A 72,089-nucleotide genomic window follows, 5' to 3' on the forward strand; every position below is an offset into this window, starting at 1 on the left:
GGTAATAGTCTGATAGGAGTCAGTGTAACCCTAACTAACCTGGTAATAGTCTGATAGAGCAGTGTAACCTAACTAACCCTGGTTATAGTCTGATAGGAGTCAGTGTAACTAACCCTGGTAATAGTCTTATACCCTGGTAATAGTCTGATAGAGTCAGTATAACTAACCCTGGTAATAGTCTGATAGAGTCAGTATAACCCTAACTAACCCTGGTAATTGTCTGATAGAGCCAGTGTAACCCTAACTAACCCTGGTAATAGTCTGATAGGAGTCAGTGTAACCCTAACTAACCTGGTAATAGTCTGATAGAGTCAGTGTAACTAACCCTGGTAATAGTCTGATAGAGTCAGTAACCCTAACTAACCCTGGTAATAGTCTGATAGAGTCAGTGTAACTAACCCTGGTAATAGTCTGATAGAGTCAGTGTAACCCTAACTAACCCTGGTAATAGTCTGATAGGAGTCAGTGTAACCCTAACTAACTATGGTAATAGTCTGATAGGAGTCAGTGTAACTAACCCCTGGTAATAGTCTGATAGAGTCAGTGTAACCTAACTAACCCTGGTAATAGTCTGATATGAGCTGCGTAACTAACCCTGTCATAGAGTCAGTGTAACCCTGGTAATAGTCTGATAGAGTCAGTGTAACTAACCCTGGTAATAGTCTGATAGAGTCAGTGTAACTAACCCTGGTATAGTCTGATAGGAGTCAATAGTGTAACCCTAACTAACCCTGGTAATAGTCTGGTAGGAGTCAGTGTAACTAACCCCCTGGTAGTAGTCATAGAGCTGTAACCTAACTAACCTGGTAATAGTCTGATAGGAGTCAGTGTAACCTAACTAACCCTGGTAATAGTCTGATAGAGTCAGTATAACCCTGGTAATAGTCTGATAGGAGTCAGTGTAACCCTAACTAACCCTGGTAATAGTCTGATAGGAGTCAGTGTAACTAACCCTGGTAATAGTCTGATAGGAGTCAGTGTAACTAACCCTGGTAATAGTCTGATAGGAGTCAGTATAACCCTAACTAACCCTGGTAATAGTCTGATAGGAGTCAGTGTAACTAACCCTGGTAATAGTCTGATAGGAGTCAGTATAACCCTAACTAACCCTGGTAATAGTCTGATATGAGTCAGTGTAACTAACCCTGGTAATAGTCTGATAGGAGTTAGTATAACCCTAACTAACCCTGGTAATAGTCTGATAGGAGTCAGTATAACCCTAACTAACCCTGGTAATAGTCTGATAGGAGTCAGTATAACCCTAACTAACCCTGGTAATAGTCTGATAGGAGTCAGTATAACCCTAACTAACCCTGGTAATAGTCTGATAGAGTCAGTGTAACCCTAACCCCTGGTAATAGTCTGATAGAGTCAGTGTAACTAACCCTGGTAATAGTCTGATAGAGTCAGTATAACCCTAACTAACCCTGGTAATAGTCTGATAGGAGTCACTGTAACCCTAACTAACCCTGGTAATAGTCTGATAGGAGTCAGTATAACCCTAACTAACCCTGGTAATAGTCTGATAGGAGTCAGTATAACCCTAACTAACCCTGGTAATAGTCTGATAGGAGTCAGTGTAACTAACCCTGGTAATAGTCTTATAGGAGTCAGTGTAACCCTAACTAACCCTGGTAATAGTCTGATAGGAGTCAGTGTAACTAACCCTGGTTATAGTCTGATAGGAGTCAGTATAACCCTAACTAACCCTGGTAATAGTCTGATAGGAGTCACTGTAACCCTAACTAACCCTGGTAATAGTCTGATAGGAGTCACTGTAACCCTAACTAACCCTGGTAATAGTCTGATAGGAGTCAGTGTAACTAACCCTGGTAATAGTCTGATAGGAGTCAGTGTAACCCTAACTAACCCTGGTAATAGTCTGATAGGAGTCAGTATAACCCTAACTAACCCTGGTAATAGTCTGATAGGAGTCAGTGTAACCCTAACTAACCCTGATAATAGTCTGATAGGAGTCAGTGTAACCCTAACTAACCCTGGTAATAGTCTGATAGGAGTCAGTATAACCCTAACTAACCCTGGTAATAGTCTGATAGGAGTCAGTGTAACCCTGGTAATAGTCTGATAGAGTCAGTGTAACCCTAACTAACCCTGGTAATAGTCTGATAGGAGTCAGTGTAACCCTAACTAACCCTGGTAATAGTCTGATAGGAGTCAGTGTAACCCTAACTAACCCTGGTAATAGTCTGATAGAGTCAGTAAACCCTAACTAACCCTGGTAATAGTCTGATAGGAGTCAGTATAACCCTAACTAACCCTGGTAATAGTCTGATAGGAGTCAGTGTAACTAACCCTGGTAATAGTCTGATAGGAGTCAGTGTAAACCCTAACTAACCCTGGTTATAGTCTGATAGGGAGTCAGTGTAACTAACCCTGGTTATAGTCTGATAGGAGTCAGTATAACCCTAACTAACCCTGGTAATAGTCTGATAGAGTCAGTGTAACCCTAACTAACCCTGGTAATAGTCTGATAGAGTCACTGTAACCCTAACTAACCCTGGTAATAGTCTGATAGGAGTCAGTGTAACTAACCCTGGTAATAGTCTGATAGAGTCAGTGTAACCCTAACTAACCCTGGTAATAGTCTGATAGAGTCAGTATAACCCTAACTAACCCTGGTAATAGTCTGATAGGAGTCAGTGTAACCCTAACTAACCCTGATAATAGTCTGATAGGAGTCAGTGTAACCCTAACTAACCCTGGTAATAGTCTGATAGGAGTCAGTATAACCCTAACTAACCCTGGTAATAGTCTGATAGGAGTCAGTGTAACCCTGGTAATAGTCTGATAGGAGTCAGTGTAACCCTAACTAACCCTGGTAATAGTCTGGTAGGAGTCAGTGTAACCCTAACTAACCCTGGTAATAGTTTGATAGGAGTCAGTATAACCCTAACTAACCCTGGTAATAGTCTGATAGGAGTCAGTGTAACCCTGGTAATAGTCTGATAGGAGTCAGTATAACCCTAACTAACCCTGGTAATAGTCTGATAGGAGTCAGTGTAACTAACCCTGGTAATAGTCTGATAGGAGTCAGTATAACCCTAACTAACCCTGGTTATAGTCTGATAGGAGTCAGTGTAACTAACCCTGGTAATAGTCTGATAGGAGTCAGTATAACCCTAACTAACCCTGGTAATAGTCTGATAGGAGTCAGTGTAACTAACCCCTGGTAATAGTCTGATAGAGTCAGTGTAACCCTAACTAACCCTGGTAATAGTCTGATAGGAGTCAGTGTAACCCTAACTAACCCTGGTAATAGTCTGATAGGAGTCAGTGTAACTAACCCTGGTAATAGTCTGATAGAGTCAGTGTAACTAACCCTGGTAATAGTCTGATAGGAGTCAGTATAACCCTAACTAACCCTGGTTATAGTCTGATAGGAGTCAGTGTAACTAACCCTGGTAATAGTCTGATAGGAGTCAGTATAACCCTAACTAACCCTGGTTATAGTCTGATAGGAGTCAGTGTAACTAACCCTGGTAATAGTCTGATAGGAGTCAGTGTAACTAACCCTGGTAATAGTCTGATAGGAGTCAGTGTAACTAACCCTGGTAATAGTCTGATAGGAGTCAGTATAACCCTAACTAACCCTGGTAATAGTCTGATAGGAGTCACTGTAACCCTAACTAACCCTGGTAATAGTCTGATAGGAGTCAGTATAACCCTAACTAACCCTGGTAATAGTCTGATAGGAGTCACTGTAACCCTAACTAACCCTGGTAATAGTCTGATAGGAGTCAGTGTAACTAACCCTGGTAATAGTCTGATAGGAGTCAGTGTAACCCTAACCCCTGGTAATAGTCTGATAGAGTCAGTGTAACCCCCTAATAGTCTGATATGAGTCAGTGTAACTAACCCTGGTAATAGTCTGATAGGAGTCAGTATAACCCTAACTAACCCTGGTAATAGTCTGATAGAGTCAGTGTAACTAACCCTGGTAATAGTCTGATATGAGTCAGTGTAACTAACCCTGGTAATAGTCTGATAGGAGTCAGTATAACCCTAACTAACCCTGGTAATAGTCTGATAGGAGTCAGTATAACCCTAACTAACCCTGGTAATAGTCTGATAGGAGTCAGTGTAACTAACCCTGGTAATAGTCTGATAGGAGTCAGTGTAACCCTAACTAACCCTGGTAATAGTCTGATAGGAGTCAGTATAACCCTAACTAATCCTGGTAATAGTCTGATAGGAGTCAGTGTAACCCTAACTAACCCTGATAATAGTCTGATAGGAGTCAGTGTAACCCTAACTAACCTTGGTAATAGTCTGATAGGAGTCAGTATAACTCTAACTAACCCTGGTAATAGTCTGATAGGAGTCAGTGTAACCCTGGTAATAGTCTGATAGGAGTCAGTGTAACTAACCCTGGTAATAGTCTGATAGAGTCAGTATAACCCTAACTAACCCTGGTAATAGTCTGATAGGAGTCAGTGTAACTAACCCTGGTAATAGTCTGATAGGAGTCAGTATAACCCTAACTAACCCTGGTAATAGTCTGATAGAGTCAGTATAACCCTGGTAATAGTCTGATAGGAGCAGTGTAACTAACCCTGGTAATAGTCTGATAGGAGCAGTGTAACCCTAACTAACCCTGGTAATAGTCTGATAGGAGTCAGTATAACCCTAACTAACCCTGGTAATAGTCTGATAGAGTCAGTGTAACTAACCCTGGTAATAGTCTGATAGAGTCAGTATAACCCTAACTAACCCTGGTAATAGTCTGATAGGAGTCAGTGTAACTAACCCTGGTAATAGTCTGATAGGAGTCAGTGTAACCCAACAACTCTGGTAATAGTCTGATAGGAGTCAGTGTAACTAACCCTGGTAATAGTCTGATAGAGTCAGTATAACCCTAACTAACCCTGGTAATAGTCTGATAGGAGTCAGTGTAACCCTAACTAACCCTGGTAATAGTCTGATAGGAGTCAGTATAACCCTAACTAACCCTGGTAATATTCTGATAGGAGTCAGTGTAACCCTAACTAACCCTGGTAATAGTCTGATAGAGTCAGTAAACCTAACTAACCCTGGTTATAGTCTGATAGGAGTCAGTGTAACTAACCCTGGTAATAGTCTGATAGAGTCAGTGTAACCCTAACTAACCCTGGTAATAGTCTGATAGGAGTCAGTGTAACCCTAACTAACCCTGGTAATAGTCTGATAGAGTCAGAGTAACCCCTGGTAATAGTCTGATAGAGTCAGTGTAACCCTAACTAACCCTGGTAATAGTCTGATAGGAGTCAGTATAACCCTAACTAACCCTGGTAATAGTCTGATAGGAGTCAGTATAACCCTAACTAACCCTGGTAATAGTCTGATAGGAGTCAGTGTAACCCTAACTAACCCTGGTAATAGTCTGATAGAGTCAGTGTAACCCTAACTAACCCTGGTAATAGTCTGATAGGAGTCAGTGTAACCCTAACTAACCCTGGTTATAGTCTGATAGGAGTCAGAGTAACTAACCCTGGTAATAGTCTGATAGGAGTCAGTGTAACCCTAACTAACCCTGGTAATAGTCTGATAGGAGTCAGTATAACCCTAACTAACCCTGGTAATAGTCTGATAGGAGTCAGTATAACCCTAACTAACCCTGGTAATAGTCTGATAGGAGTCACTGTAACCCTAACTAACCCTGGTAATAGTCTGATAGGAGTCAGTAACTAACCCTGGTAATAGTCTGATAGGAGTCAGTGTAACCCTAACCCCTGGTAATAGTCTGATAGAGTCAGTGTAACTAACCCTGGTAATAGTCTGATAGGAGTCAGTATAACTAACCCCTGGTAATAGTCTGATAGGAGTCAGTGTAACTAACCCTGGTAATAGTCTGATAGGAGTCAGTATAACCCTAACTAACCCTGGTAATAGTCTGATAGGAGTCAGTGTAACTAACCCTGGTAATAGTCTGATAGGAGTCAGTGTAACCCTAACCCCCTGGTAATAGTCTGATAGAGTCAGTATAACCCTAACTAACCCTGGTAATAGTCTGATAGGAGTCAGTGTAACTAACCCTGGTAATAGTCTGATAGGAGACAGTATAACCCTAACTAACCCTGGTAATAGTCTGATAGGAGTCAGTATAACCCTAACTAACCCTGGTTATAGTCTGATAGGAGTCAGTGTAACTAACCCTGGTAATAGTCTGATAGGAGTCAGTATAACCCTAACTAACCCTGGTAATAGTCTGATAGGAGTCACTGTAACCCTAACTAACCCTGGTAATAGTCTGATAGGAGTCAGTGTAACTAGCCCTGGTAATAGTCTGATAGGAGTCAGTGTAACCCTAACTAACCCTGGTAATAGTCTGATAGAGTCAGTGTAACCCTAACTAACCCTGGTAATAGTCTGATAGGAGTCAGTGTAACCCTAACTAACCCTGGTAATAGTCTGATAGGAGTCAGTGTAACCAACCCTGGTAATAGTCTGATAGGAGTCAGTGTAACCTAACTAACCCTGGTAATAGTCTGATAGAGTCAGTATAACCCTAACTAACCCTGGTAATAGTCTGATAGGAGTCAGTATAACCCTAACTAACCCTGGTAATAGTCTGATAGGAGTCAGTGTAACTAACCCCTGGTAATAGTCTGATAGGAGTCAGTGTAACCCTAACTAACCCTGGTAATAGTCTGATAGGAGTCAGTGTAACTAACCCTGGTAATAGTTTGATAGGAGTCAGTGTAACCCTAACTAACCCTGGTAATAGTCTGATAGGAGTCAGTGTAACCCTAACTAACCCTTGTTATAGTCTGATAGGAGTCAGTGTAACCCTAACTAACCCTGTTAATAGTCTGATAGGAGTCAGTGTAACCCTAACTAACCCTGGTAATAGTCTGATAGGAGTCAGTGTAACTAACCCTGGTAATAGTCTGATAGGAGTTAGTGTAACTAACCCTGGTAATAGTCTGATAGGAGTCAGTGTAACTAACCCTGGTAATAGTCTGATAGGAGTCAGTATAACCTAACTAACCCTGGTAATAGTCTGATAGGAGTCAGTGTAACCCCTGGTAATAGTCTGATAGGAGTCAGTATAACCCTAACTAACCCTGGTAATAGTCTGATAGAGTCAGTATAACCCTAACTAACCCTGGTAATAGTCTGATAGGAGTCAGTGTAACTAACCCTGGTAATAGTCTGATAGAGTCAGTGTAACCCTAACTAACCCTGGTAATAGTCTGATAGGAGTCAGTGTAACCCTAACTAACCCTGGTAATAGTCTGATAGGAGTCAGTGTAACCCCTAACTAAAACTGGTAATAGTCTGATAGGAGTCAGTGTAACCCTAACTAACCCTGGTTATAGTCTGATAGGAGTCAGTGTAACCCTAACTAACCCTGGTAATAGTCTGATAGGAGTCAGTGTAACCCTAACTAACTATGGTAATAGTCTGATAGGAGTCAGTGTAACTAACCCTGGTAATAGTCTGATAGGAGTCAGTGTAACCCTAACTAACCCTGATAATAGTCTGATAGGAGTCAGTGTAACCCTAACTAACCCTGGTAATAGTCTGATAGGAGTCAGTGTAACTAACCCTGGTAATAGTCTGATAGGAGTCAGTGTAACTAACCCTGGTTATAGTCTGATAGGAGTCAGTGTAACCCTAACTAACCCTGGTAATAGTCTGATAGGAGTCAGTATAACCCTAACTAACCCTGGTAATAGTCTGATAGGAGTCAGTGTAACCCTAACTAACCCTGGTAATAGTCTGATAGGAGTCAGTGTAACTAACCCTGGTAATAGTCTGATAGGAGTCAGTGTAACTAACCCTGGTAATAGTCTGATAGGAGACAGTATAACCCTAACTAACCCTGGTAATAGTCTGATAGGAGTCAGTGTAACTAACCCTGGTAATAGTCTGATAGGAGACAGTATAACCCTAACTAACCCTGGTTATAGTCTGATAGGAGTCAGTATAACCCTAACTAACCCTGGTTATAGTCTGATAGGAGTCAGTGTAACTAACCCTGGTAATAGTCTGATAGGAGTCAGTATAACCCTAACTAACCCTGGTAATAGTCTGATAGGAGTCACTGTAACCCTAACTAACCCTGGTAATAGTCTGATAGGAGTCAGTGTAACTCGCCCTGGTAATACTCTGATAGGAGTCAGTGTAACCCTAACTAACCCTGGTAATAGTCTGATAGGAGTCAGTGTAACCCTAACTAACCCTGGTAATAGTCTGATAGGAGTCAGTGTAACCCTAACTAACCCTGGTAGTAGTCTGATAGGAGACAGTGTAACTAACCCTGGTAATAGTCTGATAGGAGTCAGTGTAACCCTAACTAACCCTGGTAATAGTCTGATAGGAGTCAGTATAACCCTAACTAACCCTGGTAATAGTTTGATAGGAGTCAGTATAACCCTAACTAACCCTGGTAATAGTCTGATAGGAGTCAGTGTAACTAACCCTGGTAATAGTCTGATAGGAGTCAGTATAACCCTAACTAACCCTGGTAATAGTCTGATAGGAGTCAGTGTAACTAACCCTGGTAATAGTTTGATAGGAGTCAGTGTAACCCTAACTAACCCTGGTAATAGTCTGATAGGAGTCAGTGTAACCCTAACTAACCCTTGTTATAGTCTGATAGGAGTCAGTGTAACCCTAACTAACCCTGTTAATAGTCTGATAGGAGTCAGTGTAACCCTAACTAACCCTGGTAATAGTCTGATAGGAGTCAGTGTAACTAACCCTGGTAATAGTCTGATAGGAGTTAGTGTAACTAACCCTGGTAATAGTCTGATAGGAGTCAGTGTAACTAACCCTGGTAATAGTCTGATAGGAGTCAGTGTAACTAACCCTGGTAATAGTCTGATAGGAGTCAGTGTAACCCTGGTAATAGTCTGATAGGAGTCAGTATAACCCTAACTAACCCTGGTAATAGTCTGATAGGAGTCAGTATAACCCTAACTAACCCTGGTAATAGTCTGATAGGAGTCAGTGTAACTAACCCTGGTAATAGTCTGATAGGAGTCAGTGTAACCCTAACTAACCCTGGTAATAGTCTGATAGGAGTCAGTGTAACCCTAACTAACCCTGATAATAGTCTGATAGGAGTCAGTGTAACCCTAACTAAAACTGGTAATAGTCTGATAGGAGTCAGTGTAACCCTAACTAACCCTGGTTATAGTCTGATAGGAGTCAGTGTAACCCTAACTAACCCTGGTAATAGTCTGATAGGAGTCAGTGTAACCCTAACTAACTATGGTAATAGTCTGATAGGAGTCAGTGTAACTAACCCTGGTAATAGTCTGATAGGAGTCAGTGTAACCCTAACTAACCCTGATAATAGTCTGATAGGAGTCAGTGTAACCCTAACTAACCCTGGTAATAGTCTGATAGGAGTCAGTGTAACTAACCCTGGTAATAGTCTGATAGGAGTCAGTGTAACTAACCCTGGTTATAGTCTGATAGGAGTCAGTGTAACCCTAACTAACCCTGGTAATAGTCTGATAGGAGTCAGTATAACCCTAACTAACCCTGGTAATAGTCTGATAGGAGTCAGTGTAACCCTAACTAACCCTGGTAATAGTCTGATAGGAGTCAGTGTAACTAACCCTGGTTATAGTCTGATAGGAGTCAGTGTAACTAACCCTGGTAATAGTCTGATAGGAGACAGTATAACCCTAACTAACCCTGGTAATAGTCTGATAGGAGTCAGTATAACCCTAACTAACCCTGGTAATAGTCTGATAGGAGTCACTGTAACCCTAACTAACCCTGGTAATAGTCTGATAGGAGTCAGTGTAACCCTAACTAACCCTGGTAATAGTCTGATAGGAGTCAGTGTAACCCTAACTAACCCTGGTTATAGTCTGATAGGAGTCAGAGTAACTAACCCTGGTAATAGTCTGATAGGAGTCAGTGTAACCCTAACTAACCCTGGTAATAGTCTGATAGGAGTCAGTGTAACTCAACCCTGGTAATAGTCTGATAGGAGTCAGAGTAACTAACCCTGGTAATAGTCTGATAGGAGTCAGTGTAACCCTAACTAACCCTGTTAATAGTCTGATAGGAGTCAGTGTAACCCTAACTAACCCTGGTAATAGTCTGATAGGAGTCAGTGTAACCCTAACTAACCCTGGTAATAGTCTGATAGGAGTCAGTGTAACCCTAACTAACCCTGGTAATAGTCTGATAGGAGTCAGTGTAACCCTAACTAACCCTGGTAGTAGTCTGATAGGAGTCAGTGTAACTAACCCTGGTAATAGTCTGATAGGAGTCAGTATAACCCTAACTAACCCTGGTAATAGTCTGATAGGAGTCAGTGTAACTAACCCTGGTAATAGTCTGATAGGAGTCAGTATAACCCTAACTAACCCTGGTAATAGTCTGATAGGAGTCAGTGTAACTAACCCTGGTAATAGTCTGATAGGAGTCAGTGTAACCCTAACTAACCCTGGTAATAGTCTGATAGGAGTCAGTATAACCCTAACTAACCCTGGTAATAGTCTGATAGGAGTCAGTGTAACCCTGGTAATAGTCTGATAGGAGTCAGTGTAACCCTAACTAACCCTGGTAATAGTCTGATAGGAGTCAGTGTAACCCTAACTAACCCTGGTTATAGTCTGATAGGAGTCAGTGTAACCCTAACTAACCCTGGTAATAGTCTGATAGGAGACAGTATAACCCTAACTAACCCTGGTAATAGTCTGATAGGAGTCAGTGTAACCCTAACTAACCCTGGTAATAGTCTGATAGGAGTCAGTGTAACCCTAACTAACCCTGGTAATAGTCTGATAGGAGTCAGTGTAACCCTAACTAACCCTGGTAATAGTCTGATAGGAGTCAGTATAACCCTAACTAACCCTGGTAATAGTCTGATAGGAGTCAGTATAACCCTAACTAACCCTGGTAATAGTCTGATAGGAGTCAGTGTAACTAACCCTGGTAATAGTCTGATAGGAGTCAGTGTAACCCTAACTAACCCTGGTAATAGTCTGATAGGAGTCAGTATAACCCTAACTAACCCTGGTAATAGTCTGATAGGAGTCAGTGTAACTAACCCTGGTAATAGTCTGATAGGAGTCAGTGTAACCCTAACTAACCCTGGTTATAGTCTGATAGAGTCAGTGTAACCCTAACTAACCCTGGTAATAGTCTGATAGGAGTCAGTGTAACCCTAACTAACCCTGGTTATAGTCTGATAGGAGTCAGTGTAACCCTAACTAACCCTGGTAATAGTCTGATATGAGTCAGTGTAACCCTAACTAACCCTGGTAATAGTCTGATAGGAGTCAGTGTAACCCTAACTAACCCTGGTAATAGTCTGATAGGAGTCAGTGTAACTAACCCTGGTAATAGTCTGATAGGAGTCAGTGTAACTAACCCTGATAATAGTCTGATAGGAGTCAGTGTAACCCTAACTAACCCTGGTAATAGTCTGATAGGAGTCAGTGTAACTAACCCTGGTAATAGTCTGATAGGAGTCAGTGTAACCCTAACTAACCCTGGTAATAGTCTGATAGGAGTCAGTGTAACTAACCCTGGTTATAGTCTGATAGGAGTCAGTGTAACCCTAACTAACCCTGGTAATAGTCTGATAGGAGTCAGTATAACCCTAACTAACCCTGGTAATAGTCTGATAGGAGTCAGTGTAACTAACCCTGGTTATAGTCTGATAGGAGTCAGTGTAACCCTAACTAACCCTGGTAATAGTCTGATAGGAGTCAGTATAACCCTAACTAACCCTGGTAATAGTCTGATAGGAGTCAGTGTAACCCTAACTAACCCTGGTAATAGTCTGATAGAGTCAGTATAACCCTAACTAACCCTGGTAATAGTCTGATAGAGTCAGTGTAACTAACCCTGGTAATAGTCTGATAGGAGTCAGTGTAACACTAACTAACCCTGGTTATAGTCTGATAGAGTCAGTGTAACTAACCCTGGTAATAGTCTGATAGGAGTCAGTGTAACTAACCCTGGTAATAGTCTGATAGAGTCAGTGTAACCCTAACTAACCCTGGTAATAGTCTGATAGGAGTCAGTGTAACCCCTGGTAATAGTCTGATAGGAGTCAGTGTAACCCTAACTAACCCTGGTTATAGTCTGATAGGAGTCAGTGTAACCCTAACTAACCCTGGTAATAGTCTGATAGGAGTCAGTATAACCCTAACTAACCCTGGTAATAGTCTGATAGGAGTCAGTGTAACCCTAACTAACCCTGGTAATAGTCTGATAGGAGTCAGTATAACCCTAACTAACCCTGGTAATAGTCTGATAGGAGTCACTGTAACCCTAACTAACCCTGGTAATAGTCTGATAGGAGTCAGTGTAACCCTAACTAACCCTGGTAATAGTCTGATAGGAGTCAGTGTAACCCTAACTAACCCTGGTTATAGTCTGATAGGAGTCAGAGTAACTAACCCTGGTAATAGTCTGATAGGAGTCAGTGTAACCCTAACTAACCCTGTTAATAGTCTGATAGGAGTCAGTGTAACTCACCCTGGTAATAGTCTGATAGGAGTCAGAGTAACTAACCCTGGTAATAGTCTGATAGGAGTCAGTGTAACCCTAACTAACCCTGTTAATAGTCTGATAGGAGTCAGTGTAACCCTAACTAACCCTGTTAATAGTCTGATAGGAGTCAGTGTAACCCTAACTAACCCTGGTAATAGTCTGATAGGAGTCAGTGTAACCCTAACTAACCCTGGTAATAGTCTGATAGGAGTCAGTGTAACCCTAACTAACCCTGGTAGTAGTCTGATAGGAGTCAGTGTAACTCACCCTGGTAATAGTCTGATAGGAGTCAGAGTAACCCTAACTAACCCTGGTAATAGTCTGATCGGAGTCAGTGTAACCCTAACTAACCCTGGTAATAGTCTGATAGGAGTCAGTATAACCCTAACTAACCCTGGTAATAGTCTGATAGGAGTCAGTGTAACTAACCCTGGTAATAGTCTGATAGGAGTCAGTGTAACCCTAACTAACCCTGGTAATAGTCTGATAGGAGTCAGTATAACCCTAACTAACCCTGGTAATAGTCTGATAGGAGTCAGTGTAACCCTGGTAATAGTCTGATAGGAGTCAGTGTAACCCTAACTAACCCTGGTAATAGTCTGATAGGAGTCAGTGTAACCCTAACTAACCCTGGTTATAGTCTGATAGGAGTCAGTGTAACCCTAACTAACCCTGGTAATAGTCTGATAGGAGACAGTATAACCCTAACTAACCCTGGTAATAGTCTGATATGAGTCAGTGTAACCCTAACTAACCCTGGTAATTGTCTGATAGGAGTCAGTGTAACCCTAACTAACCCTGGTAATAGTCTGATCGGAGTCAGTGTAACCCTAACTAACCCTGGTAATAGTCTGATAGGAGTCAGTATAACCCTAACTAACCCTGGTAATAGTCTGATAGGAGTCAGTATAACCCTAACTAACCCTGGTAATAGTCTGATAGGAGTCAGTGTAACTAACCCTGGTAATAGTCTGATAGGAGTCAGTGTAACCCTAACTAACCCTGGTAATAGTCTGATAGGAGTCAGTATAACCCTAACTAACTATGGTAATAGTCTGATAGGAGTCAGTGTAACTAACCCTGGTAATAGTCTGATAGGAGTCAGTGTAACCCTAACTAACCCTGGTAATAGTCTGATATGAGTCAGTGTAACCCTAACTAACCCTGGTAATAGTCTGATAGGAGTCAGTGTAACCCTAACTAACCCTGGTTATAGTCTGATAGGAGTCAGTGTAACCCTAACTAACCCTGGTAATAGTCTGATATGAGTCAGTGTAACCCTAACTAACCCTGGTAATAGTCTGATAGGAGTCAGTGTAACCCTAACTAACCCTGGTAATAGTCTGATAGGAGTCAGTGTAACTAACCCTGGTAATAGTCTGATAGGAGTCAGTGTAACTAACCCTGATAATAGTCTGATAGGAGTCAGTGTAACCCTAACTAACCCTGGTAATAGTCTGATAGGAGTCAGTGTAACTAACCCTGGTAATAGTCTGATAGGAGTCAGTGTAACCCTAACTAACCCTGGTAATAGTCTGATAGGAGTCAGTGTAACTAACCCTGGTTATAGTCTGATAGGAGTCAGTGTAACCCTAACTAACCCTGGTAATAGTCTGATAGGAGTCAGTATAACCCTAACTAACCCTGGTAATAGTCTGATAGGAGTCAGTGTAACTAACCCTGGTTATAGTCTGATAGGAGTCAGTGTAACCCTAACTAACCCTGGTAATAGTCTGATAGGAGTCAGTATAACCCTAACTAACCCTGGTAATAGTCTGATAGGAGTCAGTGTAACCCTAACTAACCCTGGTAATAGTCTGATAGGAGTCAGTATAACCCTAACTAACCCTGGTAATAGTCTGATAGGAGTCAGTGTAACTAACCCTGGTAATAGTCAGATAGGAGTCAGTGTAACACTAACTAACCCTGGTTATAGTCTGATAGGAGTCAGTGTAACTAACCCTGGTAATAGTCTGATAGGAGTCAGTGTAACTAACCCTGGTAATAGTCAGATAGGAGTCAGTGTAACCCTAACTAACCCTGGTTATAGTCTGATAGGAGTCAGTGTAACCCTGGTAATAGTCTGATAGGAGTCAGTGTAACCCTAACTAACCCTGGTTATAGTCTGATAGGAGTCAGTGTAACCCTAACTAACCCTGGTTATAGTCTGATAGGAGTCAGTGTAACCCTAACTAACCCTGGTAATAGTCTGATAGGAGTCAGTGTAACCCTAACTAACCCTGGTAATAGTCTGATAGGAGTCAGTGTAACCCTAACTAACCCTGGTAATAGTCTGATAGGAGTCAGTATAACCCTAACTAACCCTGGTAATAGTCTGATAGGAGTCAGTATAACCCTAACTAACCCTGGTAATAGTCTGATAGGAGTCAGTGTAACTAACCCTGGTAATAGTCTGATAGGAGTCAGTGTAACCCTAACTAACCCTGGTAATAGTCTGATAGGAGTCAGTATAACCCTAACTAACTATGGTAATAGTCTGATAGGAGTCAGTGTAACTAACCCTGGTAATAGTCTGATAGGAGTCAGTGTAACCCTAACTAACCCTGGTAATAGTCTGATATGAGTCAGTGTAATCCTAACTAACCCTGGTAATAGTCTGATAGGAGTCAGTGTAACCCTAACTAACCCTGGTTATAGTCTGATAGGAGTCAGTGTAACCCTGGTAATAGTCTGATAGGAGTCAGTGTAACCCTAACTAACCCTGGTAATAGTCTGATAGGAGTCAGTGTAACCCTAACTAACCCTGGTAATAGTCTGATATGAGTCAGTGTAACCCTAACTAACCCTGGTAATAGTCTGATAGGAGTCAGTATAACCCTGGTAATAGTCTGATAGGAGTCAGTATAACCCTGGTAATAGTCTGATAGGAGTCAGTGTAACCCTAACTAACCCTGGTAATAGTCTGATAGGAGTCAGTGTAACCCTAACTAACCCTGGTAATAGTCTGATATGAGTCAGTGTAACCCTAACTAACCCTGGTAATAGTCTGATAGGAGTCAGTATAACCCTGGTAATAGTCTGATAGGAGTCAGTGTAACTAACCCTGGTAATAGTCTGATAGGAGTCAGTGTAACTAACCCTGGTAATAGTCTGATAGGAGTCAGTGTAACCCTAACTAACCCTGGTAATAGTCTGATAGGAGTCAGTGTAACCCTAACTAACCCTGGTAATAGTCTGATAGGAGTCAGTGTAACCCTAACTAACCCTGGTAATAGTCTGATAGGAGTCAGTATAACCCTAACTAACCCTGGTAATAGTCTGATAGGAGTCAGTGTAACTAACCCTGGTAATAGTCTGATAGGAGTCAGTGTAACTAACCCTGGTAATAGTCTGATAGGAGTCAGTGTAACCCTAACTAACCCTGGTAATAGTCTGATAGGAGTCAGTATAACCCTAACTAACCCTGGTAATAGTCTGATAGGAGTCAGTATAACCCTAACTAACCCTGGTAATAGTCTGGTAGGAGTCAGTATAACCCTAACTAACCCTGGTAATAGTCTGATAGGAGTCAATGTAACTAACCCTGGTAATAGTCTGATAGGAGTCAGTATAACCCTAACTAACCCTGGTAATAGTCTGATAGGAGTCAATGTAACTAACCCTGGTAATAGTCTGATAGGAGTCAGTATAACCCTAACTAACCCTGGTTATAGTCTGATAGGAGTCAGTGTAACCCTGGTAATAGTCTGATAGGAGTCAGTGTAACCCTAACTAACCCTGGTAATAGTCTGATAGGAGTCAGTGTAACTAACCCTGGTTATAGTCTGATAGGAGTCAGTGTAACCCTAACTAACCCTGGTAATAGTCTGATAGGAGTCAGTGTAACCCTAACTAACCCTGGTAATAGTCTGGTAGGAGTCAGTGTAACTAACCCTGGTAATAGTCTGATAGGAGTCAGTGTAACCCTAACTAACCCTGGTAATAGTCTGATAGGAGTCAGTATAACCCTAACTAACCCTGGTAATAGTCTGATAGGAGTCAGTGTAACTAACCCTGGTAATAGTCTGATAGGAGTCAGTGTAACTAACCCTGGTAATAGTCTGATAGGAGTCAGTATAACCCTGGTAATAGTCTGATAGGAGTCAGTATAACCCTGGTAATAGTCTGATAGGAGTCAGTGTAACCCTAACTAACCCTGGTAATAGTCTGATAGGAGTCAGTGTAACCCTAACTAACCCTGGTAATAGTCTGATAGGAGTCAGTATAACCCTAACTAACCCTGGTAATAGTCTGATAGGAGTCAGTATAACCCTAACTAACCCTGGTAATAGTCTGATAGGAGTCAGTGTAACTAACCCTGGTAATAGTCTGATAGGAGTCAGTATAACCCTGGTAATAGTCTGATAGGAGTCAGTGTAACCCTAACTAACCCTGGTAATAGTCTGATAGGAGTCAGTATAACCCTAACTAACCCTGGTAATAGTCTGATAGGAGTTAGTGTAACTAACCCTGGTAATAGTCTGATAGGAGTCAGTGTAACTAACCCTGGTAATAGTCTGATAGGAGTCAGTATAACCCTAACTAACCCTGGTAATAGTCTGATAGGAGTCAGTATAACCCTAACTAACCCTGGTAATAGTCTGATAGGAGTCAGTGTAACCCTGGTAATAGTCTGATAGGAGTCAGTATAACCCTAACTAACCCTGGTAATAGTCTGATAGGAGTCAGTGTAACCCTAACTAACCCTGGTAATAGTCTGATAGGAGTCAGTATAACCCTAACTAACCCTGGTAATAGTCTGATAGGAGTCAGTGTAACCCTAACTAACCCTGGTAATAGTCTGATAGGAGTCAGTATAACCCTAACTAACCCTGGTAATAGTCTGATAGGAGTCAGTGTAACCCTAACTAACCCTGGTAATAGTCTGATAGGAGTCAGTATAACCCTAACTAACCCTGGTAATAGTCTGATAGGAGTCAGTGTAACTAACCCTGGTAATAGTCTGATAGGAGTCAGTGTAACTAACCCTGGTTATAGTCTGATAGGAGTCAGTATAACCCTAACTAACCCTGGTAATAGTCTGATAGGAGTCAGTGTAACCCTAACTAACCCTGGTAATAGTCTGATAGGAGTCAGTATAACCCTAACTAACCCTGGTAATAGTCTGATAGGAGTCAGTGTAACCCTAACTAACCCTGGTTATAGTCTGATAGGAGTCAGTATAACCCTAACTAACCCTGGTAATAGTCTGATAGGAGTCAGTATAACCCTAACTAACCCTGGTAATAGTCTGATAGGAGTCAGTGTAACCCTAACTAACCCTGGTAATAGTCTGATAGGAGTCAGTATAACCCTAACTAACCCTGGTAATAGTCTGATAGGAGTCAGTATAACCCTAACTAACCCTGGTAATAGTCTGATAGGAGTCAGTATAACCCTGGTAATAGTCTGATAGGAGTCAGTGTAACCCTAACTAACCCTGGTAATAGTCTGATAGGAGTCAGTGTAACTAACCCTGGTAATAGTCAGATAGGAGTCAGTGTAACTAACCCTGGTAATAGTCTGATAGGAGTCAGTGTAACTAACCCTGGTAATAGTCTGATAGGAGTCAGTGTAACCCTAACTAACCCTGGTAATAGTCTGATAGGAGTCAGTATAACCCTAACTAACCCTGGTAATAGTCTGATAGGAGTCAGTGTAACTAACCCTGGTAATAGTCTGATAGGAGTCAGTGTAACTAACCCTGGTAATAGTCTGATAGGAGTCAGTGTAACCCTAACTAACCCTGGTAATAGTCTGATAGGAGTCAGTATAACCCTAACTAACCCTGGTTATAGTCTGATAGGAGTCAGTATAACCCTAACTAACCCTGGTAATAGTCAGATAGGAGTCAGTGTAACTAACCCTGGTAATAGTCTGATAGGAGTCAGTGTAACCCTAACTAACCCTGGTAATAGTCTGATAGGAGTCAGTGTAACCCTAACTAACCCTGGTAATAGTCTGATAGGAGTCAGTGTAACTAACCCTGGTAATTGTCTGAGATGTTTGTTTGGGTTAGACCAACTTATCTGTCTCCTCTACAGAGAGGTGATAACCTGAGTCATGTCCTCCTGCTCCTTTAACAGAGAGGTGAACAGAACATACAGGGTTATCTCTGAGGACCCCAAACCTGCTCCTCTAACACTGCTAGACCTGTATGGAGGGTCTCCTGCTGTGGTTATTCCAGGACCTCCCACGGAGGTCCTCTCACCCTCAGCAGAGCAGAGAGAGAGACAGGAGTTCATGTGAAGAAAAAGAAAGCAAGAACCTCGATCCCAGAAGAAGAAAGAAGGAGGATGAGAGGAATTAAATGATATCATCTGTTCTTATTTTACCTTTTGTCTAGCGAGCGACACGTGGCGGAAAATGATCTCCTCACTGAGTTATTTGCAGAGCTGGATCTGTTATCCTTGTTATTATATTCCGTAGCAGAGACATAACAGCCGAGGTCTCCTCTTAGACACAGGTGGTCCCTCCGCCTCGACACACACACAGGCACACACGCACACAACGAAGACTGTGTTCAGGGCCATGCTGCGCTGGGGTCACGGGTTGGAGGAAGAAGTGGGGTGGGGTGAAGACACGGACAGATGCATGTGAATTTAGGTAAGGGTGTTACATTTCAGCACCTGCTTTCCTTGGCCTGTTAGCCCAGCTGGCTGGTCACAGTGTGTAGAGATAGTGATAATTCATCTGCCCTTCAGCTTTAGAGGAGCCGTGTGCACGGAGGAACACCGTCTAAAACCGACATTTGTTCAACAGATTACTCACATATGTTTTTCTCTGAAGAGAGAGATAGGAGGAGAGAGATAGGAGGAGAGAGATAGGAGGAGAGAGATAGGAGGAGAGAGATAGGAGAGAGAGAGAGATAGGAGGAGAGAGATAGGAGAGAGAGAGATAGGAGGAGAGAGATAGGAGGAGAGAGATAGGAGGAGAGAGATAGGAGGAGAGAGATAGGAGGAGAGATATAGGAGAGAGAGATAGGAGGAGAGAGATAGGAGGAGAGATATAGGAGAGAGAGATAGGAGAGAGAGATAGGAGGAGAGAGATAGGAGAGAGAGATAGGAGGAGAGAGATAGGAGGAGAGAGATAGGAGAGAGAGATAGGAGGAGAGATATAGGAGAGAGAGATAGGAGAGAGAGATAGGAGGAGAGAGATAGGAGAGAGAGATAGGAGGAGAGAGATAGGAGAGAGAGATAGGAGGAGAGAGATAGGAGGAGAGAGATAGGAGGAGAGAGATAGGAGGAGAGAGATAGGAGAGAGAGAGATAGGAGGAGAGAGATAGGAGAGAGAGATAGGAGAGAGAGATAGGAGGAGAGAGATAGGAGAGAGAGATAGGAGGAGAGAGATAGGAGAGAGAGATAGGAGGAGAGAGATAGGAGGAGAGAGATAGGAGGAGAGAGATAGGAGGAGAGAGATAGGAGGAGAGAGATAGGAGGAGAGAGATAGGAGGAGAGAGATAGGAGGAGAGAGATAGGAGGGAGAGAGATAGGAGGAGAGAGATAGGAGAGAGATAGGAGAGAGATAGGAGGAGAGAGATAGGAGGAGAGAGATAGGAGGAGAGAGAGAGAGAAATGTGGAGTCAAGTCTTGTCGTCTACTCCACAAGGAAAGGACCTCTTGGACGAGTCCCAAATGGCATCCTATTTCCTACGTATCTAGTGGTCAAAAGTAGTGCACTATGAAGGAAACAGGGTGGCATTTAGTCACAGACCTTCCACCTTTAACCAGTCAGTCAATCAGTCAGCCAGCCTTCCGACTAGCTCTTTAACCGGTCAGTCAATCAGTCAGCCAGCCTTCCGACTAGCTCTTTAACCGGTCAGTCAATCAGTCGGCCAGCCTTCCGACTAGCTCTTTAACCGGTCAGTCAATCAGTCAGCCAGCCTTCCGACTAGCTCTTTAACCAGTCAGTCAATCAGTCAGCCAGCCTTCCGACTAGCTCTTTAACCAGTCAGTCAATCAGTCAGCCAGCCTTCCACTAGCTCTTTAACCGTCAGTCAATCAGTCAGCCAGCCTTCCAACTAGCTCTTTAACCGGTCAGTCAATCAGTCAGCCAGCCTTCCGACTAGCTCTTTAACCAGTCAGTCAATCAGTCAGCCAGCCTTCCGACTAGCTCTTTAACCAGTCAGTCAATCAGTCAGCCAGCCTTCCGACTAGCTCTTTAACCGGTCAGTCAATCAGTCAGCCAGCCTTCCGACTAGCTCTTTAACCGGTCAGTCAATCAGTCAGCCAGCCTTCCGACTAGCTCTTTAACCAGTCAGTCAATCAGTCAGCCAGCCTTCCGACTAGCTCTTTAACCGGTCAGTCAATCAGTCAGCCAGCCTTCCGACTAGCTCTTTAACCGGTCAGTCAATCAGTCAGCCAGCCTTCCAACTAGCTCTTTAACCGGTCAGTCAATCAGTCAGCCAGCCTTCCGACTAGCTCTTTAACCAGTCAGTCAATCAGTCAGCCAGCCTTCCGACTAGCTCTTTAACCAGTCAGTCAATCAGTCAGCCAGCCTTCCGACTAGCTCTTTAACCGGTCAGTCAATCAGTCAGCCAGCCTTCCGACTAGCTCTTTAACCGGTCAGTCAATCAGTCAGCCAGCCTTCCGACTAGCTCTTTAACCGGTCAGTCAATCAGTCAGCCAGCCTTCCGACTAGCTCTTTAACCAGTCAGTCAATCAGTCGGCCAGCCTTCCGACTAGCTCTTTAACCAGTCAGTCAATCAGTCGGCCAGCCTTCTATTTAATTAGGCAGTCAATCAGTCAGCCAGTCAATTAGTCATTCAGCCAGTCAGTCTTTCAGTTAGTCAATCAGCCAGTCAGTCTTTCAGTTAGTCAATCAGCCAGTCAGTCTTTCAGTTAGTCAATCAGCCAGTCAGTCTTTCAGTTAGTCAATCAGCCAGTCAGTCAGTCAGTCCTAAAACTCTACATGACGAAGAAAGTAAGGAAATTCCTGTCTGTCTGTCTGTCTGTCTGTCTGTCTGTCTGTCTGTCTGTCTGTCTGTCTGTCTGTCTGTCTGTCTGTCTGTCTGTCTGTCTGTCTGTCTGTCTGTCTGTCTGTCATCCACAGGATCAAGGTGTGGATTGACAATAACAGTTGTGGTTCAGTTTCTCAGCGTTGAGTGGGTCCCCTCTGTATCTGATGAGGGAGGGAGGAGGAGGGGGGGGGGGTCGAGGAGGAGTGGGAGGGAGAGAGAGAGGGAGAGAGGGAGAGAGGGAGAGAGAGAGGGAGAGAGAGAAAGAGAGAGAGAGTCAGGTTAGAGAGAGAGAAAGAGAGTCAGGTTGGAGAGAGACAGAGAGAGAGACACAGAGAGAAAGAGAGAGAGAGTCAGGTTAGAGAGAGAGAGAGAGGCAGAGAGAGAGAGAGAGAGAGAGAGAGAGAGAGAGAGAGAGAGAGAGAGAGAGAGAGAGAGAGAGAGAGAGAGAGAGAGAGAGAGAGAGAGAGAGAGAGAGAGAGAGAGAGAGAGAGAGAGAGAGAGAGAGAGAGAGAGAGAGAGAGAGAGAGAACTATGTATTCATGATCCAGTGTGATGAGAAAACAGTGCTGTGAGGAGACTGTTATTGTAACTTCAACGCAGAACAGAGTAGATCAGAACCGAGCAGGAATCCAGCCTGGAACAGATGGTGAAGGCCTTTTGTAGAACCCTTGGCTCCAAGACCCACCCTACCTCCCCAACTATTTACATAGCAAGGCAGCTGCTCCTTCCCTCCCTCCCTACCCCCATCTCTCACCCCAATAACTTTAACCTTTCTCTCTCTCTCTCTCTCTCTCTCTCTCTCTCTCTCTCTCTCTCTCTCTCTCTCTCTCTCTCTCTCACAATTCAATTCAAGGGGCTTTATTCAAAACATTGTGTCAATACTTTGCCCCTTGATAACCAGCGCACTTCTGCATGTTGTAAAAGCGCTACATGGTCACTGCCCATATCAGTGCATAGTGCAGAAAATACAGAAGAGTTCAGAGGTCTTGCTTTAACAAAGTTAACCATTTTCACTGTAGTGACAAAAACATATTTCAAGCTGTCAGGCATTCCCTTGGCAGCAAGAGCCTCTCGGTGGATGCTGCAGTGTACCCAAGAGCCTCTAGGTGGATGCTACAGTGTACCCAAGAGCCTCTAGGTGGATGCTGCAGTGTACCCAAGAGCCTCTAGGTGGATGCTGCAGTGTACCCAAGAGCCTCTAGGTGGATGCTGCAGTGTACCCAAGAGCCTCTCGTTGATGCTACAGTGTACCCAAGAGCCTCTAGGTGGATGCTACAGTGTACCCAAGAGCCTCTAGGGGGATGCTACAGTGTACCCAAGAGCCTCTAGGGGGATGCTACAGTGTACCCAAGAGCCTCTAGGTGGATGCTGCAGTTTACCCAAGAGCCTCTAGGTGGATGCTGCAGTGTACCCAAGAGCCTCTAGGTGGATGCTACAGTGTACCCAAGAGCCTCTAGGTGGATGCTACAGTGTACCCAAGAGCCTCTAGGTGGATGCTACAGTGTACCCAAGAGCCTCTAGGTGGATGCTGCAGTGCAACCAAGAGCCTCTAGGTGGATGCTGCAGTGTACCCAAGAGCCTCTAGGTGGATGCTACAGTGTACACAAGAGCCTCTAGGTGGATGCTGCAGTGCAACCAAGAGCCTCTAGGTGGATGCTGCAGTGTACCCAAGAGCCTCTAGGTGGATGCTGCAGTGTACCCAAGAGCCTCTAGGTGGATGCTGCAGTGCAACCAAGAGCCTCTAGGTGGATGCTGCAGTGTACCCAAGAGCCTCTAGGTGGATGCTGCAGTGTACCCAAGAGCCTCTAGGTGGATGCTGCAGTGTACCCAATAGCCTCTAGGTGGATGCTGCAGTCTACCCAAGTGGTGTCGGGAGCAACTGCTTGCACGAGCGTTACCAGTCCACTATGTCTCCCTGTCATGGCTTTTGTGCCATCAGTACAGACACATCTTGACCACCAAAGTCCATTTGATGTCACAAAGCTGTCCAGTACTTTAAAAATATAATCTTCTGTTGTCCTGGTTTCCAGTGGTTTGCAGAAGAGGATGTCTTCCTTAATTCACCCCTTATAAACATAACGGACATATACCAGGAGCTGTGCCAGGCCTGTTGACTCATCCAGCTGTAACAGACATATACCAGGAGCTGTGCCAGGCCTGTTGACTCCTCCAGCTGTAACAGACATATACCAGGAGCTGTGCCAGGTCTGTTGACTCATCCAGCTGTAACAGACGTATACCAGGAGCTGTGCCAGGCCTGTTGACTCATCCAGCTGTAACAGACATATACCAGGAGCTGTGCCAGGTCTGTTGACTCATCCAGCTGTAACAGACATATACCAGGAGCTGTGCCAGGCCTGTTGACTCATCCAGCTGTAACAGACATATACCAGGAGCTGTGCCAGGCCCTCCACGTCTGTTGACTCATCCAGCTGTAACAGACATATATCAGGAGCTGTGCCAGGCTCTCCACGTCTGTTGACTCATCCAGCTGTAACAGACATATACCAGGAGCTGTGCCAGGCCTGTTGACTCATCCAGCTGTAACAGACATATACCAGGAGCTGTGCCAGGTCTGTTGACTCATCCAGCTGTAACAGACATATACCAGGAGCTGTGCCAGGTCTGTTGACTCATCCAGCTGTAACAGACATATACCAGGAGCTGTGCCAGGCCTGTTGACTCATCCAGCTGTAACAGACATATACCAGGAGCTGTGCCAGGCCTGTTGACTCATCCAGCTGTAACAGACATATACCAGGAGCTGTGCCAGGCCTGTTGACTCATCCAGCTGTAACAGACATATACCAGGAGCTGTGCCAGGCCTGTTGACTCATCCAGCTGTAACAGACATATACCAGGAGCTGTGCCAGGCCTGTTGACTCATCCAGCTGTAACAGACATATACCAGGAGCTGTGCCATGTCTGTTGACTCATCCAGCTGTAACAGACATATACCAGGAGCTGTGCCAGGTCTGTTGACTCATCCAGCTGTAACAGACATATACCAGGAGCTGTGCCAGGTCTGTTGACTCATCCAGCTGTAACAGACATATACCAGGAGCTGAGCCAGGCATGTTGACTCATCCAGCTGTAACAGACATATACCAGGAGCTGTGCCATGTCTGTTGACTCATCCAGCTGTAACAGACATATACCAGGAGCTGTGCCAGGCCTGTTGACTCATCCAGCTGTAACAGACATATACCAGGAGCTGTGCCATGTCTGTTGACTCCTCCAGCTGTAACAGACATATATCAGGAGCTGTGCCAGACCTGTTGACTCATCCAGCTGTAACAGACATATACCAGGAGCTGTGCCAGGCCTGTTGACTCATCCAGCTGTAACAGACATATACCAGGAGCTGTGCCAGGCCTGTTGACTCATCCAGCTGTAACAGACATATACCAGGAGCTGTGCCAGGTCTGTTGACTCATCCAGCTGTAACAGACATATACCAGGAGCTGTGCCAGGCCTGTTGACTCATCCAGCTGTAACAGACATATACCAGGAGCTGTGCCAGGCCTGTTGACTCATCCAGCTGTAACAGACATATACCAGGAGCTGTGCCAGGCCTGTTGACTCATCCAGCTGTAACAGACATATACCAGGAGCTGTGCCAGGTCTGTTGACTCATCCAGCTGTAACAGACATATACCAGGAGTTGTGCCAGGCCTGTTGACTCATCCAGCTGTAACAGACATATACCAGGAGCTGTGCCAGGTCTGTTGACTCATCCAGCTGTAACGCATATAATTCACTGGCTTGTATGCGAAGCAGTAATTGTTTCAAAACATCTCCATGTCACTGATGCGTCGTGAAACAGTGTTGTCTGATAAAGGCATTGTCTGTATAGTTTTTTGGGCCTTTTCCCCAAACATTGCCCCAGCCACATTCGCGGCAGCAGGAAGAATGAAGTCCTCCACAATAGCATGGGGTTTGCCTGTCCTAGCCACTCGGTAGTTCACCATATAAGACTCTTCTAGCCCCTTCTTATTAATGGTATCTGTTGCTTTTATACATGTCTTACTACTCGAAAGTCGTCTTAATTCTCGCTCAAAAAACTTTCCCTGGTTTTACTGTCAGCCCAGGTCTGTCAGGGCCCAGGTCTGTCAGGGCCCAGGTCTGTCAGGGCCCAGGTCTGTCAGGGCCCAGGTCTGTCAGGGCCCCGGTCTGGCAGAATCTGTGCAGAAGATCTCGGTGCTGCTGTAGGCCCTCCTTGGTTGGGGACAGAAGCACCAGATCATCAGCAAACAGGAGACATTTGACTTCAGATTCTAGAAGGGTGATGCCGGGTGCATCAGACAGCATGCAGGTGCCCGGCCCGCCACAAGGAGACGCTAGAGCACGATGAGACAAGCTAATCTCGGCCGGGAAAAACCTTCCCCTAACCCAAACAGCGCTGTGCCAATTATGCGCCGCCTCATGGGTCTCCCGGTTACGGCCTGCTACAGCCTGGGATCGAACCCCAGGCTGTAGTGATGCTTCTAGCACTGCGATGCACCACTTTGGGAGGCCCCGACCCTAACACACACGGTCTCCAAACACACTGGGCACAGACCTTCCATCTACCTATCTCCAAACACACTGGGCAAAGACCTTCCATCTATCTATCTCCAAACACACTGGGCACAGACCTTCCATCTATCTATCTCCACCACACTGGGCACAGACCTTCCATCTATCTATCTCCACCACACTGGGCACAGACCTTCCATCTATCTATCTCCAAACACACTGGGCACAGACCTTCCATCTATCTATCTCCAAACACACTGGGCACAGACCTTCCATCTATCTATCTCCCAACACACTGGGCACAGACCTTCCATCTATCTATCTCCACCACACTGGGCACAGACCTTCCATCTATCTATCTCCACCACACTGGGCACAGACCTTCCATCTATCTATCTCCAAACACACTGGGCACAGACCTTCCATCTATCTATCTCCAAACACACTGGGCACAGACCTTCCATCTATCTATCTCCCAACACACTGGGCACAGACCTTCCATCTATCTATCTCCACCACACTGGGCACAGACCTTCCATCTATCTATCTCCACCACACTGGGCACAGACCTTCCATCTATCTATCTCCAACACACTGGGCACAGACCTTCCATCTATCTATCTCCAACACACTGGGCACAGACCTTCCATCTATCTATCTCCACCACACTGGGCACAGACCTTCCATCTATCTATCTCCAAACACACTGGGCACAGACCTTCCATTTACCTATCTCCAACACAGATCTTATTCTGTTCAGAAACCTGCTCTAAGATTGTTTACCCAGCCAGCCAGAGCTGAGGACCTCGCCAGGGACCTCAGGGTTCAACGTCCAACCATATGTTCTGTTCTCCAATGTTCCACTATGATGCCCTGCAGAGAGAGATGTGAGAGACTGATAGGAACGGGGTTCTGACGTTCTGCTAATGACTCAGGGTTATAGAGCCAGGGTTGTAGAGCCAGGGTTATCGAGCCAGGGTTATAGAGCCAGGGTTATAGAGCCAGGGTTGTAGAGTCAGGGTTATAGAGTCAGGGTTGTAGAGCCAGGGTTATAGAGCCAGGGTTATAGAGCCAGGGTTGTAGAGCCAGGGTTATAGAGCCAGGGTTGTAGAGTCAATGTTATAGAGCCAGGGTTATAGAGCCAGGGTTATAGAGCCAGGGTTATAGAGTCAGGGTCAGGGTTATAGAGTCAGGGTCAGGGTTATAGAACCAGGGTCAGGGTTATAGAGCCAGGGTTATAGAGCCAGGGTTATAGAGCCAGGGTTATAGAGCCAGGGTCAGGGTTATAGAGCCAGGGTTATAGAGCCAGGGTTATAGAGCCAGGGTCAGGGTTATAGAGCCAGGGTCAGGGTTATGGAGCCAGGGTTATAGAGCCAGGGTTATAGAGCCAGGGTCAGGGTTATAGAGCCAGGGTCAGGGTTATAGAGCCAGGGTTATAGAGCCAGGGTTATAGAGCCAGGGTCAGGGTTATAGAGCCAGGGTCAGGGTTATAGAGCCAGGGTCAGGGTTATAGAGCCAGGGTTATAGAGCCAGGGTTATAGAGCCAGGGTTATAGAGCCAGGGTCAGGGTTATAGAGCCAGGGTCAGGGTTATAGAGCCAGGGTTATAGAGTCAGGGTTATAGAGCCAGGGTTATAGAGCCAGGGTCAGGGTTATAGAGCCAGGGTTATAGAGCCAGGGTTATAGAGCCAGGGTTATAGAGCCAGGGTCAGGGTTATAGAGCCAGGGTCAGGGTTATAGAGTCAGGGTTATAGAGTCAGGGTCAGGGTTATAGAGCCAGGGTTATAGAGCCAGGTTCAGGGTTATAGAGCCAGGGTTATAGAGTCAGGGTCAGGGTTATAGAGGCAGGGTTATAGAGCCAGGGTCAGGGTTATAGAGCCAGGGTTATAGAGCCAGGGTTATAGAGCCAGGGTCAGGGTTATAGAGCCAGGGTTATAGAGCCAGGGTTATAGAGCCAGGGTTATAGAGCCAGGGTTATAGAGCCAGGGTTATAGAGTCAGGGTTGTAGAGCCAGGGTTGTAGAGCCAGGGTTATAGAGCCAGGGTTGTAGAGCCAGGGTTATAGAGCCAGGGTTATAGAGCCAGGGTCAGGGTTATAGAGCCAGGGTTATAGAGCCAGGGTTATAGACCCTGGACTGTCTCTATGACCGTGTTCACCTGTACCTGGAGACAGTTCCCATCCTTGCCAAGACTCTCAAGAACGTTGCTTTAAACCGCAGCCTCCACCCAGGAACAGTGGAGCAATCTCCACCCCGCCCAGATCACCTAGACAACACCCGGGACCAGCACCCTGGAACCCCCAGCCACGACCACAGCACCTCAATGCCCTCCACAGCCAGCGCAGCACAGACCACCCCAGCCCAGCTTCAGAGCCACCCAGACGAGGCTTCCCACCCCCCTGCCCCCACCGCAGACCCACACTTGGAGGAGCCACAGCCCAGCAGGCAGAGCTACGCACCTTCTGTGAGAGGAGCAACTGGCCCAGCCCCCACCAACCAAATGAGTGACATTAAACACATGCTGAGTCTACTATGCTCACATGTGATAGGCCGAGGGTCATGGATGCTCACATGTGATAGGCCGAGGGTCATGGTAAGATGAGCACAAGAATTCCACCATCCTCACACTACACCCACCCAAGTGGCATGACACAAATCTTAATTTTTTAAAATTTTATTTAAATTTTTTTATTTTATTTATTTTACCTTCAGGCAAGTCAGTTAAGAACAAATTCTTATTTTCAATGACGGCCTAGGAACAGTGGGTTAACTGCCTGTTCAGGGGCAGAACGACAGATTTGTACCTTGTCAGCTGGGGGGTTTGAACTCACAACCTTCCGGTTACTAGTCCAACCCTCGAACCACTAGGCTACAAATTACATTTGCATAATGAGAGTTTACTTTAATTGAAAAATCCTATTTAATAACATTGCCTCTATAACCCTGGCTCTAAAACCCTGCCTCTATAACCCTGCCTCTATAACCCTGACCCTGCCTCTATAACCCTGGCTCTATAACCCTGACTCTATAACCCTGACTCTATAACCCTGACCCTGCCTCTATAACCCTGGCTCTATAACCCTGCCTCTATAACCCTGGCTCTATAACCCTGACTCTATAACCCTGCCTCTATAACCCTGCCTCTATAACCCTGACCCTGCCTCTATAACCCTGGCTCCGTAACCCTGGCTCTATAACCCTGACTCTCGCTCTATAACCCTGGCTCTATAACCCTGACTCTATAACCCTGGTTCTATAACCCTGGCTCTATAACCCTGGTTCTATAACCCTGGCTCTATAACCCTGGTTCTATAACCCTGACTCTATAACCCTGACTCTATAACCCTGGTTCTATAACCCTGGCTCTATAACCCTGGTTCTATAACCCTGGCTCTATAACCCTGGTTCTATAACCCTGGCTCTATAACCCTGGTTCTATAACCCTGACTCTATAACCCTGGCTCCGTAACCCTGGCTCTATAACCCTGGCTCTATAACCCTGACTCTATAACCCTGGTTCTATAACCCTGGTTCTATAACCCTGACTCTATAACCCTGGCTCCGTAACCCTGGCTCTATAACCCTGGTTCTATAACCCTGGCTCTATAACCCTGGTTCTATAACCCTGACTCTATAACCCTGGCTCCGTAACCCTGGCTCTATAACCCTGGTTCTATAACCCTGGCTCTATAACCCTGGTTCTATAACCCTGACTCTATAACCCTGGCTCCGTAACCCTGGCTCTATAACCCTGGCTCTATAACTCTGGCTCTATAACCCTGACCCTGGCTCTATAACCCTGGCTCTATAACCCTGGCTCTATAACCCTGGCTCTATAACCATGGCTCTATAACCCTGGCTCTATAACCCTGGCTCTATAACCCTGGCTCTATAACCCTGGCTCTATAACCCTGACTCTGGCTCTATAACCCTGGCTCTATAACCCTGGCTCTATAACCCTGGCTCTATAACCCTGGCTCTATAACCCTGATCCTGTCTCTATAACCCTGACCCTGGCTCTATAACCCTGGCTCTATAACCCTGGCTCTACAACCCTGGCTCTATAACCCTGGCTCTATAACCCTGGCTCCATAACCATGGCTCTATAACCCTGGCTCTATAAACCTGGCTCTATAACCCTGGCTCTATAACCCTGGCTCTATAACCCTGGCTCTATAACCCTGGCTCCATAACCATGGCTCTATAACCCTGACCCTGGCTCTATAACCCTGGCTCCATAACCATGGCTCTATAACCCTGACCCTGGCTCTATAACCCTGGCTCTATAACCCTGGTTCTATAACCCTGGCTCTATAACCCTGGTTCTATAACCCTGACCCTGGCTCTATAACCCTGACCCTGGCTCTATAACCCTGACCCTGGCTCTATAACCCTGGCTCTATAACCCTGACCCTGACTCCATAACCCTGATCCTGGCTCTATGAGCCTGACTCTATAACCCTGGCTCTATAACCCTGGCTCTATAACCCTGACCCTGGCTCTATAACCCTGACTCTATAACCCTTACCCTGGCTCTATAACCCTGACTCTATAACCCTGAACCTGGCTCTATAACCCAGGCTCTATAACCCTGGCTCTATAACCCTGACTCTATAACCCTTACCCTGGCTCTATAACCCTGGCTCTATAACCCTGACCCTGACTCTATAACCCTGGCTCTATAACCCTGGCTCTATAAGCCTGACCCTGGCTCTATAACTCTGACTCTATAAACCTTACCCTGGCTCTATAACCCTGACTCTATAACCCTGATCCTGGCTCTATAACCCTGGCTCTATAACCCTGACTCTATAACCCTGACCCTGACTCTATAACCCTGGCTCTATAACCCTGGCTCTATAAGCCTGACCCTGGCTCTATAACCCTGACTCTATAAACCTTACCCTGGCTCTATAACCCTGACCCTGGCTCTATAACCCTGGCTCTATAACCCTGGCTCTATAACCCTGACCCTGGCTCTATAACCCTGGCTCTATAACCCTGACCCTGACTCCATAACCCTGATCCTGGCTCTATGAGCCTGACTCTATAACCCTGGCTCTATAACCCTGGCTCTATAACCCTGACCCTGGCTCTATAACCCTGACTCTATAACCCTGACCCTGGCTCTATAACCCTGACCCTGGCTCTATAACCCTGGCTCTATAACCCTGACCCTGGCTCTATAACCCTGACCCTGGCTCTATAACCCTGGCTCTATAACCCTGGCTCTATAACCCTGACCCTGGCTCTATAACCCTGACTCTATAACCCTTACCCTGGCTCTATAACCCTGACTCTATAACCCTGAACCTGGCTCTATAACCCTGGCTCTATAACCCTGGCTCTATAACCCTGACTCTATAACCCTTACCCTGGCTCTATAACCCTGGCTCTATAACCCTGACCCTGACTCTATAACCCTGGCTCTATAACCCTGGCTCTATAAGCCTGACCCTGGCTCTATAACCCTGACTCTATAAACCTTACCGTGGCTCTATAACCCTGACTCTATAACCCTGATCCTGGCTCTATAACCCTGGCTCTATAACCCTGACTCTATAACCCTGACCCTGACTCTATAACCCTGGCTCTATAACCCTGGCTCTATAAGCCTGACCCTGGCTCTATAACCCTGACTCTATAAACCTTACCCTGGCTCTATAACCCTGACTCTATAACCCTGAACCTGGCTCTATAACCCTGGCTCTATAACCCTGACTCTATAAGCCTGACCCTGGCTCTATAACCCTGGCTCTATAACCCTTACCCTGGCTCTATAACCCTGACTCTATAACCCTGAACCTGGCTCTATAACCCTGGCTCTATAACCCTGGCTCTATAACCCTGACCCTGGCTCTATAACCCTGACTCTATAACCCTTACCCTGGCTCTATAACCCTGACTCTATAACCCTGAACCTGGCTCTATAACCCTGGCTCTATAACCCTGAACCTGGCTCTATAACCCTGGCTCTATAACCCTGACCCTGGCTCTATAACCCTGACCCTGACTCTATAACCCTGGCTCTATAAGCCTGACCCTGGCTCTATAACCCTGACTCTATAAACCTTACCCTGGCTCTATAACCCTGACTCTATAACCCTGATCCTGGCTCTATAACCCTGGCTCTATAACCCTGACTCTATAACCCTTACCCTGGCTCTATAACCCTGACTCTATAACCCTGGCTCTATAACCCTGGCTCTATAACCCTGACCCTGGCTCTATAACCCTGATCCTGGCTCTATAACCCTGGCTCTATAACCCTGGCTCTATAACCCTGGCTCTATAACCCTGGCTCTATAACCCTGACCCTGGCTCTATAACCCTGACCCTTGCTCTATAACCCTGGCTCTATAACCCTGGCTCTATAACCCTGACCCTGGCTCTATAACCCTGACCCTGACTCTATAACCCTGGCTCTATAACCCTGGCTCTATAAGCCTGACCCTGGCTCTATAACCCTGACTCTATAAACCTTACCCTGGCTCTATAACCCTGACTCTATAACCCTGATCCTGGCTCTATAACCCTGGCTCTATAAGCCTGACCCTGGCTCTATAACCCTGACTCTATAACCCTTACCCTGGCTCTATAACCCTGACTCTATAACCCTGGCTCTATAACCCTGGCTCTATAACCCTGACCCTGGCTCTATAACCCTGATCCTGGCTCTATAACCCTGGCTCTATAACCCTGGCTCTATAACCCTGGCTCTATAACCCTGACCCTGGCTCTATAACCCTGACCCTTGCTCTATAACCCTGGCTCTATAACCCTGACCCTGGCTCTATAACCCTGATCCTGCCTCTATAACCCTGCCTCTATAACCCTGGCTCTATAACCCTGGCTCTATAACCCTGACCCTGGCTCTATAACCCTGGCTCTATAACCCTGACCCTGACTCCATAACCCTGACCCTGGCTCTATGACCCTGACTCTATAACCCTGGCTCTATAACCCTGGCTCTATAAGCCTGACCCTGGCTCTATAACCCTGACTCTATAACCCTGACTCTGGCTCTATAACCCTGACTCTATAACCCTGACCCTGACTCTATAACCCTGGCTCTATAACCCTGGCTCTATAAGCCTGACCCTGGCTCTATAACCCTGGCTCTATAACCCTGACCCTGACTCTATAACCCTGGCTCTATAACCCTGGCTCTATAAGCCTGACCCTGGCTCTATAACCCTGACTCTATAAACCTTACCCTGGCTCTATAACCCTGACTCTATAACCCTGATCCTGGCTCTATAACCCTGGCTCTATAAGCCTGACCCTGGCTCTATAACCCTGGCTCTGTAACCCTGGCTCTGTAACCCTGACTCTATAACCCTGATCCTGACTCTATAACCCTGACTCTATAACCCTGGCTCTGTAACCCTGATCCTGACTCTATAACCCTGGCTCTATAACCTTGATCCTGGCTCTATAACTCTGACTCTATAACCCTGGCTCTATAACTCTGGCTCTATGACCCTGACTCTATAACCCTGATCCTGGCTCTATAACCATGGCTCTATAACCCTGGCTCTATAACCCTGGCTCTGTAACCCTGGCTCTATAACCCTGACCCTGGCTCTATAACTCTGACTCTATAACCCTGGCTCAATAGTCTCTGGCTCTATGACCCTGACTCTATAACCCTGATCCTGGCTCTATAACCATGGCTCTATAACCCTGACTCTATAACCCTGACCCTGGCTCTATAACCCTGGCTCTATAACCCTGGCTCTATAACCCTGACTCTATAACCCTGACCCTGGCTCTATAACCATGGCTCTATAACCCTGACTCTATAACCCTGGCTCTATAACCCTGACTCTATAACCCTGGCTCTATAACCCTGACTCTATAACCCTGGCTCTATAACCCTGACTCTATAACCCTGATCCTGGCTCTATAACCATGGCTCTATAACCCTGACTCTATAACCCTGGCTCTATAACCCTGGCTCTATAACCCTGGCTCTATAACCCTGACTCTATAACCCTTACCCTGACTCTATAACCCTAGCTCTGTAACCCTAGGTCTGTAACCCTGGCTCTATAACCCTGGGTGGAGAAGATCGAGGGTGGGATGGTGGGCCAGGTGTACATTGGGTCGCAGGGCTCATTCCAGATCGAGGGTGGGATGGTGGGCCAGGTGAACATTGGGTCGCAGGCCTCAGTCCAGATCGAGGGTGGGATGGTGGGCCAGGTGTACAATGGGTCGCAGGGCTCAGTCCAGATCGAGGGTGGGATGGTGGGCCAGGTGTACATTGGGTCGCAGGCCTCAGTCCAGATCGAGGGTGGGATGGTGGGCCAGGTGTACAATGGGTCGCAGGGCTCAGTCCAGATCGAGGGTGGGATGGTGGGCCAGGTGTACATTGGGTCGCAGGGCTCAGTCCAGATCGAGGGTGGGATGGTGGGCCAGGTGTACATTGGGTCGCAGGCCTCAGTCCAGATTGAGGGTGGGATGGTGGGCCAGGTGTACAATGGGTCGCAGGGCTCAGTCCAGATCGAGGGTGGGATGGTGGGCCAGGTGTATATTGGGTCGCAGGCCTCAGTCCAGATCGAGGGTGGGATGGTGGACCAGGTGTACAATGGGTCGCAGGGCTCAGTCCAGATCGAGGGTGGGATGGTGGGCCAGGTGTACAATGGGTCGCAGGGCTCAGTCCAGATCGAGGGTGGGATGGTGGGCCAGGTGTACATTGGGTCACAGGGCTCAGTCCAGATCGAGGGCCAGGTGTACATTGGGTCGCAGGGCTCAGTCCAGATCGGGGTGGGATGGTGGGCCAGGTGTACAATGGGTCGCAGGGCTCAGTCCAGATCGAGGGTGGGATGTTGGGCCAGGTGTACATTGGGTCGCAGGGCTCAGTCCAGATCGAGGGTGGGGTGGTGGGCCAGGTGTACATTGGGTCGCAGGCCTCAGTCCAGATCGAGGGTGGGATGGTGGGCCAGGTGTACATTGGATCGCAGGGCTCAGTCCAGATCGAGGGTGGGGTGGTGGGCCAGGTGTACATTGGGTCGCAGGGCTCAGTCCAGATCGAGGGTGGGACGGTGGGCCAGGTGTACATTGGGTCGCAGGGCTCAGTCCAGATCGAGGGTGGGACGGTGGGCCAGGTGTAGATTGGGTCGCAGGGCACAGTCCAGATCGAGGGTGGGATGGTGGGCCAGGTGTACATTGGGTCGCAGGGCTCAGTCCAGATCGAGGGTGGGACGGTGGGCCAGGTGTACATTGGGTCGCAGGGCACAGACCCGGGAGAGGCTGGCGTTTATTCTTTGGATTGTGGCAGGGTGGAAGTCCTTCCTCTGTAGAAGGGTTGGTACTACGATTATTGAGTTGGGGAAGATTGCGGAGGCCTTCTCAATCACTCCCCGTAGTGAAGTCACCACCCTCTCCTGCTGAGCACTCAGGTCGTTGCTTCAGGTGTGTATGATTATGTGGCTTGGCGACCCGAGATGGGCCTTATCAAGCAGCTCCATGGCCCTCTGCGTTGTTGGGCACCACACCTTTCTCCTTTTGTGTCGAGGGAAACGTTTCTTCTCCTGAACAAACTTCCCATTTGAGACCATCAACAGGACGATGTCAGCCAATGTTTCCTCTGGACTGGAGGGGGCAGAGGGGGGGCTGGTGGGTGTTGGAGCTGGGGTGTTATGGACTGGAGGGGGCAAAGGGGGGCTGGTGGGTGTTGGAGCTGGAGGGGCAGAGGGGGCTGGTGGGTGTTGGAGCTGGAGAGGGTAGAGGGTGGGCTGGTGGGTGTTGGAGCTGGGGTGTTATGGACTGGAGGGGGCAGAGGGGGGGCTGGTGGGTGTTGGAGCTGGGGTGTTATGGACTGGAGGGGGCAGAGGGGGGCTGGTGGGTGTTGGAGCTGGGGTGTTATGGACTGGAGGGGGCAGAGGGGGCTGGTGGGTGTTGGAGCTGGGGTGTTATGGACTGGAGGGGGCAGAGGGGGCTGGTGGGTTTTGGAGCTGGGGGGGGAGGGGGCTGGTGGGTTTTGGAGCTGGGGTGTTATGGACTGGAGGGGGCAGAGGGGGGGCTGGTGGGTGTTGGAGCTGGAGAGGGTAGAGGGGGCTGGTGGGTGTTGGAGCTGGAGGGGGCAGAGGGGGCTGGTGGGTGTTGGAGCTGGAGGGGGCAGAGGGGGGCTGGTGGGTGTTGGAGCTGGAGGGGGCAGAGGGGGCTGGTGGGTGCAGAGGGGGCTGGTGGGTGTTGGAGCTGGAGAGGGTAGAGGGTGGGCTGGTGGGTGTTGGAGCTGGAGGGGGCAGAGGGGGGGCTGGTGGGTGTTGGAGCTGGGGTGTTATGGACTGGAGGGGGCAGAGGGGGCTGGTGGGTGTTGGAGCTGGGGTGTTATGGACTGGAGGGGGCAGAGGGGGGGCTGGTGGGTGTTGGAGCTGGGGTGTTATGGACTGGAGGGGGCAGAGGGGGCTGGTGGGTTTTGGAGCTGGGGGCAGAGGGGGGCTGGTGGGTTTTGGAGCTGGGGTGTTATGGACTGGAGGGGGCAGAGGGGGGCTGGTGGGTGTTGGAGCTGGAGAGGGTAGAGGGGGGCTGGTGGGTGTTGGAGCTGGAGGGGGCAGAGGGGGCTGGTGGGTGTTGGAGCTGGAGGGGGCAGAGGGGGCTGGTGGGTGTTGGAGCTGGAGGGGGCAGAGGGGGCTGGTGGGTGTTGGAGCTGGAGAGGGTAGAGGGTGGGCTGGTGGGTGTTGGAGCTGGAGGGGGCAGAGGGGGGGCTGGTGGGTGTTGGAGCTGGGGTGTTATGGACTGGAGGGGGCAGAGGGGGTTGGTGGGTTTTGGAGCTGGGGTGTGGCTTGTCTGTCAGTGGGAGGCTGTTCTATGGGTTGGGGAGGAGGGCTGTCTGCTGTCCTGCTCTGCCCTCATCTTGGTTAGGAGTTCCTCTCAGGTGTGGTTGTCTGGTTGTTGTTTGCTCACGCTCTCCCTCAGCAAGACCACCTCCCCCTCCAGTCTGGTGAACTCATCCCTCATGACAGCCATGGTGGTGAGGAGGACCACCTCCAGTCTAGTGAACTCATCCCTCATGACAGCCATGGTGGTGAGGAGGACCATCTCCCCCTCCAGTCTGGTGAACTCGTCCCTCATGTCAGCCATGGTGGTGAGGAGGGCCACCTCCCCCTCCAGTCTGTTGAACTCATCCCTCATGTCAGCCATGGTGGTGAGGAGGGCCACCTCCCCCTCCAGTCTGTTGAACTCATCCCTCATGTCAGCCATGGTGGTGAGGAGGACCACCTCCAGTCTGGTGAACTCATCCCTCATGGCAGCCATGGTGGTGAGGAGGACCCCCTCCAGTGTGGTGAACTCATCCCTCATGACAGCCATGGTGGTGAAGAGGACCACCTCCACTCTGGTGAACTCATCCCTCATGACAGCCATGGTGGTGAGGAGGGCCACCTCCAGTCTGGTGAACTCATCCCTCATGACAGCCATGGTGGTGAGAGGGCCACCTCCTCCTCCAGTCTGGTGAACTCATCCCTCATGGCAGCCATGGTGGTGAGGAGGACCCCCTCCCCCTCCAGTCTGGTGAACTCATCCCTCATGACAGCCATGGTGGTGAGGAGGGCCCCCTCCAGTCTGGTGGACTCATCCCTCATGTCACCCATGGTGATGAGGAGGGCCTGAGCCTGCTCTGCACTGAGGGGGTCACTCTCCTCCTGGGGCGTGTCCTCCACTATGGTGGGAAGAGAGGTGCTGGATGTGCCTTTTTGGGTGGGGAGAGTACGGGTGAGGGTGGTGCAGGATGTGCCTTTTTGGGTGGGGAGAGTACGGGTGAGGGTGGTGCAGGATGTGCCTTTTTGGGTGGGGAGAGTAGGGGTGAGGGTGGTGCAGGATGTGCCTTTTTGGGTGGGGATAGTAGGAGTGAGGGTGGTGCAGGATGTGCCTTTTTGGGTGGGGAGAGTAGGGGTGAGGGTGGTGCAGGATGTGCCTTTTTGGGTTGGGAGAGTAGGGGTGGGGGTGGTGCAGGATGTGCCTTTTTGGGTTGGGATAGTAGGGGTGGGGGTGGTGCAGGATGTGCCTTTTTGGGTGGGGATAGTAGGGGTGGGGGTGGTGCAGGATGTGCCTTTTTGGGTGGGGAGAGTAGGGGTGAGGGTGGTGCTGGTGGAGTTTGTCTTGTGGGAGGTCATGTCACTGGTGGTGTCCTTCTCTCTCTCTGCTCTCTCCTTAACGGTCTGAAAGTCTGTTTCAAACAGCCTAATGTTTCCTTGCACCATGACAGTCTTGTAGAGGTTGATTGTTATCGTGGTGCTGTCAGGGTCGTCTGTCTCTTTGACTTTCAGCTTCCCCCCCATTACAGAGTCCCTCTAGGTCTTTACGGATGGGGTAGTGAGAGCAGACTGCTGAGCGCCAGGCATTTGGCTGATCAGTGAGGAAGATGAGATTACTCACGTCACCGTCTACAAAAAGGGTTTCTGGCCTCCCCTTTAGTAGTTTCTGTTTAAAAGTTTTCCTCGTTGTGTCATTATGTGGCCTCTGGAGGGTAGAGGATGGTTTCAGCGCTGAGGGGAAGTGCTGAGGGGAAGTGGGGACATGGTGCCTCTGGGCTCTGCTGCTGCTGCTCTGTCCTGCCACGTTGCCATAGCAACCCGTTTGTTCGTCTGCTGCTGCTGTTAGCTAGCTCTAATTTAGTTAAAAAAACAGCAAAAAGAGTTGACAAATCTTCACACACACAAAAAAAGAAGAAGATATGTTTAAAGTTAGAGTCCGTGCTCCTTTTTGGTTGACTCATACTCAGTCTGGTCGTTTGATGTAGTTGTAATTAACTCTCCTTGCTAGGTTTGTTCTAGCTCGTTTCTTCTGGCTAGCTTGTTAGTCTGCTGGCTAGGTCTTTGTTGTGTAGCTAGCTACAGTCAAAACTTCTTAAGGCTAGGTCTTTGTTGTGTAGCTAGCTACAGTCAAAACTTCTTAAGGCTAGGTCTTTGTTGTGTACCTAGCTACAGTCAAAACTTCTTAAGGCTAGGTCTTTGTTGTGTACCTAGCTACAGTCAAAACTTCTTAAGGCTAGGTCTTTGTTGTGTACCTAGCTACAGTCAAAACTTCTTCACTTGAGGCGCAAAGTTACTTTTTTCCTATTCTGAATGAATAGAGTTGTTGTTCATCACTTCTTGTCTGGAAGTGTGTTTATCTCATTCTAAAAACAAAGAAATATGAATATATCAGGAGCTCATGTTGAGCATCTCTCTCTATCTCATTCTAAAAACAAAGAAATATGAATATATCAGGAGCTCATGTTGAGCATCTCTCTCTATCTCATTCTAAAAACAAAGAAATATGAATATATCAGGAGCTCATGTTGAGCATCTCTCTCTATCTCATTCTAAAAACAAAGAAATATGAATATATCAGGAGCTCATGTTGAGCATCTCTCTCTATCTCATTCTAAAAACAAAGAAATATGAATATATCAGGAGCTCATGTTGAGCATCTCTCTCTATCTCATTCTAAAAACAAAGAAATATGAATATATCAGGAGCTCATGTTGAGCATCTCTCTCTATCTCATTCTAAAAACAAAGAAATATGAATATATCAGGAGCTCATGTTGAGCATCTCTCTCTATCTCATTCTAAAAACAAAGAAATATGAATATATCAGGAGCTCATGTTGAGCATCTCAGGAGCTCATGTTGAGCATCTCTCGCTATCTCATTCTAAAAACAAAGAAATATGAATATATCAGGAGCTCATGTTGAGCATCTCTCTCTATCTCATTCTAAAAACAAAGAAATATGAATATATCAGGAGCTCATGTTGAGCATCTCTCTCTATCTCATTCTAAAAACAAAGAAATATGAATATATCAGGAGCTCATGTTGAGCATCTCTCTCTATCTCATTCTAAAAACAAAGAAATATGAATATATCAGGAGCTCATGTTGAGCATCTCTCTCTATCTCATTCTAAAAACAAAGAAATATGAATATATCAGGAGCTCATGTTGAGCATCTCTCTCTATCTCATTCTAAAAACAAAGAAATATGAATATATCAGGAGCTCATGTTGAGCATCTCTCTCTCTCTCTCTCGTTGTCTTTCCGTGCCTCTCTCTCTATCTCATTCTAAAAACAAAGAAATATGAATATATCAGGAGCTCATGTTGAGCATCTCTCTCTCTCTCTCGTTGTCTTTCCTTGCCTCTCTCTCTATCTCATTCGAAAAACAAAGAAATATGAATATATCAGGAGCTCATGTTGAGCATCTCTCTCTCTCTCTCTCGTTGTCTTTCCGTGCCTCTCTCTCTATCTCATTCTAAAAACAAAGAAATATGAATATATCAGGAGCTCATGTTGAGCATCTCTCTCTATCTCATTCTAAAAACAAAGAAATATGAATATATCAGGAGCTCATGTTGAGCATCTCAGGAGCTCATGTTGAGCATCTCTCTCTCTCTCATTCTAAAAACAAAGAAATATGAATATATCAGGAGCTCATGTTGAGCATCTCTCTCTATCTCATTCTAAAAACAAAGAAATATGAATATATCAGGAGCTCATGTTGAGCATCTCTCTCTCTCTCTCGTTGTCTTTTGTCTGACGCATGCAACTTGTTGACACAGAGTGAGTACTTGGGCTGAGATCTGACATATTCCAGATCATTTATTACAAAGGTCATTTAATTCCCAGAGAGAGTGATTTCGTGAGCCACACTGTTGTGTGTGAGCCTGTGGCAGGTCTGTGTGTGTTCTGACGGAGCCTCTGTCCCAAATGTAGGCTTGATTACCAAAGATGACGAGACAGCCTACAGGGAGGAGGTGAGGGCTCTGGGAGTGTGGTGCCTGGAAAACAACCTCTCATTCAACGTCAACAAAACAAAGGAGATGATCGTGAACTTCAGGAAACAGCAAAGGGTGCACTCCCCTACCTACATTGATGGGACCACAGTGGAGAAGGTGGAAAGCTTCAAGTTCCATGCCGTACACGTCACTGACAAACAGAAATGGACCACCCACATAGACAGTGTGATGAAGAAGGCACAACGGAGCCTCTTATTTATGACCAGAGACCAGGCTGAGAGACCAGGCTGAGAGACCAGGCTGAGAGACCATGCTGAGAGACCATGCTGAGAGACCAGGCTGAGGGACCAGGCTGAGGGACCAGGCTGAGAGACCAGGCTGAGAGACCAGGCTGAGGGACCAGGCTGAGAGACCAGGCTGAGAGACCAGGCTGAGAGACCAGGCTGAGGGACCAGGCTGAGGGACCAGGCTGAGAGACCAGGTTGAGAGGCTGAGAGACCAGGCTGAGAGACCAGGCTGAGGGACCAGGCTGAGAGACCAGGCTGAGGGACCAGGCTGAGAGACCAGGCTGAGAGAGACATGTTGTTCTTAACACAGTGGAACTGTTGCTTAGCAGATGTGGACTGGGGATAGGGGTAGAGAGAGAGGAGACAGGAGAGAGAAAGGAAGACATGGTGAAAGAGGAGATGAGTAAGAGACCAGAATGGGGGAAGAGGAGATGAGTAAGAGACCAGAATGGGGGAAGAGGAGATGAGTAAGAGAACAGAATGGGGGAAGAGGAGATGAGTAAGAGAACAGAATGGGGGAAGAGGAGATGAGTAAGAGAACAGAATGGAGGAAGAGGAGATGAGTAAGAGAACAGAATGGGGGAAGAGGAGATGAGTAAGAGAACAGAATGGGGGAAGAGGAGATGAATAAGAGAACAGAATGGGGGAAGAGGAGATGAGTAAGAGAACAGAATGGGGAAGAGGAGATGAGTAAGAGAACAGAATGGGGGAAGAGGAGATGAGTAAGAGAACAGAATGGGGGAAGAGGAGATGAGTAAGAGAACAGAATGGGGAAGAGGAGATGAGTAAGAGAACAGAATGGGGGAAGAGGAGATGAGTAAGAGAACAGAATGGGGAAGAGGAGATGAGTAAGAGAACAGAATGGGGGAAGAGGAGATGAGTAAGAGAACAGAATGGGGGAAGAGGAGATGAGTAAGAGAACAGAATGGGGAAGAGGAGATGAGTAAGAGAACAGAATGGGGGAAGAGGAGATGAGTAAGAGAACAGAATGGGGAATAGGAGATGAGTAAGAGAACAGAATGGAGGAAGAGGAGATGAGTAAAGAGAACAGAATGGGGGAAGAGGAGATGAGTAAGAGAACAGAATGGGGGAAGAGGAGATGAGTAAGAGAACAGAATGGGGGAAGAGGAGATGAGTAAGAGAACAGAATGGAGGAAGAGGAGATGAGTAAGAGAACAGAATGGGGGAAGAGGAGATGAGTAAGAGAACAGAATGGGGGAAGAGGAGATGAGTAAGAGAACAGAATGGGGGAAGAGGAGATGAGTAAGAGAACAGAATGGGGGAAGAGGAGATGAGTAAGAGAACAGAATGGGGGAATAGGAGATGAGTAAGAGAACAGAATGGGGAAGAGGAGATGAGTAAGAGAACAGAATGGGGGAAGAGGAGATGAGTAAGAGAACAGAATGGGGGAAGAGGAGATGAGTAAGAGAACAGAATGGGGGAAGAGGAGATGAGTAAGAGAACAGAATGGGGGAAGAGGAGATGAGTAAGAGAACAGAATGGGGGAAGAGGAGATGAGTAAGAGAACAGAATGGGGGAAGAGGAGATGAGTAAGAGAACAGAATGGGGGAAGAGGAGATGAGTAAGAGAACAGAATGGGGGAAGAGGAGATGAGTAAGAGAACAGAATGGGGGAAGAGGAGATGAGTAAGAGAACAGAATGGGAGAAGAGGAGATGAGTAAGAGAACAGAATGGGGGAAGAGGAGATGAGTAAGAGAACAGAATGGGGAATAGGAGATGAGTAAGAGAACAGAATGGGGAAGAAGAGGAGATGAGTAAGAGAACAGAATGGGGGAAGAGGAGATGAGTAAGAGAACAGAATGGGGGAAGAGGAGATGAGTAAGAGAACAGAATGGGGGAAGAGGAGATGAGTAAAGAGAACAGAATGGGGGAAGAGGAGATGAGTAAGAGAACAGAATGGGGGAAGAGGAGATGAGTAAGAGAACAGAATGGGGAAGAGGAGATGAGTAAGAGAACAGAATGGGGAAGAGGAGATGAGTAAGAGAACAGAATGGGGGAAGAGGAGATGAGTAAGAGAACAGAATGGGGGAAGAGGAGATGAGTAAGAGAACAGAATGGGGGAAGAGGAGATGAGTAAGAGAACAGAATGGGGGAAGAGGAGATGAGTAAGAGAACAGAATGGGGGAAGAGGAGATGAGTAAGAGAACAGAATGGGGGAAGAGGAGATGAGTAAGAGACCAGAATGGGGGAAGTGATCGAGACAGAGATTATGACATTTTACACATAGAGATCTTTAATATGTGGGTTTTGGTGCATAAAAAGATGAACATATGTCACAGGATCCACCAGCAATAACTATTCTTCCTTTCTTCCAAAGTTTGTGTGTTTGTGGTTATCATGACTGTGTGTGTGTGGTGTGTATTTCATGACCCGTCTGTCAATCCCAGACCTCGTCGAGCAACCTGAGAGAAAAGTGCCTGTTTACCTGTTGGTTAGTTCTGAATATAATCAATAGCATATTGTGCAAAACCACAAGCATGGTTTAGGATGACCCTGAAGGGCATCTGTTGATCCAGTGGCTGTCATACTGAACAAGCATGGAGCTTCAAATCAAATGTTATTGGTCACATGGTTGGCAGATGTTATTGGTCACATGGTTAGCAGATGTTATTGGTCACATGGTTAGCAGATGTTATTGGTCACATGGTTAGCAGATGTTATTGGTCACATGGTTAGCAGATGTTATTGGTCACATGGTTAGCAGATGTTATTGGTCACATGGTTGGCAGATGTTATTGGTCACATGGTTAGCAGATGTTATTGGTCACATGGTTGGCAGATGTTATTGGTCACATGGTTAGCAGATGTTATTGGTCACATGGTTGGCAGATGTTATTGGTCACATGGTTAGCAGATGTTATTGGTCACATGGTTGGCAGATGTTATTGGTCACATGGTTAGCAGATGTTATTGGTCACATGGTTAGCAGATGTTATTGGTCACATGGTTAGCAGATGTTATTGGTCACATGGTTGGCAGATGTTATTGGCCACATACACATGGTTAGCAGATGTTATTGGTCACATGGTTAGCAGATGTTATTGGTCACATGGTTAGCAGATGTTATTGGTCACATACACATGGTTGGCAGATGTTATTGGTCACATGGTTAGCAGATGTTACTCATCCAGAACGCCGCAGCCCGTCTGGTGTTCAACCTTCCCAAGTTCTCTCACGTCACCCCGCTCCTCCGCTCTCTCCACTGGCTTCCAGTTGAAGCTCGCATCCGCTACAAGACCATGGTGCTTGCCTACGGAGCTGTGAGGGGAACGGCACCTCAGTACCTCCAGGCTCTGATCAGGCCCTACACCCAAACAAGGGCACTGCGTTCATCCACCTCTGGCCTGCTCGCCTCCCTACCACTGAGGAAGTACAGTTCCCGCTCAGCCCAGTCAAAACTGTTCGCTGCTCTGGCCCCCAATGGTGGAACAAACTCCCTCACGACGCCAGGACAGCGGAGTCAATCACCACCTTCCGGAGACACCTGAAACCCCACCTCTTTAAGGAATACCTAGGATAGGATAAGTAATCCTTCTCACCCCCCCCCCCTCCTAAAAGATTTAGATGCACTATTGTAAAGTGGCTGTTCCACTGGATGTCATAAGGTGAATGCACCAATTTGTAAGTCGCTCTGGATAAGAGCGTCTGCTAAATGACTTAAATGTAAATGTAAATGTAATTGGTCACATGGTTGGCAGATGTTATTGGTCACATGGTTGGCAGATGTTATTGGTCACATGGTTGGCAGATGTTATTGGTCACATGGTTAGCAGATGTTATTGGTCACATACACATGGTTAGCAGATGTTATTGGTCACATACACATGGTTATCAGATGTTATTGGTCACATGGTTAGCAGATGTTATTGGTCACATGGTTAGCAGATGTTATTGGTCACATACACATGGTTATCAGATGTTATTGGTCACATGGTTAGCAGATGTTATTGGTCACATGGTTAGCAGATGTTATTGGCCACATACACATGGTTAGCAGATGTTATTGGCCACATACACATGGTTAGCAGATGTTATTGGCCACATACACATGGTTAGCAGATGTTATTGGTCACATACACATGGTTAGCAGATGTTATTGGTCACATACACATGGTTAGCATGGTTGTGCATGTTATTGGCCACATACACATGGTTAGCAGATGTTATTGGTCACATGGTTGGCAGATGTTATTGGTCACATGGTTAGCAGATGTTATTGGTACACATGGTTAGCAGATGTTATTGGCCATACACATGGTTAGCAGATGTTATTGGTCACATGGTTGGCAGATGTTATTGGTCACATGGTTAGCAGATGTTATTGGTCACATGGTTAGCAGATGTTATTGGTCACATGGTTAGCAGATGTTATTGGTCACATGGTTGGCAGATGTTATTGGTCACATGGTTAGCAGATGTTATTGGTCACATGGTTAGCAGATGTTATTGGTCACATGGTTAGCAGATGTTATTGGTCACATGGTTGGCAGATGTTATTGGCCACATACACATGGTTAGCAGATGTTATTGGTCACATGGTTAGCAGATGTTATTGGTCACATGGTTAGCAGATGTTATTGGTCACATACACATGGTTGGCAGATGTTATTGGTCACATGGTTAGCAGATGTTACTCATCCATAACGTTAGCAGCCCGTCTGGTGTTCACCTTCCCAAGTTCTCTCACGTCACCCCGCTCCTCCGCTCTCTCCACTGGCTTCCAGTTGGCAGATGTTATTGGTCACATACAAGACCATGGTGCTTGCCATACGGAGCTGTTATTGGTCACATGGTTACCTCATGTTACCTCCAGGCTCTGATCAGGCCCTACACCCAAACAAGGGCACTGGTTCATCCACCTCTGGCCTGCTCGCCTCCCTACCACTGAGGAAGTACATGTTCCCAGATGTTAGCCCAGTCAAAACTGTTCGCAGATGTTCTGGCCCCCAATGGTGGAACAAACTCCCATCACGATGCCAGGACAGCGGAGTCAATCACCACCTTTATTGGTCACACCTGAAACCCCACCTCTTTAAGGAATACCTAGGATAGGATAAGTAATCCTTCTCACCCCCCTCCTTAAATGTTATTGATTTAGATGCACTATTGTAAAGTGGCTGTTCCACTGGATGTCATAAGGTGAATGCACATTTGTAAGATGTTGGATGGTCAGAGCGTTGCTAAATGACTTAAATGTAAATGTAAATGTTATTGGTCACATGGTTGGCAGATGTTATTGGTCACATGGTTGGCAGATGTTATTGGTCACATGGTTGGCAGATGTTATTGGTCACATGGTTAGCAGATGTTATTGGTCACATACACATGGTTAGCAGATGTTATTGGTCACATACACATGGTTATCAGATGTTATTGGTCACATGGTTAGCAGATGTTATTGGTCACATGGTTAGCAGATGTTATTGGTCACATACACATGGTTATCAGATGTTATTGGTCACATGGTTAGCAGATGTTATTGGTCACATGGTTAGCAGATGTTTGGTCACAAAGACATGGTTACATACACATGGTTAGCAGATGTTATTGGTCACACATACACATGGTTAGCAGATGTTATTGGTCACATACACATGGTTAGCAGATGTTATTGGTCACATACACATGGTTAGCAGATGTTATTGGTCCACATACACATGGTTAGCAGATGTTATTGGCCACATACACATGGTTAGCAGATGTTATTGGCCACATACACATGGTTAGCAGATGTTATTGGTCACATACACATGGTTATCAGATGTTATTGGTCACATGGTTAGCAGATGTTATTGGTCACATGGTTAGCAGATGTTATTGGTCACATACACATGGTTATCAGATGTTATTGGTCACATGGTTAGCAGATGTTATTGGTCACATGGTTATCAGATGTTATTGGTCACATGGTTAGCAGATGTTATTGGTCACATACACATGGTTAGCAGATGTTATTGGTCACATGGTTAGCAGATGTTATTGGTCACATGGTTAGCAGATGTTATTGGTCACATACACATGGTTATCAGATGTTACATTTAGGTCACATGGTTAGTTAGCAGGTCACATGTTATTGGTCACATGGTTATCAGATGTTATTGGTCACATGGTTAGCAGATGTTATTGGTCACATAATCACATGGTTAGCAGATGTTATTGGTCACATGGTTAGCAGATGTTATTGGTCACATGGTTAGCAGATGTTATTGGTCACATACACATGGTTATCAGATGTTATTGGTCACATGGTTAGCAGATGTTATTGGTCACATGGTTATCAGATGTTATTGGTCACATGGTTAGCAGATGTTATTGGTCACATACACATGGTTAGCAGATGTTATTGGTCACATGGTGCTTCTAGTTCCAGATGTTATCTAAAAACATACAACCACCTGGTTGAATGAGAATATGTACATATAAGTATGGTCACATGATGTTAAAATACAGCAGATGAGTAATGTACAGTATATACATATGGATCACAATACACATATACATATGAGATGAGATGTTATACACATGAGATGAGTAATGTACAGTATAACATATGAGATGAGTAATGTACTTGAGATGAGTAATGTACTTCATAGTTCCAATATACAGTGCAGTAATATACTAACAAGTGATGTAGGGTATATACATAAGATGAGTGATCATATGAGATGAGTAATGTACCATACAATATACATATGAGATGAGTAATGTACCTAATACACACAAATACAAAGATGTGTGAATGAGAATATAATGTACATATAAGTATATGGATGAGTAATGTACGTATATACATATGAGATGAGTAATGTACAGCATAGGCAGTATATACATATGAGATGCAGTAGATGGTATAAAATGAGATGAGTAATGTACAGCATATACACATGAGATGAGTAATGTACAGTATATACATATGAGATGAGTAATGTACAGTATATACATATGAGATGAGTAATGTACAGTATATACATATGAGATGAGTAATGTACAGTATATACATATGAGATGAGTGATGTAGGGTATATAAACATTATTAAAGTGGCGTTATTTAAAGTGCATTGTTTAAAGTGACTTGTGATCCATTTATTGAAGTGGCCAGTGATATGAGTCTCTATGTAGACAGCAGCCTCTCTGAGTTAGTGATGGCTGTTTAACAGTCAGATGGCCTTGAGATAGAAGCTGTTTTTCGGTCTCTCGGTCCCAGCTTTGATGCACCTGTACTGACCTCGCCTTCTGGATGATAGCGGGGTGAACAGGCAGTGGTTCGGGTGGTTGATGTCCTTGATGATCTTTATGGCCTTCCTGTGACATCGGGTGGTGTAGGTGTCCTGGAGGGCAGGTAGTTTGCCCCCGGTGATGCGTTGTGCAGACCTCACTACCCTCTGGAGAGCCTTACGGTTGAGGGCGGAGCAGTTGCCGTACCAGGCGGTGGTGATACAGCCCGCCAGGATGCTCCTGATTGTGCATCTGTAAAGGTTTGTCAGGGTTTTGGGTGACAAGCCAAATTTCTTCAGCCTCCTGAGGTTGAAGAGGCTGCTGCGCCTTCTTCACAACACTGTCTGTGTGGGTGGACCAATTCAGTTTGTCCGTGATGTGTACGCGGAGGAACTTAAAACTTTCCACCTTCTCCACCCAAGTCCCTTCGATGTGGATGGGGGGGCTACTCCCTCTGCTGTTTCCTGAAGTCCACGATCATTTCCTTTGTTTTGTTGATGTTGAGTGTGAGGTTATTTTCCTGACACCACACTCCGAGGGCCCTCACCTCCTCCGTGTAGGCTGTCTCATTGTTGGTCATCAAGCCTACCACTGTTGTCTCGTCCGCAAACTTGATGATTGAGTTGGCGATGTGCATGGCCACGCAGTCATGGGTGACCAGGGAGTACAGGAGGGGGCTGAGCATGCACCCTTGTGGGGCCACAGTGTTGAGGGTCAGCAATGTGGAGATGTTGTTTCCTACCTTCACCACCTGGGGGCGGCCTGTCAGGAAGTCCAGTACCCAGCTGCACAGGGCGGGGTCGAGACCCAGTGCCTCCAGCTTGATGATGAGTTTGGAGGGTCTATGGTGTTGAATGCTGAGCTGAAGTCAATGAACAGCATTCTCACATAGATATTCCTCTTGTCCAGATGGGTCAGGGCAGTGTGCAGTTGGATGGTACTATGGTGTTAAATGTTGAGCTGTGGTCAATGAACAGCATTCTTACATAGGTATTCCTCTTGTCCAGATGGGTCAGGGCAGTGTGAATTTGGATGGCGATTGCATCGTCTGTTGACCTGTTGGGGCAGTAAGCAAACTGAAGTGGGTCTAGAGTGGTGGAGGTGGAGGTGATATGATCCTTGACTAGTCTCTCAAAGCACTTCATGATGATTGAAGTGAATGCTAGTAGTCATTTAGTTCAGTTATATTTGCCTTCTTGGGTACAGGAACAATGGTAGCCATCTTGAAGCATTTGGGGACAACAGACTGGGATAGGGATTGATTGAATATATCCGTAACTTCATGAAGCATTCTATCATACTGAACCAGTGAGAGGGGAGGGGAGAAGAGCGGGGAGGGGAGGGAGAGGAGAGGAGAGGAGAGGAGAGGAGAGGAGGGAGGCGAGAGGAGAGGAGGGAGGGCATGGGAGAGGACAGAAAAAGGAAGGGAGAGGAGAGGGGAGAGAGGAGGGGAGGTAGGGAAGGGAGAAGAGCGGAAAGGAGGGGAGGGAGAGGGGAGGGAGGTGAGAGGAGAGGAGGGAGGGGGGGCATGAGAGAGGACAGAAAAAGGAAGGGAGAGGAGAGGGGAGAGAGGAGGGGAGGTAGGGAGGGGAGGGAGGGAAGGGAGAAGAGCGGAAAGGAGGGGAGGGAGATGGGAGGGAGGCGAGAGGAGAGGAGGGAGGGGGGCATGGGAGAGGACAGAAAAAGGAAGGGAGAGGAGAGAGGAGGGGAGGTAGGGAAGGGAGAACAGCGGAAAGGAGGGGAGGGAGATGGGAGGGAGGTGAGAGGAGAGGAGGGAGGGAGGGGAGGTTGGGATGGAGGAAACGGAGAAGAGCGGAAAGGAGGGGAGGGAGAGGAGAGGAGAGGAGGGGAGGGCATGGGAGAGGACAGAAAAAGGAAGGGAGAGGAAAGAGGAGGGGAGGTAGGCAGGGAGGGAAGGGAGAAGAGTTAAAGGACAATTCCCTATATTATATGGAGTCTTGTGTTATCGTTATTACAGAGAGAAGAGGGTGGGTATGGAAAGAAAGGAGAGAGGGAATCGGAGGGAAGAGTTAGGAGGGGATAGGAGAGGAAAGTAGATGAGAGGACATGGGATGAGGGGAGGGTAGAGGAGAGGAGGGGAGACGAGGTGAAGCTAGAGGAGTGAGGAGAAGAGGGGAGAGGATAGGATAGGAGGGGAGGGGAGGGGAGGGAGGGAGGGGTGGAGTGGGACAGGAGGGGAGACAAAATGAAGTTAGATGAATGAAGGGAGAGAAGAGAGGAAGCTAGAGGAAAGGGGGAGGGAGGGAGGGGAATATGAAATGAGAGGAGAGGAGAGGAGGGAGAGGGGGGAGATGAGAGGAGGAGAGGGGCAGGGAGGAGAGGATGTGAGGTGAGAGGAGATGAGATGTGGGGAGGAGAGGAGGGGAGGAGAGGATGTGAGGGGAGAGGAGATGAGAGGAGGAGAAGAGCGGAGAGGAGAAGAGGGATGAGGAGCGGGTCGGAGGGGAGGAGAGGAGACAGAAAGGCGAAGAGTCCATTGTAACAGTTTTAGTGATGTTCAGGCCTGCTGTCAGGGAGAAACCTCTGCTCCTCTGATGATGACCAATGCCTGAGGCGTCCTTCTCTTCCCTGGAACCACGAGCTCCACCGGGACCCTTTACTCTCAACAACACACACACACAGAGTCACTATATAGCCATAACTCTATATTCCAGGCTCCCTCATCTTCTATGTAATAAAGGGATGCTCTCAGATATTTTCCTCGGCTGCAGCACCATAAAAATCCAATACTGTCAGCTCTGTTTTAGGTCAGTGATTCGCAATCCACTCCTCGAGAACCATGTTGTTGTAGCCCAGAACCGTCTTCAACTTGTCAGCTAATCATCAAGCCCTTAATTAACTTTGTGTTTCAGGTGTTGTAACCTGTAGTTTTGGGCGTGATAAATAGTTGACAAGTTGAACACAGTTCAGGGCTACTTTGGAAGAGTTAAATACATGGAACAGTTGGGGGGACCAGAGGTTTGAAACTGTGTTAGAGAACACTCCTCCATCCAGGGGAACACTCCTCCATCCAGGGGGAACACTCCTCCAGCCAGGGGAACACTCCTCCATCCAGGGGGACCACTCCTCCATCCAGGGGAACACTCCTCCATCCAGGGGGAACACTCCTCCAGCCAGGGGAACACTCCTCCATCCAGGGGGACCACTCCTCCATTCAGGGGGACCACTCCTCCATCCAGGGGGAACACTCCTCCATCCAGGGGAACACTCCTCCATCCAAGGGGAACACTCCTCCATCCAAGGGGAACACTCCTCCATCCAGGGGAACACTCCTCCAGCCAGGGGGACCACTCCTCCATCCAGGGGGAACACTCCTCCAGCCAGGGGGAACACTCCTCCATCCAGGGGAACACTCCTCCATCCGGGCGAACACTCCTCCATCCAGGGGGACCACTCATCCAGCCAGGGGAACACTCCTCCATCCGGGCGAACACTCCTCCATCCGGGCGAACACTCCTCCAGCCAGGGGGAACACTCCTCCAGCCAGGGGAACACTCCTCCATCCAAGGGGAACACTCCTCCAGCCAGGGGAACACTCCTCCATCCAGGGGGAACACTCCTCCAGCCAGGGGGAACACTCCTCCAGCCAGGGGGAACACTCCTCCAGCCAGGGGACCACTCCTCCATCCAGGGGAACACTCCTCCATCCAGGGGGAACACTCCTCCAGCCAGGGGGAACACTCCTCCAGCCAGGGGAACACTCCTCCAGCCAGGGGAAACACTCCTCCAGCCAGGGGCAACAATCCTCCAGCCACGGGAACACTCCTCCAGCCAGGGGAAACACTCCTCCAGCCAGGGGCAACAATCCTCCAGCCACGGGAACACTCCTCCAGCCAGGGGAAACACTCCTCCAGCCAGGGGCAACAATCCTCCAGCCAGGTGAACACTCCTCCAGGCAGGGGAACACTCCTCCAGGCAGGGGAACACTCCTCCAGGCAGGGGAACACTCCTCCAGGCAGGGGACCACTCCTCCAGCCACGGGACCACTCCTCCAGCCAGGTGAACACTCCTCCAGGCAGGTGAACACTCCTCCAGGCAGGGGAACACTCCTCCAGGCAGGGGAACACTCCTCCAGGCAGGGGAACACTCCTCCAGCCAGGTGAACACTCCTCCAGGCAGGTGAACACTCCTCCAGGCAGGGGAACACTCCTCCAGGCAGGGGAACACTCCTCCAGGCAGGGGACAACTCCTCCATCCAGGGGAACACGCCTCCAGGCAGGGGACCACTCCTCCAGCCACGGGACCACTCCTCCAGCCACGGGACCACTCCTCCAGGCAGGGGAACACTCCTCCAGGCAGGGGACCACTCCTCCAGGCAGGGGACCACTCCTCCAGGCAGGGGACCACTCCTCCAGGCAGGGGAACACTCCTCCAGGCAGGGGACCACTCCTCCATCCAGGGGAACACGCCTCCATCCAGGGGGAACACTCCTCCAGCCAGGGGGAACACTCCTCCAGCCAGGGGACCACTCCTCCAGCCAGGGGACCACTCCTCCATTCAGGGGACCACTCCTCCAGCCAGGGGAAACACTCCTCCAGCCAGGGGCAACAATCCTCCAGCCACGGGAACACTCCTCCAGCCAGGGGAACACTCCTCCAGCCAGGGGAAACACTCCTCCAGCCAGGGGAAACACTCCTCCAGCCAGGGGGAACACTCCTCCAGCCAGGGGAACACTCCTCCAGCCAGGGGAAACACTCCTCCAGCCAGGGGAAACACTCCTTCAGCCAGGTGAACACTCCTCCAGGCAGGGGAACACTCCTCCAGGCAGGGGAACACTCCTCCAGGCAGGGGGACCACTCCTCCAGGCAGGGAAACACTCCTCCAGCCAGGGGAACACTCATCCAGCCAGGGGAAACACTCCTCCATCCAGGGGAACACTCCTCCATCCAAGGGGACCACTCCTCTATCCAGGGCAACACTCCTCCAGCCAGGGGGAACACTCCTCCATCCAGGGGAACACTCCCCCATCCAGGGGAACACTCCTCCAACACGGGGAACACTCCTCCATCCAGGGGAACACTCCTCCATCCAGGGGAACACTCCTCCATCCAGGGCAACACTCCTCCAGCCAGGGGGAACACTCCTCCATCCAGGGGGAACACTCCTCCATCCAGGGGAACACTCCTCCATCCAGGGGAACACTCCTCCATCCAGGGGAACACTCCTCCATCCAGGGCAACACTCCCCCAGCCAGGGGAAAACTCCTCCATCCAGGGGAACACTCCTCCAGCCAGGGCAACACTCCTCCATCCAGAGGGAACACTCCTCCATCCGGGGGAACACTCCTCCGCCAGGGGGACCACTCCTCCAGGCAGGGGGACCACTCCTCCAACTGGGGGGACCACTCCTCCAACCAGGGGGACCACTCCTCCATCCAGGGGAACACTCCTCCAGCCAGGGCAACACTCCTCCAGCCAGGGGAACACTCCTCCGCCAGGGGGACCACTCCTCCAGGCAGGGGGACCACTCCTCCAACCAGGGGGACCACTCCTCCAGCCAGGGCAACACTCCTCCATCCAAGGGGAACACTCCTCCATCCAGGGGAACACTCCTCCATCCGGGCGAACACTCCTCCATCCAGGGGGAACACTCCTCCATCCAGGGGGAACACTCCTCCAGCCAGGGGGAACACTCCTCCAGCCAGGGGAACACTCCTCCATCCAAGGGGAACACTCCTCCAGCCAGGGGAACACTCCTCCATCCAGGGGGAACACTCCTCCATCCAGGGGGAACACTCCTCCAGCCAGGGGGAACACTCCTCCAGCCAGGGGACCGCTCCTCCATCCAGGGGAACACTCCTCCATCCAGGGGGAACACTCCTCCAGCCAGGGGGAACACTCCTCCAGCCAGGGGAACACTCCTCCAGCCAGGGGAAACACTCCTCCAGCCAGGGGCAACAATTCTCCAGCCACGGGAACACTCCTCCAGCCAGGTGAACACTCCTCCAGGCAGGGGAAAACTCCTCCAGGCAGGGGAACACTCCTCCAGGCAGGGGAACACTCCTCCAGCCAGGGGACCACTCCTCCATCCAGGGGAACACGCCTCCATCCAGGGGGAACACTCCTCCAGCCAGGGGAACACTCCTCCAGCCAGGGGAACACTCCTCCAGCCAGGGGACCACTCCTCCATCCAGGGGAACACTCCTCCATCCAGGGGGAACACTCCTCCAGCCAGGGGGAACACTCCTCCAGCCAGGGAACACTCCTCCAGCCAGGGGAAACACTCCTCCAGCCAGGGGCAACAATCCTCCAGCCACGGGAACACTCCTCCAGCCAGGGGAACACTCCTCCAGCCAGGTGAACACTCCTCCAGGCAGGGGAACACTCCTCCAGGCAGGGGGACCACTCCTCCAGGCAGGGAAACACTCCTCCAGCCAGGGGAACACTCATCCAGCCAGGGGAAACACTCCTCCATCCAGGGGAACACTCCTCCATCCAAGGGGACCACTCCTCTATCCAGGGCAACACTCCTCCAGCCAGGGGGAACACTCCTCCATCCAGGGGAACACTCCTCCAACACACTCCTCCATCCAGGGGAACACTCCTCCATCCAGGTGGAACACTCCTCCATCCAGGGCAACACTCCTCCAGCCAGGGGGAACACTCCTCCATCCAGGGGAACACTCCTCCATCCAGGGGAACACTCCTCCATCCAGGGGGAACACTCCTCCATCCAGGGAAACACTCCCCCAGCCAGGGGAAAACTCCTCCATCCAGGGGAACACTCCTCCAGCCAGGGCAACACTCCTCCATCCAGAGGGAACACTCCTCCATCCGGGGGAACACTCCTCCGCCAGGGGGACCACTCCTCCAGGCAGGGGGACCACTCCTCCAGCCAGGGGAACACTCCTCCAGCCAGGGGAACACTCCTCCAGCCAGGGGAACACTCCTCCAGCCAGGGGAACACTCCTCCAGCCAGGGCAACACTCCTCCAGTCAGGGCAACACTCCTCCAGCCAGGGGAACACTCCTCCAGCCAGGGGAACACTCCTCCAGCCAGGGGAACACTCCTCCAGCCAGGGGGAACACTCCTCCAGCCAGGGCAACACTCCTCCAGTCAGGGCAACACTCCTCCAGCCAGGGGACCACTCCTCCAGCCAGGGGAACACTCCTCCATCCAGGGGACCACTCCTCCAGCCAGGGGAACACTCCTCCATCCAGGGGAACACTCCTCCAGCCAGGGCAACACTCCTCCAGCCAGGGCAACACTCCTCCAGCCAGGGGAACACTCCTCCAGCCAGGGGGAACACTCCTCCAGCCAGGGCAACACTCCTCCAGCCAGGTCAACACTCCTCCAGCCAGGGGACCACTCCTCCAGCAAGGGGAACACTCCTCCATCCAGGGGAACACTCCTCCATCCAGGGGAACACTCCTCCAGCCAGGTCAACACTCCTCCATCCAGGCGGACCACTCCTCTATCCAGGGCAACACTCCTCCAGCCAGGGGACCACTCCTCCAGCAAGGGCAACACTCCTCCAGGCAGGGGACCACTCCTCCAGGCAGGGGAACACTCCTCCAGGCAGGGGAACACTCATCCAGCCAGGGAAACACTCCTCCATCCAGGGGACCACTCCTCCAGCCAGGGGACCACTCCTCCAGCCAGGGGACCACTCCTCCATCCAGGGGACCACTCCTCCAGCCAGGGGAACACTCCTCCAGCCAGGTCAACACTCCTCCATCCAGGCGGACCACTCCTCCAGCCAGGGGACCACTCCTCCAGCCAGGGGGAACACTCCTCCAGCCAGGGGACCACTCCTCCAGCAAGGGGACCACTCCTCCAGCCAGGGGAACACTCCTCCAGCAAGGGGACCACTCCTCCAGCCAGGGGACCACTCCTCCAGCCAGGGGGAACACTCCTCCAGCCAGGTCAACACTCCTCCATCCAGGGGACCACTCCTCCAGCCAGGGGAACACTCCTCCAGCCAGGGGAACACTCTTCCAGCCAGGGGAACACTCCTCCAGCCAGGGGAACACTCCTCCAGCCAGGGGAACACTCCCCAGCCAGGGGAACACTCCTCCAGCCAGGGGAACACTCCTCCAGCAAGGGGAACACTCCTCCAGCCAGGGGACCACTCCTCCAGCCAGGGCAACACTCCTCCAGCCAGGGGCAACACTCCTCCATCCAGGGGCAACACTCCTCCAGCCAGGGGACCACTCCTCCAGCCAGGGGAAAACTCCTCCAGGCAGGGGGAACACACCTCCATCCAAGGGGAACACTCCTCCAGCCAGGGGAACACTCCTCCAGCCAGGGGAACACTCCTCCAGGCAGGGGGAACACACCTCCATCCAAGGGGAACACTCCTCCAGCCAGGAGAACACTCCTCCAGCCAGGGGACCACTCCTCCATCCAAGGGAACACTCCTCCAGCCAGGGGAAATACTCCTCCAGCCAGGGGAACACTCCTCCATCCAGGGGAACACTCCTCCATCCAGGCAGACCACTCCTCTATCCAGGGCAACACTCCTCCAGCCAGGGGACCACTCCTCCAGCCAGGTCAACACTCCTCCAGCCAGGGGGAACACTCCTTCAGCCAGGGGGAACACTCCTCCATCCAAGGGGAACACTCCTCCAGCCAGGGGAACACTCCTCCAGCCAGGGGACCACTCCTCCATCCAAGGGAACACTCCTCCAGCCAGGGGGAACACTCCTCCATCCAAGGGGAACACTCCTCCAGCCAGGGGAACACTCCTCCAGCCAGGGGACCACTCCTCCATCCAAGGGAACACTCCTCCATCCAGGGGGAACACTCCTCCATCCAGGGGGAACACTCCTCCAGCAAGGGGAACACTCCTCCAGGCAGGGAAATACTCCTCCAGCCAGGGGAACACTCATCCAGCCAGGGGAAACACTCCTCCATCCAGGCGGACCACTCTTCTATCCAGGGCAACACTCCTCCAGCCAGGGGACCACTCCTCCAGCCAGGGGACCACTCCTCCAGCCAGGGGCAACAATCCTCCAGCCAGGGGGAACACTCCTCCAGCCAGGTCAACACTCCTCCAGCCAGGGGAACACTCCTCCAGCCAGGGGAACACTCCTCCAGCCAGGGGAACACTCCTCCATCCAGGGCAACACTCCTCCAGCCAGGGGAACACTCCTCCAGCCAGGTCAACACTCCTCCAGCCAGGGCAACACTCCTCCAGCCAGGGGAAACACTCCTCCGTCCAGGGGAACACTCCTCCATCCAGGGGGACCAGTCCTCTATCCAGGGCAACACTCCTCCAGCCAGGGGGAACACTCCTCCATCCAAGGGAACACTCCCCCATCCAGGGTACCACTCCTCCATCCAGGGGAACACTCCTCCATCCAGGGGGAACACTCCTCCATCCAGGGGGAACACTCATCCATCCAGGGGAACACTCCTCCAGCCAGGGGAACACTCCTCCAGCCAGGGGAAAACTCCTCCATCCAGGGGAACACTCCTCCAGCCAGGGGGAACACTCCTCCAGCCAGGGGAACACTCCTCCATCCAGGGGGAACACTCCTCCATCCAGGGGAACACTCCTCCAGCCAGGGGAACACTCCTCCATCCAGGGGGAACACTCCTCCATCCAGGGGGAACACTCCTCCAGGCAGGGGAACACTCCTCCAGCAAGGGGACCACTCCTCCAGCAAGGGGGAACACTCCTCCAGCCAGGGGAAACACTCCTCCAGCCAGGGGGAACACTCCTCCAGCCAGGGGACCACTCCTTCATCCAGGGGAACACTCCTCCAGCCAGGGGACCACTCCTCCATCCAGGGGAACACTCCTCCAGCCAGGTCAACACTCCTCCATCCAGGGGAACACTCCTCCAGCCAGGGGACCACTCCTCCATCCAGGGGACCACTCCTCCATCCAGGGGGAACACTCCTCCAGCCAGGGGAACACTCCTCCAGCCAGGGGAAACACTCCTCCAGCCAGGGGCAACAATCCTCCAGCCAGGGGCAACACTCCTCCAGGCACCAGCTGATGAACCAGCTGATGGGGGTTAGAGCCAGGGTGAACCAGCTGATGGGGGTTGAAGCCAGGGAGAACCAGCTGATGGGGGTTGAAGCCAGGGAGAACCAGCTGATGGGGGTTAGAGCCAGGGTGAACCAGCTGATGGGGGTTGAAGCGAGGGTGAACCAGCTGATGGGGAAGAGTATGGTGGAGGGTAGAGGAGTCTGGTGGAGGGTATAGGAGTCTGGTGGAGGGTAGAGGAGTCTGGTGGAGGGTAGAGGAGTCTGGTGGAGGGTAGGGAGTCTGGTGGAGGGTAGAGGAGTCTGGTGGAGGGTAGAGGAGTCTGGTGGAGGGTAGAGGAGTCTGGTGGAGGGTAGAGGAGTCTGGTGGAGGGTAGTGGAGTCTGATGGGGTATAGGAGACTGATGGAGGGTAGAGGAGTCTGGTGGAGGGTAGAGGAGTCTGATGGAGAGTAGAGGAGTCTGGTGGAGGGTAGAGGAGTCTGGTGGAGGGTAGAGGAGTCTGTTGGAGGGTAGAGGAGTCTGGTGGAGGGTATAGAAGTCTGGTGGAGGGTATAGAAGTCTGGTGGAGGGTAGAGGAGTCTGGTGGAGGGTAGAGGAGTCTGGTGGAGGGTATAGGAGTCTGGTGGACGGTATAGAAGTCTGGTGGAGGGTAGAGGAGTCTGGTGGAGGGTAGAGGAGTATGGTGGAGGGTAGAGGAGTCTGGTGGAGGGTAGAGGAGTCTGGTGGAGGGTAGAGGAGTCTGTTGGAGGGTAGAGGAGTCTGTTGGAGGGTATAGAAGTCTGGTGGAGGGTAGAGGAGTCTGGTGGAGGGTAGAGGAGACTGATGGAGGGTAGAGGAGTCTGGTGGAGGGTATAGGAGTCTGATGGGGTAGTGGAGTCTGATGGAGGGTAGAGGAGTCTGATGGAGGGTATAGAAGTCTGTTGGAGGGTAGAGGAGTCTGGTGGAGGGTATAGAAGTCTGGTGGAGGGTATAGAAGTCTGGTGGAGGGTATAGAAGTCTGGTGGAGGGTAGAGGAGTCTGGTGGAGGGTAGAGGAGTCTGATGGAGGGTAGAGGAGTCTGGTGGAGGGTAGAGGAGTCTGGTGGAGGGTAGAGGAGTCTGATGGAGGGTAGAGGAGTCTGGTGGAGGGTAGAGGAGTCTGGTGGAGGGTAGAGGAGTCTGGTGGAGGGTAGAGGAGTCTGGTGGAGGGTAGAGGAGTCTGGTGGAGGGTAGAGGAGTCTGTTGGAGGGTAGAGGAGTCTGTTGGAGGGTAGAGGAGTCTGGTGGAGGGTAGAGGAGTCTGGTGGAGGGTAGAGGAGTCTGGTGGAGGGTAGAGGAGTCTGATGGAGGGTATAGGAGTCTGGTGGAGGGTAGAGGAGTCTGTTGGAGGGTAGAGGAGTCTGGTGGAGGGTAGAGGAGTCTGGTGGAGGGTAGAGGAGTCTGGTGGAGGGTAGAGGAGTCTGGTGGAGGGTAGAGGAGTCTGTTGGAGGGTAGAGGAGTCTGTTGGAGGGTGGAGGAGTCTGTTGGAGGGTGGAGGAGTCTGGTGGAGGGTAGAGGAGTCTGGTGGAGGGTAGAGGAGTCTGATGGAGGGTAGAGGAGTCTGATGGAGGGTAGAGGAGTCTGATGGAGGGTAGAGGAGTCTGATGGAGGGTAGAGGAGTCTGATGGAGGGTAGAGGAGTCTGATGGAGAGTAGAGGAGTCTGGTGGAGGGTAGAGGAGTCTGATGGAGAGTAGAGGAGTGTGATGGAGGGTAGAGGAGTCTGGTGGAGGGTAGAGGAGTCTGGTGGAGGGTAGAGGAGTCTGATGGAGAGTAGATGAGTCTGGTGGAGGGTAGAGGAGTCTGATGGAGGGTAGAGGAGTCTGGTGGAGGGTAGAGGAGTCTGGTGGAGGGTAGAGGAGTCTGATGGAGGGTAGAGGAGTCTGGTGGAGGGTAGAGGAGTCTGTTGGAGGGTAGAGGAGTCTGGTGGAGGGTAGAGGAGTCTGGTGGAGGGTAGAGGAGTCTGGTGGAGGGTAGAGGAGTCTGATGGAGGGTAGAGGAGTCTGGTGGAGGGTAGAGGAGTCTGGTGGAGGGTAGAGGAGTCTGGTGGAGGGTAGAGGAGTCTGGTGGAGGGTAGAGGAGTCTGGTGGAGGGTAGAGGAGTCTGATGGGGTAGAGGAGTCTGATGGAGGGTAGAGGAGTCTGATGGAGGGTAGAGGAGTCTGATGGAGGGTAGAGGAGTCTGATGGAGGGTAGAGGAGTCTGATGGAGGGTAGAGGAGTCTGGTGGAGGGTAGAGGAGTCTGGTGGAGGGTAGAGGTGTCTGATAGGAAAATGGCTAGTGGAGGAGCCTCTGTCGCAGGGCTATAAGAGCTGAGAGCAGGGTGGTCTGTCCATCAACAGCAGATTTAGGGTCCGGCCTGAAAGAAGCATCTCACCCATATCACTTTCAAAGTCCTGAAACCCAAAGCTCTGCTTTCTCTCTCTGTTTCTCTTTCTCTCTCTCTCTCACTCCGACTGCCATGCGAGGCTTGCTCCTCCCCTCCAGCTCCTCACCCCAGCCTCTCACCATACATCCCCTTGTCCCCCCCAGCTCCTCCCCCAGCTCCTCCAGCTCCTCACCCCAGCCTCTCACCATACATCCCCTTGTCCCCCCCAGCTCCTCACCCCAGCCTCTCGCCATACAGCCCCTTGTCCCCCCCAGCCCTGGCTCTTGCCCAACCCATTGGTTTCTCTGACCAATCAGAATGGTTAGAATGTTTTTGCGTTCTAGATATTGTTGGGGAGAGGTACACAGATCCAGACTCATTGCGGAGAAGAAACTAATGTCTGTGGGCGTGGTGTATGTGGGCGTGGTGTATGTGGGCGTGGTGTATGTGGGCGTGGTGTAGAGTTTGACCGGAGCAAAGAGTTAGGTTAACCAGGTGAACAAAGAGCAGTTTGTGAGTTAGAGTGAGCTAGAGAGCCAGCAGAGATGCACAGGGCCCAGTGTTGGGGAAGCTACTCTGAAAATAGACTTTACCAAGCTACCAATTACTTCACTTTGGAAGAAGTTCAAATACACTAAAGCTACCCTTTAAGAAAAATATATTTCACTGAACTAAAGTTACTCATTACGTTAACAGAATGTGGAACGAAGCCTATTAAACACACACAACATGAGAATGAATCTGATGCCGACAAGGAAAGGAAATGATTGCCTGCTTCAACCATGTGTTTTAAGTTCTGCATAGTTCCAGTAGTTAGCTACACTGCTACAATGGCATAAAATCTGCTGAGAACACTACCATGAATTGAATCAGGTTCAACTACTACCAAGATACACAACCTGGTCTCAGAGCAGAATGTATATTTACTAAAAAACTGTGCCACTCCATTTAGTACGATATGTTACGTTTATTTACATTACATTGGCCTACCAGTAGGCGGTCGTAAAATATAGTATGAATTGTAGGATGTATAGTATCCTACGTCTTGATCATTTAGTATGAAAATATTAACTTAGACTGCTTTAGTATAATAGGTTGGGGGTTAAGGTTAGAGTTAAGCATTAGGTAAAGGGTTAGGATTAAGGTTAGATTTAGGTTAGGTTAAAGGGTTAGAATTAGGGTTAGGAGTTAGTTAAAGGGTTAGGGTTAGGAGTTAGTTAAAGGGTTAGAGTTAGGGTTAGGAGTTAGTTAAAGGGTTAGGGTTAGGAGTTAGTTAAAGGGTTAGGGTTAGGAGTTAGTTAAAGGGTTAGGGTTAGGAGGTAGTTAAAGGGTTAGGGTTAGGAGTTAGTTAAAGGGTTAGGGTTAGGAGTTAGTTAAAGGGTTAGGAGTTAGTTAAAAGGATTAAGGTTAGGGTTAGGGGTTAGATTAGGGTTAGGGTTAGGAGTTAGTTAAAGGGTTAGGGTTAGGAGGTAGTTAAAGGGTTAGGAGTTAGTTAAAGCGTTAGGGTTTGGAGTTAGTTAAAGGGTTAGGGTTAGGGTTAGGAGTTAGTTAAAGGGTTAGGGTTAGGAGTTAGTTAAAGGGTTAGAGTTAGGAGTTAGTTAAAGGGTTAGGAGTTAGTTAAAAGGATTAAGGTTAGGGTTAGGGGTTAGATTAGGGTTAGGGTTAGGAGTTAGTTAAAGGGTTAGAGTTAGGAGTTAGTTAAAGGATTAGAGTTAGGGTTAGGGGTTAGATTAGGGTTAGGAGTTAGTTAAAGGGTTAGAGTTAGGGTTAGGAGTTAGTTAAAGGGTTAGAGTTAGGAGTTAGTTAAAGCGTTAGGGTTTGGAGTTAGTTAAAGGGTTAGAGTTAGGAGTTAGTTAAAGGGTTAGGGTTTGGAGTTAGTTAAAGGGTTAGATTTAGGGTTAGGCGTTAGTTAAAGGGTTAGGGTTAGGAGTTAGTTAAAGCGTTAGGGTTTGGAGTTAGTTAAAGGGTTAGAGTTAGGGTTAGGAGTTAGTTAAAGGGTTAGAGTTAGGGTTAGGAGTTAGTTAAAGCGTTAGGGTTAGGAGTTAGTTAAAGGGTTAGAGTTAGGGTTAGGAGTTAGTTAAAGGGTTAGAGTTAGGGTTAGGAGTTAGTTAAAGCGTTAGAGTTAGGGTTTGGAGTTAGTTAAAGCGTTAGGGTTAGGAGTTAGTTAAAGGGTTAGAGTTAGGGTTTGGAGTTAGTTAAAGGGTTAGAGTTAGGGTTAGGAGTTAGTTAAAGGGTTAGAGTTAGGGTTAGGAGTTAGTTAAAGGGTTAGAGTTAGGGTTAGGAGTTAGGTTAACCTGTTAAGTCGACCCTCTACTTTTTCGAACATTCTGTTAAAAATCGCGCAACATTTCAGCGCCCTGCTACTCAGGCCAGGAATATAGTATATGCATATGATTAGTATGTGTGGATAGAAAACACTCAGACGTTTATAAAACTGGTTAAATCACGGCTGTGACTATAACAGAACGTACGTTTCATCGAAAAGTGCAGGAAAATCTGATCACTGAAAATGGAAATAAATATCCATCCGCGACTTCAAGGAATTGTTCAAAGTGAACCGAATTAAATGAGGCCGAGGTTGCAGTGCCTACAGCTTCCACACGTTGTCTAGAGTCTTGTCATTTGATTCAGCTTTGATTCTTGGTCTAACCGAATCAAGGGAATCGATTCCCTCCGGTCTACATTTACATTTACATTTAAGTCATTTAGCAGACGCTCTTATCCAGAGCGACTTACAAATTGGTGCATTCACCTTATGACATCCAGTAGAACAGTCACATCTCCGACCGGATGTTTTGGTCGAGCTCTCTCCAAGACATTTTTTCGAGATGGACACCTATAGAATTGACATCGCCTCCTGATTAATTTTATCGCTTATTAACGTGTACTAATACCTAAAGTTGCATTACAAAAGTATTTCGAAGTGTTTTGTGAAAGATTATCATCGACTTTTTGAATTTTAAAAAATGACGTTACGTTATGAAACGCTGTTTTTTTCCGTTTATCACACAGTCTTCATAGATCGATATCTAGGCTATATATGGACCAATTTAATCGAAAAAAAGAGCCAATAGTGATTATGGGACATCTAGGAGTGCCAACGAAGAAGATGGTCAAAGGTAATGAATGTTTTATATTTTATTTGTGCGGTTTGTGTAGCGACGACTATGCTAATTATTTTGTTTACGTCCCCTGCGGGTCTTTTGGGGTGTTACATGCTATCAGATAATAGCTTCTCATGCTTTCGCCGAAAAGCATTTTAAAAATCTGACTTGTTGCCTGGATTCACAACGAGTGTAGCTTTAATTCAATACCCTGCATGTGTATTTTAATGAACGTTTGAGTTTTAACTAATACTATTAGCATTTAGCGTAGCGCATTTGCATTTCCAGAGCTCTAGATGGGACGCCTGCGTGCCAGGTAGGAGCAAGAGGTTAAAGGGTTAGGAGTTAGTTAAAGGGTTAGAGTTATGAGTTAGTTAAAGGGTTAGAGTTAGGTTAAAGGGTTAGTTAAAGGGTTAGAGTTAGGAGTTAGTTAAAGGGTTAGGGTTAGGAGTTAGTTTTAGGGTTAGGAGTTAGTTAAAGGGTTAGGGTTAGGAGTTAGTTAAAGGGTTAGAGTTAGGAGTTAGTTAAAGGGTTAGAGTTAGGAGTTAGTTAAAGGGTTAGAGTTAGGTGTTAGTTAAAGGGTTAGGGTTAGGAGTTAGTTAAAGGGTTAGAGTTAGGTGTTAGTTAAAGGGTTAGAGTTAGGAGTTAGGTTAAAGGGTTAGGGTTAGGAGTTAGTTAAAGGGTTAGGGTTAGGAGTTAGTTAAAGGGTTAGAGTTAGGAGTTAGTTAAAGGGTTAGGGTTAGGAGTTAGGTTAAAGAGTTAGGGTTAGTTTTAGGGTTAGGAGTTAGGTTAAAGGGTTAAGGTTAGGAGTTAGTTAAAGGGTTAGGGTTAGGAGTTAGTTAAAGGGTTAGGGTTAGTTAAAGGGTTAGAGTTAGGAGTTAGGTTAAAGGGTTAGTTTTAGGGTTAGGAGTTAGGTTAAAGGGTTAAGGTTAGGAGTTAGTTAAAGGGTTAGGGTTAGTTAAAGGGTTAGAGTTAGGAGTTAGGTTAAAGAGTTAGGGTTAGTTTTAGGGTTAGGAGTTAGGTTAAAGGGTTAAGGTTAAGGTTAGAGTTAGGAGTTAGTTAAAGGGTTAAGGTTAGAGTCAGGAGTTAGTTAAAGGGTTAGGGGAACGGTTAGCTAACATGCTAAGTACTTGCAAAGTAGATAAAACATAGTAAGCAATTTCTAATTCGCAAAAATTATGAGATTCAAACTCGCAACCTTTGGGTTAGGGTTAGGCTTATACATACCAAAGTACCATACCAAAGTAACATACCAAAGTAACATACCAAATTAACATACCAAACGTAACATACCAAAGTAACATACCAAATTAACATACCAAACGTAACATACCAAAGTAACATACCGAAGTAACATACCATAATAGTTTGAGTGTCCCAGTTTTACATAGGCCAATGTAATGTAACTTAACTTAAAGTAACATATTATACTAAATGGAGTGGCATGGATTTTAGTCAAATATAATACATTTGTCTCTGAGACCAGGTTGAGCTACTGCAAAATATATTTACATTTCTCGTTGAACTACATGTAGTTCTCTACTCTCCAACACTGGCCGTTAGTTACCTGTTGAGAGGCTGTAAATCTATGAGAGGAGAGGAAACTACAGAGCTGCAGGGGACCAGGATGTATCAGAGAGAGTTAGAACCCAGAAGGCCTTGAGGCTCTGTTCCCGTGGAGATAGAAGGTTCCTGTTCCATGTCTGTTCTGTGTTTCTGTGGTTGCCAGACTTCACCCAGTAGCCTGCTTACTGCCCTGGATAGTGGACGGTTTGTGGTTTAGAAAAGTCTGCTACTGTCAAATCAGTCTTCTCAGAACTGCCTGTGTTCCATCACAGCTGGTCCTTGAATACAGTGTAGTGGTAAATCCAGTCCGGTCTCCAGACCACATATTGAGTGTCTTGGTGTCGGACAATGAGGACTCCTAATAACTTCCAGAGACCAGTGGATAAAAAAAATAAATATTTTTATTGTCATATACTGTACACATTTTAACATCTCCCATTCAGTCAGTGCATAAAACCGCTTCGCCAGGTCAAATATCTACACTCCTTTCATGACACATTCATTTCCTATCGCCTATTGAAAAATGACCTTCCTACTTTACTGAAAACATTACTGGTTTCATTCAGAATCCTCAAACTTTGTCTTGTCGGAATTTCCTTGGTAGGGAAGAGTGGGGAAATAGTTTGAAAGTTGCTTGCTACACTATTAGTAAGAGGAGGCCGGGGTAACATATTATGTATCTATTGTAGACCTGTTTTGCCCCCTAGAGTCGCTTGATGCAGTGGTGTGTTAATCTAAGTAAGATAATAAACAAATCCACATCAATATCTGTCAGTTTAAGATAGGAGGGTTAACGCCAGGGTAGTGGGTTCAATTCCCGGGACCACCCATACGTAGAATGTATGCACACATGACTGTAAGTCGCTTTGGATAAAAGCGTCCGCTAAATGGCATTTATTATTATTATATTATTAAACGCTAGAGCAGTCACATTACAGAACTTCAGGGTTGTATATTATTATTATATATTATAGAGATATCTGGGGGTTTCTCACACTTCCGCATCTGTGCTGAAAGGTGACAGAGTTAGAGGGGTGTCAGAGTTAGAGGGGTGTCTGTCAGACCAGGAGACATCCCATCTGTGGTGAAAGGTGGCAGAGTTAGAGGGGTGTCAGAGATAGAGGGGTGTCAGAGTTAGAGGGGTGTCAGAGTTAGAGGGGTGTCAGAGTTAGAGGGGTGTCAGAGTTAGAGGGTGGCAGAGTTAGAGGGTGGCAGAGTTAGAGGGGTGTCTGTCAGACCAGGAGACATCCCATCTGTGGTGAAAGGTGGCAGAGTTAGAGGGGTGTCAGAGTTAGAGGGGTGTCAGAGTTAGAGGGGTGTCAGAGTTAGAGGGGTGGCAGAGTTAGAGGGGTGGCAGAGTTAGAGGGGTGGCAGAGTTAGAGGGGTGGCAGAGTTAGAGGGGTGTCTGTCAGACCAGGAGACATCCCATCTGTGGTGAAAGGTGGCAGAGTTAGAGGGGTGTCAGAGTTAGAGGGTGTCAGAGTTAGAGGGTGTCAGAGTTAGAGGGGTGTCAGAGTTAGAGGGTGTCTGTCAGACCAGGAGACATCCCATCTGTGGTGAAAGGTGGCAGAGTTAGAGGGGTGTCTGTCAGACCAGGAGACATCCCGAAAATCAGTCTTCTCACAAAAATGTCTGTAGTGTCTGAACGGTTTGACAAACTGTTGACCATTCCATGGAAAGACGAGAATCTCACAAACACGATGGTGGTTTCTGTTTTGCTCCACGATCCCCACAAGTGTCACAGGACTCGTCTGAAGGTAACCAGTACCTGTTTAAAAAACTAACGGAAGTATGAAGGTAGTTATGTGCCTACCCCAAAAAGGGGTTAAATATGTGTAAACACACACACGTATATATATACATATATATATACAGTGCCTTGCGAAAAACATTCAGCCCCCTTGAACTTTGCGACCTTTTGCCACATTTCAGGCTTCAAGCATAAAGATATAAAACTGTATTTTTTTGTGAAGAATCAACAACAAGTGGGACACAATCACGAAGTGGAACGACATTTATTGGATATTTCAAACTTTTTTAACAAATCAAAAACTGAAAAATTGGGCGTGCAAAATTATTCAGCCCCCTTAAGTTAATACTTTGTAGCGCCACCTTTTGCTGCGATTACAGCTGTAAGTCGCTTGGGGTATGTCTCTATCAGTTTTGCACATCGAGAGACTGAATTTTTTTATATATATATATACACAGTACCAGTTAAAAGTTTGGACACACCTAATCATTCAAGGATTTTTCTTTATTTTTACTATTTTATACATTGTAGAATAATAGTGAAGACATCAAAACTATGAAATTACACATATAGAATCATGTAGTAACCAAAAAAGTGCTAAACAAATCAAAATATATTTTAGATTCTTCAAATAGCCACCCTTTCCCTTGATGACAGCTTTGCACATTCTTGGCATTCTCTCAACCAGCTTCATGAATTAGTCACCTGGAATGCATTTCACTAGGGTAGCCTAGTGGTTAGAGCGCTAGACTAGTAACCGGAAGGTTGCAAGTTCAAACCCCCGAGCCGACAAGGTACAAATCTGTCATTCTGCCCCTGAACAGGCAGTTAACCCACTGTTCCTAGGCCGTCATTGAAAATAAGAATTTGTTCTTAACTGACTTGCCTGGTAAAATAAATACAATTTAAAAAAAAAAATTAACAGGAGTGTCTTGTTAAAAGTACATTTGTGGAATATCTTTCCTTCTTAATGCGTTTGAGCCAATCAGTTGTGTTGTGACAAGGTAGGGGTGGTATACAGAAGATAGCCCTTATTGGTAAAAGACCAAGTCCATATTATGGCAACGGGTTTAACAAAGAAGTATACATATGTAATTGAATATGTAATAACAATAAAATAAAACATGCAATTAAGCTTGTATTAGCTTATTATTTCTCGTTTGATTATTTAACTACAGTTAGAAACTTGAGGAAATAACATGATCACTAGTCTAGTAGTGACACGGTAGTCAATAGTGATTTTGAATACACAAACAGTAGTAAATGTCTCAGTTTTCAATAGTAATTCAAAAGAGTTTATATAGGAAATTAAATCTGCATCTCACCGGTAGAAACAGGCCAACTACATTTCCTGGTTGTAAGCAAACTACAATATTCAGAATTCTTAGCGATTTCGCGACATGGAGGACCACCCCATCGAAGTGTAAAAATATAAAAATGTCTGTGTTTCCAGCCAGTCCTTTCAGACAGAGGATTTCAAAACGGAACTGATGGAGTTATCCTGTCGTCGAAAGTTGAAAAGTGATGCTATTCCTGTTCCTTCTAACCCACTGTCAACTATAGGACCTTATATAGACAGGTGTGTGCCTTTCCAAATCATGTCCAATCAATTGAATTTACCACAGGTGGACTCCAATCAAGTTGTAGGAACATCTCAAGGATGATCAATGGAAACAGGATACACCTGAGCTCATTTTTGCATCTCATAAGAAAGGGTCTGAATACTTATGTAAATAAGGTATTTCTGTTTTTAATTTTAATTTAATTAGCAAAAATTCTAAAAACTTGTTTTGACTTTGTCATCACGGGATATTATGTGTCGATTAATGAGGGGAGGAAATGAATTAAATCCATTTTAGAATAAGGCTGTAACATAACCACATGTGGAAAAAGGTTGAAGGGTCTGAATACTTTCCGAATAATAATAGTAATAATAATAATAATAATAATATATGCCATTTAGCTGACGCTTTTATCCAAAGCGACTTACAGTCATGTGTGCATACATTCTACGTATGGGTGGTCCCGGGAATCGAACCCACTACCCTGGCGTTACAAGCGCCATGCTCTACCAACTGAGCTACAGAAGGACCAGAATAGTTTAGAGTCCGATCCCATCAAACTCAGCACCAGGAACGAGTGGAAGGCACCTTCTGAATCTTACTCAAATCTACCCAATCTTTCCACGATGAGCAAATAAACACACTGGAGCTTGGCATACAGTAAACTAGTTGCTGAAGTTGGTGTCTTTACAAGTAGGCTTCTACTGTATTTCTATGTATTATGGAGGCTTAATTGATTGTTCATGCAAGGCTTGAAGTCTAAATATATTAGTAACAAGGGGATGGTGTGACTGACTGGTGTCTGTTGGAGGTGGGTATTGTGTGTGTAGGTTAGTATGACACTAAACTGTCTACAAGACAAGTGCTCTTCTAACCTATTAACTCTATTGTAGTCAGTCCTTTAGCATGGCTGTTAGTAGACTCTTCTAGCCTATTAACTCTATTGTAGTCAGTTCTTTAGCATGGCTGTTAGTAGACTCTTCTAACCTATTAACTCTATTGTAGTCAGTTCTTTAGCATGGCTGTTAGTAAACTCTTCTAGCCTATTAACTCTATTGTAGTCAGTTCTTTAGCATGGCTGTTAGTAGACTCTTCTAGCCTATTAACTCTATTGTAGTCAGTTCTTTAGCATGGCTGTTAGTAGACTCTTCTAGCCTATTAACTCTTTTGTAGTCAGTTCTTTAGCATGGCTGTTAGTAGACTCCTCTAACCTATTAACTCTATTGTAGTCAGTTCTTTAGCATGGCTGTTAGTAAACTCTTCTAGCCTATTAACTCTATTGTAGTCAGTTCTTTAGCATGGCTGTTAGTAGACTCTTCTAACCTATTAACTCTATTGTAGTCAGTTCTTTAGCATGGCTGTTAGTAGACTCCTCTAAACTATTAACTCTATTGTAGTCAGTTCTTGTCTACTCAACAGCACCACTGTAGGTGCCCATACACAACAATACACGATAAGACTGTCAACAAGTCAAGCCCCCCTCAAACTGTTCACATCTTTGCTAACAGCCCACCTCAATGCCCCATTGACCCTGAGAGTCAGAAAACACCAGTCTGTCTATGTGTTCCCTTTTTCCAGGTGACCTGCAGTACAAATAAGTCTTCTGCAAGACATTGAAGTGGTGGGTGGTGAATAAATGGAACAAGAGGCTTGTCCACCTGGCTGTGGAGGGCAGAAAAGCACCAGACAAGCAGCCAGTGTCACAGCCCCACCAAACCCATCGTCCCTGGAAATATCGCCGCAGCGCCAAAGCTGGCTAAACCAGCTGCCATTACTCAACAAAAGAAGATGTTCACCAGCTGAGGAACATTCTGGAACCTGCCTGGAACATTCAACCAACACAACGCTCATATTCAGTTAGACTGATGTTGTAATATAATATAGAATGTCTAGTGCGCTCCAGCTGCATTGTGGTCTAAATATCGCTAGCTGTTGTAGTACATGTTTACAGTATATAATGGTGCTAGCTGTAGTACGTGTTTACAGTATATAATGGTGCTAGCTGTAGTACGTGTTTACAGTATATAATGGTGCTAGCTGTAGTACGTGTTTACAGTATATAATGGTGCTAGCTGTAGTACGTGTTTACAGTATATAATGGTGCCAGCTGTAGTACATGTTTACTGTATATAATGGTGCTAGCTGTAGTGTACGTGTTTACAGTATATAATGGTGCTAGCTGTAGCTGTTTACAGTATATAATGGTGCTAGCTGTAGTACGTGTTTACAGTATATAATGGTGCCAGCTGTAGTACGTGTTTACAGTATATAATGGTGCTAGCTGTAGTACGTGTTTACAGTATATAATGGTGCCAGCTGTAGTACGTGTTTACAGTATATAATGGTGCTAGCTGTAGTACGTGTTTACAGTATATAATGGTGCCAGCTGTAGTACGTGTTTACAGTATATAATGGTGCTAGCTGTAGTACGTGTTTACAGTATATAATGGTGCTAGCTGTAGTACGTGTTTACAGTATATAATGGTGCTAGCTGTAGTACATGTTTACAGTATATAATGGTGCTAGCTGTAGTACGTGTTTACAGTATATAATGGTGCTAGCTGTAGTACATGTTTACAGTATATAATGGTGTCAGCTGTAGTACGTGTTTACAGTATATAATGGTGCCAAAGACCCCGACCACTAGGAGAGAGTTTCCCTGTATTAAAGACCCCGTCCACTAGGAGAGAGTTTCCCTGTATTAAAGACCCCGACCACTAGGAGAGTTTCCCTGTATTAAAGACCCCGACCACTAGGAGAGAGTTTCCCTGTATTAAAGACCCCGACCACTAGGAGAGAGTTTCCCTGTATTAAAGACCCCGACCACTAGGAGAGTTTCCCTGTATTAAAGACCCCGACCACTAGGAGAGAGTTTCCCTGTATTAAAGATCCCGACCACTAGGAGAGAGTTTCCCTGTATTAAAGACCCCAGCCACTAGGAGAGAGTTTCCCTGTATTAAAGACCCCGGTAGGAGAGTTTCCCTGTATTAAAGACCCCGACCACTTTGTACAAAGACCCCCGACCACTAGGAGAGAGTTTCCCTGTATTAAAGACCCCGACCACTAGGAGAGAGTTTCCTGTATTAAAGACCCCGACCACTAGGAGAGAGTTTCCCTGTATTAAAGACCCCGCTAGGAGAGAGTTTCCCTGTATTAAAGACCCCGTAGAGAGTTTCCCTGTATTAAAGACCCCGACCACTAGGAGAGAGTTTCCCTGTATTAAAGACCCCGACCACTAGGAGAGAGTTTCCCTGTATTAAAGACCCCGACCACTAGGAGAGTTTCCCTGTATTAAAGACCCCGACCACTAGGAGAGTTTCCCTGTATTAAAGACCCCGACCACTAGGAGAGAGTTTCCCTGTATTAAAGACCCCGACCACTAGGAGAGAGTCTCCCTGTATTAAAGACCCCGACCACTAGGAGAGAGTTTCCCTGTATTAAAGACCCCGAACTAGGAGAGAGTTTCCCTGTATTAAAGACCCCGACCACTAGGAGAGAGTTTCCCTGTATTAAAGACCCCGACCACTAGGAGAGAGTTTCCCTGTATTAAAGACCCCGACCACTAGGAGAGAGTTTC

Source organism: Oncorhynchus keta, chromosome 30 (genome assembly GCF_023373465.1).
Source record: "Oncorhynchus keta strain PuntledgeMale-10-30-2019 chromosome 30, Oket_V2, whole genome shotgun sequence".
Classification (NCBI taxonomy): Eukaryota; Metazoa; Chordata; class Actinopteri; order Salmoniformes; family Salmonidae; genus Oncorhynchus; species Oncorhynchus keta.